The sequence below is a fragment of the Silene latifolia genome, chromosome Y (genome assembly GCF_048544455.1).
Source record: "Silene latifolia isolate original U9 population chromosome Y, ASM4854445v1, whole genome shotgun sequence".
In the NCBI taxonomy this organism is placed as follows: Eukaryota; Viridiplantae; Streptophyta; class Magnoliopsida; order Caryophyllales; family Caryophyllaceae; genus Silene; species Silene latifolia.
The window spans coordinates 458,587,056-458,659,144 of NC_133538.1; the positions used below are offsets into that span (position 1 = coordinate 458,587,056).

General features: G+C 39.5%; 1 protein-coding gene and 1 pseudogene across 1 annotated transcript; both read left to right on the forward strand.

Annotated features, from left to right (window-relative positions):
- The first annotated feature begins 2,061 nt into the window (after positions 1-2,061).
- LOC141632866 (pentatricopeptide repeat-containing protein At5g50280, chloroplastic-like) lies at positions 2,062-41,540 on the forward strand (annotated as a pseudogene).
- An 8,420-nt stretch (positions 41,541-49,960) lies between these two features.
- On the forward strand, positions 49,961-55,788 carry LOC141633432 (MA3 DOMAIN-CONTAINING TRANSLATION REGULATORY FACTOR 1-like). The gene is made up of 4 exons (XM_074445905.1): positions 49,961-50,285; positions 51,325-51,596; positions 53,623-53,717; positions 53,821-55,788. Exons 2-4 carry the CDS (start codon positions 51,350-51,352, stop codon positions 55,624-55,626), a joined length of 2,148 nt encoding a protein of 715 aa, XP_074302006.1. The 5' UTR covers positions 49,961-50,285; positions 51,325-51,349; the 3' UTR covers positions 55,627-55,788.
- The last annotated feature ends 16,301 nt before the right edge of the window (positions 55,789-72,089 follow it).

Sequence of the window (72,089 nt, forward strand, 5' to 3'; positions counted from 1 at the left end):
CTGACCGAAAACAGGTGGGCAAGGTCTGAGAGACCAATTTCATAGTCGAAGCGGCTATTCATAGCATGAATCGCGAGCAAGGGTCGCCAGGTATATGGAGGAACTTGGCATATAACCAAATGAATCAGATTCAGGAACTCCTGGATCAGAGGAGGAAACGGGAACCTCAAGCCCAGACGAAGCGCATATTCATACAGACAAATCCACCCCTCTCGCACGGAATCAGCTTTCTGACCAGGCGCGGGAATATGGAATACTACCTGATCAGAAAACCCAAAGGTCTCCTTGATATAGGCGAGGTCTTCCGAAGTGAAATCAGAATCGCATGAATGCTTAAAAGAGAGGACGCCGCCGGAGGAGAAAAGATCGGGCGGCGTCAAGGGATCCGCGGCAGAGGTCGAGGAGGCGGTATTTTGAGACATAGCAAAGAAAAACAAAGAAGGGAAAGAGGAAGGCGGTGTACCTGAACGACGGCCGGAAAATTAAGGATTAGTGATGAAGAAGTTAGAAGAAAAGGAATAATGATGGAGTTGGGAAACCGAGGGGATAATATATGGGAAAGAGAGAGAGTTTGTGGGAGAATAGGAGAGTAAATGTGGTGGTCGAGAAGATATAAAGTGGGGAGTTACCAAAATCGAAGCAACTTCAAATACTTCGTCAGTTCTCCGCATCGCAAACAAAAATTCCCGCCTAAAAATATTTTTGAGACGGAAATTTGGGGGCAATTGTTAGGGATAAAAAATACCTTTTTAATCATTTATGACGTGGCAGAAAATTAATGGCTGATGGGAAGAAGGAAAGATTGCTGATGTGGCGCAAGGAGAGCCGTGAGATCAAAAAGGAAACAAACACAAGTGGGCCAAGGAGAAAACATACGTGCAAAAAGGGAAAAGGAATTGAGTCAACAACCAACCCCTATTCTTTAGGGAGTTGACCTGGTATTTAGCTACAGAAGCAGAGGCAGCTCGAGGAACCCTAAGCCTGATTCTGACAACTATATAAACGGGAAGAGAGTGACATTCAAGGGCATTCGAAATTATCTCAAGCAACACATCACTCCTCAAAATCCCGTCTACACTTGGCAATAATTCTCTAGCAAAATAATTGTATTTCCTTACTTGAGTATTTAATCTCGATTATAGTGCAAAGTTAGTGGGATTCCGACTCCCCCCCGCGGTTGTTCCCACACCGGGTTTTCCGCGTCACCAAAAATCCTCCGTGTCATTCTTCTATTCGTTTTTATTTCGTTCGTTGTCATTGTCACAAATCGAATAGTACCCGGCCATAGATCAAGTCTCCGAATTAATTCATAGTCGGTAAATATTTACCAAAACAGTGCTCTAGTAATCAAGTCTCCGAATTTCTTGTTGTGAGCTATTCACAATTCCACATTCCTTACCCTATGCTTCTGATATAATTATGCTTATGTACGGCTGTTTTCTTGTAAGTCTACGATACTGAGAGGATTGTTTTACTTTAAAATGTAGAAACCCGTCATTTACTATTATCTGCAGACTTCGCCTGTACCTTAGTTTGTACTTTTATACAAAGCCGACACATGAATAGATAGCTCAAGATTGTAGGTGGCTTCGATGCACAAGAAGTGTGTGCTCTCTGATTCATGTTATGGGTATCTTCCTCTGTGGCACTGGCATCTGATTGAAATGATTATTGAGGTTTCATGAAAGGATAAGTAGGCATAATGAGAGGATGGCAGTAACTAATTAGAGACTATCATCTCATTTTTTCAGTTACACATTGACATGTTGTGCTCGATTCACATCCCATATGTGTAATTTGGTAAGTCTGGTAGACCATAAAACCACCTGCGTAACTGATAGTGTCAGTGAATAATGGTACTTACGAAGGTGGTTCAAAACCCACAAGGCGTCAAAAACAGCCCTTGTGGCGCCCCCGCAATTAGTCTTATGTGCGACGATTTGCACTTTGAAGCATACAATCAAGCCATTATCACTAATATCAAATGAAGAGACAATATTAAATGGCTGGTTGTATGCGACAACCGTCTCATATAAGTTTTTTATAAGAAAATCATGACACATGGAAATAGGAGAACCAAGTGGCAGGTCTCATGAATCAAGCCTTCTGATTCAAATGCTGGTTTATTAAAGGTACAATGACGCTATGAAGTTGTATGAGGCCATGGAGTCGAATAATGTCCTTCCGGATCGCGTAACTGGTTCTGTGATTATAACACTGTTATGATAAAACAGGGTAGAAGTGCTAAAGATGTGTGGGAGTTCTTTGAAAGAATGAATAGAAAAGGAGTCAAATGGAGTTTGGACGTCGTAGGAGCTGTGATCAAATCATTCTGTGACGAGGGACTTCTTAAACAAGCTCTTATCATTCAAGAAGAAATGGAGAAGAAAGGGATCTCCTCAAATACTGTTATATATATAACATAATTATGGATGGCTATTGTAAGACCAATCAGCTTAAAGAAGCTGAAGCCCTCTTTGTTGAGATGAAGAACAAAAAGCTTTCACCTTCTTCTGCCATCTACAACATTCTGATGGATGCATATAGTAAAAGGATGCAGCCTGATATAGCCGAGAAGCTTCTCCGGGAAATGCTGGATTCTGGAATAAAGCCAAATGTTAAATCATACACGAGCCTTATAAGTGCATATGGAAAGCAGAAGAGTATAAGTGACTTGTCTGCTGATGCGTTCCTAAGAATGAGAAAAGCGGGCATTAAACCGACTTCTCATTCATATACCACTCTAATCCACGCTTATTCTATTGGTGGGTGGCATGAAAAAGCATACAAAGCCTTTGAGAACATGCAGAGGGAAGAAATCAAACCTACCATAGAGACATATACGGCTCTTCTCGATGCATTTAGGCAGGCTGGAGATGCTGAGACACTGATGAAGCTTTGGAAAGCCATGATTCGGGAAAAGATTGAAGGAACTAGGGTGACTTTTTGTTGGGTTAAAACATCCAACACAAGTAATCAATTTACTAAGTGTTCAATGTGCATAAAATTGATGATATGCATGTAACTTTAGGAGGTCTTAATGAATGAAACATTCATTTGTTAACTTTACGTGAAAATGAGACAAAACATATTAATTGTGTTTTAATTCATATGTGTATAACGTAAGGTGATTTATGATGGGTAATTGTAACGTCACTTTTACGTAGCTATATAAAGGATGTCAAATCCTTTCGAAAAATCATCTCACAAAATGTAATCAAACAAAGTGACTAAAAAGTCGGGGTTTGAGGGTGAGGTGGAGTACAACGGGTGTTTTTTATACAATAATTTAGGAGGTTACTCTAGGGGTGATATTATTAGCATTGACTAATATTACTGGAGGGCTAGAGGTTGTTATCTTATATTATTGTGGGTTTTGAATTGGTATTAATTCGGGACGGTTACGTTGTCTTGGTACTATATTATTATAGTGGATTTTAGTCGATTTAACTAGTGGGTTTTACTTCCGGTTTGCAAGGTTTTGACCCTAAAATATCGTCTCATCTTAATATTGCTTACATTTATTTACTTTTACAGTTTAATTGTCAATTGGTTGCTTCCGTTGCGTGTGGGAGATTGGCGCTAATTTCCCAACAGTGGTATCAGAGCCACTAGGCTCGGTCTGGTGGCTGGTTTAATTGGCAAGGACGTCAAATATGGGGCCTCAATTTGCAGTACCAAAATTTGATGGTAAAAGTAGTTTCACTCTTTGGCAAAGAAGGATGAAGGATCTCCTGGTATATCTTGGCTTGGCTAGAGCCCTGAAAGAAGATGATGGTAAGCCAAAGAAGATGAGTGATGACAACTGGGAAGAGGTTTGAACCAAGTGTGCAAGTACTATTAGGTGGTGCATCTCGGATTCAGTCATCAATTGTGTTCTTGATGACGACTTTCCATCAGTGATATGGGAAAAGTTAGAGAAGCTCTACATGGCGAAGAGTTTGACCAACAAGTTGCTTTTGAAGCGACGGTTATATCGGTTGAGGATGGACGAAGATGATAAATTAATTGGACATGTGAATTTGTTCAATGGACTGTTAGAAGAGTTGAAGAAGATCGAAGTAAAGCTTGAGGAGGAAGACAAGGCGTTATTACTCCTCAATTCTCTCCCGGACACATATGAGACTTATGTGGATACTATTCTGTGCAGGAAAGACACCATCACGATGGAGCAAGCACAGACAACTTTATTGTCCTTTTATGCGAGGAAGAAGGACAAGGCTGGGATACGGAGCAACGGTACGGGTACAGTTGTAGTTGATCGGGATGGGAGAGGTCAATCGTTGAAGAGGGAGGATGGATCGAAGCATGGCAGGTCTCGGTCCAGGAACGCTTCTAGGAATAATGATGTGAAGTGTTTCAAGTGTGGTGACCTTGGGTGTATCAGGCGGTTCTGTCCTAAAAAATGCGGGAATGAAGAAATCAAGGGCGACACCAACTTGATTGCCGGTGAAGGAAATAGTGGTTGTTTCCTTACCGATGATAGTGATATATTTGCGGTCACGAATGTGAACGACGTATCTTCTAAGGAAGAATGGATATTAGATTCTGGTTGTGTCAACCATATTTGCACCCGGAAAGATAATTTTGATGAGCTCCAAGAAGGCGTGGTTAGGAAGTTGAGTTTGGCTAATAACTCAACAGTTAATGTCATAGGTGTTGGGGTGGTAAAAAATCAAATTGTCAAATGGGGTGGTGCACACTTTGGACAAGGTTGCCTATGTTCCAAAGTTGCGGCAGAATTTAATTTCACTTAGTCAACTAGACTCCGAGGGTTATGGTTGTAAAGCTCATGAGGGAGTAATGAAAGTGACTAAGGGTTCTATGGTCCTCATGAAGGGGGAGCTACGTCGTGGTTTATACTGCCTGGATGCATATGTAGTAAAAACCTCACAGGATGGCTGGAAACGGAAAAGTCGTGCACGTGTTTCGTTCGCGGAAGAGGCGACGAAGGCAGATTGTTTTCAGGGTACAAACGGGCGCAAAGGTAAAATTCCTGCCGGTAGAAAGGTGGAGAGCAAGAGGTTTCTCTCCGGAGTCAAGTAACGTCATTGACTGGGTATAGGCTGTACACGGTGCATTGGCCGTGAAAGTGAGTTAGGGTGAGGACCGAATACTAACTCGGGTGTGCAGCTCTGGTGATTTCATAAGGCCAATGGTTTATTCCTCGGATATGTTCTCTTGTGTTGGAGGGGGAGATTGGTTGGATTAAAACATCCAACACAAGTAATAAATTTACTAAGTGTTCAAAATGTGCATAAAATTGATGATATGCATGTAACTTTAGGAGGTGTTAATGAATGAAACATTCATTTGTTATCTTTACGTGAAAATGAGACAAAACATATGAATTGTGTTTTAATTCATATGTGTATAACGTAAGGTGATTTATGATGGGTAATTGTAACGTCACTTTTACGTAGCTATATAAAGGATGTAAAATCCTTTCGAAAAATCATCTCACAAAATGTAATCAAACAAAGTGACTAAAAAGTCGGGGTTTGAGGGTGAGGTGTGACACGCCTAAAACGTCGCTATTTAAGACGGCCAAATTAACAATTTATATACCACAACACGTACTAATTAATACTAATTCTAAACTAGTAAAGTAGCAAGCAATGGGATCGAACCCAAGAGAAGGGGGGTTTTGCAAAGGTGAATTTAAAAGAGCAACTAGAACAATTGTGACAAATTAAACTACAAAAAAGTATGTAAAAAGGGGGGTTTTTGGTTTGGTTTTCAAAAGTAACAAAGACAAAACAATATTCAAACAAGAGTATGTAGAAAGCAATCAAACAATCAAGTTTTAAGATGGAAATTTATCAAATTTAAGAGAGACTTAATCCGACTCATTAAAGTGAGGCACTTTAGTTGATAAAACCACTCAATCAATCCTTTAGTTATATATTATCACCCTATTGTGAAGGTTAATCTTCTAAATCTCCTTAATAATGGCCAAATACAAGGAAATCACACTTAATCAAATAACCCAACTTATCAATCCTACCAAGTATAAATCACATACATTGGTCAAATTAATAAGAAGATAAGAGCACTAGATATTCAATAGGGGTAATTAGACACAATGAAATCACGATTAATGCCTAATTACAAGTTAATTCTTTATTTTCTAGTTAAGCCAAAAAGAAATCACATTCATTAGCAAAATAACAAGGTGTTGCAAAGATGAGATTACAAGGAAATCACACTTAATAATCCCAACAACAATAAATTAAGGAACTTGATTAGTTAAGCAACAAGGAAATCACACTTAATTACTCAATGTAAACAAGGTTTTCAAAATTCAAACAATAAACACAAAGGATTAACAATGATAATGAAAATTACGGGAAGATTAAGTAGTCTTACAACCAAAGATTGCACCTTTGAGCCGGATTAAGATGAGGAGATTAGTTCTCCATAGTAGATATAAACCCAATCAAAAAGATGAATAATTCCCAAAATTACAACTTGATTAATTAAAATGAGCATAAGATTGTATGAGAGATGTGTGAAAACCTAATGTAATCACCTATTTATAGCCTAAACCTAATTGAGAGTAATGGACCTCGAATAACAAAGCTAATGCAGCCTGGCGAAAACACGGCAGCACGAAACAGCACCGTGCGAGTTTTGGGACTAAGAAAACCGCACCGTGCGGTTTTTGGCCTGGACATCACTTTTTCGAAAAGTCATATCTCCCTCGTTACTTGGACAAATGAGGCGTGTGACCTATCGTTGGAAAGCTAAAAACATAAGCTTTCACCTCCACTTGGCCTTGCATCGATACAAGCTTTAGAACTCAAGATATACCCATTTGAAGTCGATCCTTATGCAAACAACACTTCAAATCTTCAATTGCTCCATCCTTTCACTTCTTCATGTCTTAGCTAGTCTTCCTTCTTGCTTGTAGATGTTTTGTACTGGTAGACTTCAAGACATGCCTTTGCTTCCGATCATTGCTCAAAACTCCATTACTAACCCGACATTAAGAATATGGTAAATGTGAATTAAATCATGTGAAACCACATCCCAATGCCGCTTTATTTTGCATAAAATAAGCTAAATAGATAGTAGATATACGAGCCTATCAAATACCCCACACTTAAGCCTTTGCTCGTCCCGGGCAAACTATTATAGAACCAATCAATCAACAAAAGGCTCACAAAATAAGTATGGGTACGCTCAATCGATCCATACCTCTTCTCTCATAACTCATCCTACTTATGTCTCCCTCATCACATTATCGACATGGTCACTATTCCGTTACAACATCATCACAAAATTAAGCGACCCAAAGCCTCCATAATGAACGCTCTTCACTCACGCGCCCTCCTTATGTCTTCTCTCATCTAAGATGATCCTAATTTCCACCAATTCAATCTCATTTTCATAATCCAACATAACATCCTCCTTATTTCTCCCCCTTATCACTCCATCCATTTGAAACACAAGGTTATCTAGCATCAAACACCTCCAAACTCAATAATTAGACAACCTCAAAATCCTCCAAAAATACTTCAACACAATCCATGACAAATCATACAACAACAACAACAACAAAAATGATATCATCCAAACAACTCAAACACCAAATACACCAAGTGCTAGTCATAAGATAGGCCTCCAAATCCCCCTCCTAGCTCTCTCATTTTGCCTAAACCACCCTTTCGGGTATTCGGTGTAGCTTTCTCCTCACTCTATCTCTCGTGGCTCGCACTCATTTCTTATTTTTGCCCGGAGCGCCCTTTCGGGTTTTCACTTCGACCTCGGCCACTTTCCCATTTTTGCCTAGGATGCCCTTTCGGATTTTCATCCTAGCCGGGTTTTTCTTTTTTTTTTCTCTTTTTTTTTTATGAACAGTGCATGAAAATGAATATATTACAATATATTACAAGGTATCAGCAACTCATGTCCACCCCACACTTTATTTTTCACTTTGTCCTCAAAGCGAAGGGGAACATCTTAATCAATCCTCAATGAAATGACTTGAGGCACCTTCATCCTCTTCAAGTTAGAACAAGTTCAACTCCATCTCACAAGCTCACTAACTTACACCACCAACACCCTCAACTCTCGATGATGAGCTCAAAGATTCACACCTTACATCCTCCTCTTCATCTACTTTACTTGGTATTATCATGGTGTACCAAGCACAAATCATGGGCAAAATGAGAACTCAACATACTTCACCATTTTTCCAACAAAACTCCTCCATATTTGAACTTTTGATTGCTTCTTTTTCATTGTTTGATTTGTGGGAATGAAAGTGGGAATTCTTTTGTAGGTGATTCCACATGATTGAGGTAATGATACGGAAATAAGGTGTTTAGATATTTAGGCAAAGAATAGTGGTGATGTATGTAGTGATTGTGTCAAAAAGTGAGCTTGGGAATAATGGGGCACAAGGGTAGCTTAAATGGGCTTGATAAGGAGCATTGGTGGAATTGTCAAGCATGATACTTTTTACTCTCAAGCAAGGGCTTATCAAACGATTTTAATAAATCACTTGCACCATTTCACAAACACCTTGTGTGCACTACTCAAGTAGTTGAGTTTTACACACAAGTACAAACACTAGTAGGAAAAGAGACTAATAAAAGCATTAAAGAAGGAGTGCGGGCTGCCTCCCGTAAAGCGCTTTTGGCTTCCGTCGTTTGCTCGACGCCTTTTCAAGCTTCTTCTTCTATCAATGGTCAAGAGGAGAGCAACTTAATGCCCTTAGTAACCTATCAAACATGTCAGCCCACAACCAATAAAAGTGACAATAATAGAAGTCAAAACATAACAAGCATGCATAATGAAAATATATGCATATGACAAGTGATTCATTAAGCTTTCATGTTCGAAAAACAAACTAATGTCGCGATAAGACTCCTTAAAAGAAGGGTTAGACTTGGTAAAAACCAAGTAAGAGTGAAGGAACACAAGAGGTTCTTTAGGAACTAGTATGAGTGGTTTTTCTTTGAGAGGCCAAACTTCAACAAGCATCTCGTTCTCTAGCCTCTCAACATTCTCCTCAAAGTTCATACTTACTAAATTTTTACCCAAAGAAAGGTCATAACCAACATCCTTAAGAACCACAACTTTCTCATTTTCTTCCGACTCCTCCATGGGTGGATTTGCTTCCAAATCTTGTAAGGTTCCCTCTAAATCACAAGACAGAACATACCCCAAGTCTTCTCCAACCATCCCATTAGTCATAGAAATATTCAAAGTGTCACCTCCACACAATTCATAGACGGTTTGAATAATAGGTTCAAATATCTCAAGAAAGCATAGAGAAGAAGACTTGTAAAATGGTTCAAATTGAGACAAATTAAGAAAAGCCAATTAATCAAACAAGAGATAAATATAAACTACTTAAACTAATCCTAATATTTACAAAAAATGTTTTACTCTACAAATCACACAAAAACACACAACTACTCTAAAAAACACTAACAAAACCGTTACCTTCCCCGGCAACGGCGCCAAAATTTGACACTCCTAGAACGTCGCTATTTAAAATGGCCAAATTAACAATTTATATACCACAACACGTACTAATTAATAATAATTCTAAACTACTTCCTCCGTTCTAAAATAATTGACGTTTTCAATTTACGAGGTGAGCCTTTGAATTCAATTTATACAAAAATATATTGATCGGTAAATTATAAAAATTACACCATAAAATTCCTTGCGAATAGAGCTTTAATATGAGTATAAATTTCAATATATTTAGTCATATATTTTGAGAGATATTGAAGAGAGAAGTGAGTGTCTCGAAAAGTGAGAATGACAATTAAAAAAAACAAAGGGAGTAGTAAAGTAGCAAGCAATGGGATCGAACCCAAGAGAAGGGGGGTTTTGCAATGGTGAATTTAAAAGAGCAATTAGAACAATTGTGACAAATTAAACTACAAACAAGTATGGAAAAGGGGGGGTTTTTGGTTTAGTTTTCAAAAGTAACAAAGACAAAACAATATTCAAACAAGAGTATGTAGCAAGCAATCAAACAATCAAGTTTTGAGATGGAAATTTATCAAATTTAAGAGAGACTTAATCCGACTCATTAAAGTTAGGCACTTTAGTTGATAAAACCACTCAATCAATCCTTTAGTTGTATTTTATCACCCTATTGTGAAGGTTAATCTTCTAAATCTTCTTAATAATGGCCAAATGACAAGGAAATCACACTTAATCATATAACCCAACTTATCAATCCTACCAAGTGGAAATCACATACATTGGTCAAATTAATAATAAGATAAGAGCACTAGAGATTCAATAGGGGTAATTAGATACAATGAAATCACGATTAATGCCTAATTACAAGTAGATGTTTTGTACCATGGTAGACTTCAAGACATGCATTTGCTTCCGATCATTGCTCAAAACTCCATTACTAACCCGACATTAAGAATATGGTAAATGTGACATAAATCATGTGAAACCACATCCCAATGCCGCTTTATTATGCATAAAATAAGCTAAATAGATAGTAGATATACGAGCCTGTCAAGGTGGAGTACAACGGGTGTTTTTTATACAATAATTTAGGAGGTTACTCTAAAGGTGATATTAGTAGCATTGAGTAATATTACTAGAGGGCTAGAGGTTGTTATCTTATATTATTGTGTGTTTTGAATTGGTATTAATTTGGGACGGTTACGTTGTACTGGTACTATATTATTATAGTGGATTTTAGTCGATTTGGCTAGTGGGTTTTACTTCCGGTTTGGAAGGTTTTGCCTGGGTTTGACCCTAAAATATCATCTCATCTTAATATTGCTTACATTTATTTACTTTTACGGTTTAATTGTCAATTGGTTACTTCCGTTGCGCGTGGGATATTGGCGCTAATTTCCCAACACTTTTACCATTCTTCTTGACGGATTTGCAAAGCAGGTATCATATGTTGTAGAAACTAATATCACGAGACCACTTTACTCAAAAATTCGACTGACTTCACTCATGTATTTATGACAGTTGCCTTTTAGCTATTAGCCATTTTCATGGTATTAATGACCATTTCGTCGCTTGTAAGAATCGTTTTCCTAACATTTATCTGTCTTTCTTATCACAATCTTGTATCATATTTTAATTCAGGGACGCTACGTGATGCGTGTCCTAAATATGATGTTTTACACCTTATTTTACACGCATTTCAGAGCTCAAATATGTAGTTTATGCTACTATTTTCCCTATTTCCGTCTACTTTCGTGTTTTTGTATAATATTGCATAAATGTGAAGAATCCAGCGGGAAAAGAGCCAAATCCGTCCCCGAGTACTTAGCATTGCATTTGACATGGAGTAGTGACTCGAGAGATGAACTTGGTGCGCATTTCAAGGCCTGAAAGACATATTTGCGAGAGTTTTAGAAGCGGATTACCAGCTACAGCAGTCTATAGACTGACCTACATGGTCTATAGACTGTCAGAATGCTTCTCGACATTGCAGCCTTATTCAGATGGCTATATCTCGAGTTCTAGATCTGATAATCAAGTGATTCCAATTGGAGGTGAAACCTTATCCTCTTAGCTTTCCAACACCGCATAGAACGCCTGATTTGACCAAGTAACGAAGAAATGGCAGCTATTTTAAGATCGGTGCGCTTATTTGTAGAATTCGTCGAATGCATTCATCGTCAAAGACACTCTTGGTCGATCGACTGGTCCAGGTGGTCGATCGACCACCCCACGAGCTGACGCGCAAATTAAAAGACGAGGAAGCCCATTTTAATTAGGTTTAGGAATAGGTTACGTTATTTTTCCTATATAACGTAACTTTACCTGCTGCTTGACGGATCTATCATTCATTAGCTTAGTTTTATTCATTCATATTAGGGATTCAGATTTATCATACCTAGTTTACGGTTTTCTTAAGTACTTCAATAAAATTCTTCTTTGCATCCGGGTTTGTTCTTCCTGCTTTCCTTATTTCTGGTAATTCTTGCTCTGAATTTGTTCTTTCTTTATAGATTAGAATTGATTAGTTAGAATCCCTAAGCCCTAATTCATTCTTTTATGCGGTTTTACTGTTTATTTAATTTAATTATGAATTCGGTTATTTGCATCTTCAGTTTCGTTATCATTATTAATTCCAGTATGAGCAGCTAAATCTTCCGCGCTAAGATGTAGGGGATCTATGGCGTAGATGGCATTAGAATAGGTGACCCCGAATTAGGGCATGGTCGATCGATTGGCTTAACTAGTCGATCGACTGAGCCGGTTTGTCAATCGACTGGGGTAGCTGGTCGATCGACCGACTTCGTGTTTGATTAGCATTTGTTTGTTTCGTTAAGTGTAATTTTTTAACAATGAGACCGAGAGGAGACTTGTTAGATGCTTAGTTTTGACCAACCCATAGATTGAGAGATAGGGAAGGGCATTAATTAATGAATTAAGACGACTAAATTGCTGAGATCGAGAGATAATGTAATTTAGGCTTTAGGAATCACTAATCGGGGCGAGAGCTAGCATTAGTGAGACTTAGGGACTGGTAGCATAGGCCGAAAGGAGCTATTAGATAACTTGGACCGAGAGGACTTGTTTTACCCATCCTACACGATTGTATTTCGGACTTACCTAGGATTATGTGCCATCGCAGCTATAGTTAACCGACCGTCTTAGCATTTCTTTTATCATTGTTTACATCTTTTGCTTCTATTATTTGTTTATTTAGTTTATGTTATTAGATTTAGTTATAATTCACATCAAACCCCCCCCCCCCCCTCATTGTTACCGTTAGACTAAAATTAAAAGCAACTATAATCTCCCTACCTCCCTGCGGATCGACCCTTACTACCGCTTGCTAGTTGTAGTTCGGAATTTATAAATATTATTTTTGGTACTCACTTCGACAGGTATCAAATTTTGGCGCCGTTCTTGGGAGGCACGCTAGTTTTAGTTGTTTTTTATTTTAGTCTGTGTTTCGCCTCAAGGGAAGACTGAGTACCTTGAGGCAGTTCTTACCATCTTCTCTAGTGTTGTTTTGTTACGTCCTACAGGTCCTATCTAGAGTACTTCAGAAGAGTCCACCCATGTTCCATTCTCAGAAGCAGCAGGTGGAGTTTTGTGCGAGATGCGGCGGAATGGGACACATAGTTGATACATGCAGGAGCCCTAGGGAGAAGATGTTTGCTTTTCATGAATTTAAGCTCGACAATGCGTATAATTACGCTCCTACTTCACCGCATCAACCACATGTGCCTCCTTATGTAGCCCCACCACCATCCACTCCACAAAAGAAGAGTCGAATAATGAAGTTGCGAGTTGACAAGTCTAGTGCAGCTGCTTATGGTGGAGGTACAGAAAAGTAATGCGACGAATAAGGTCTCAATCACGGAGCTAAAATCTCAAATTGCTACATTAGATAAGAATGCAGCTGAGATACTGAGTCAATTTCACTCTCTAAATCAGTGTATTGAGACCGTACATGCAATGACGCTGAGGAGCGGGGTTACTCTTGATGGACCCGAGAAAGCTGCTGAAAAAGGGAAGAAGAAAAAGAGCGAGAAAAAGACGAATAGCAGTAATCACGGTCGATCGACCGCATCACCCAGTCGATCGACCACCCTTAATTCTTCAGCGACACTTTCTTATCCTTCTGACCATTCTGGAAAAAAAAAGAGTGGTCGATCGACCGACCTAACTAGTCGATCGACTGAGGAAGCAGCTGATGTCGAACCAATCCGTCCTCCAATGCCAAATAACTTGAGGGACCACTTATTTCGGGGTACGACGACTCCGAAACTATTGAGGAAAGACCCAAATGCTGATGGGTCAGTCCCGGTTTCAAAGTATGACCCGATGACGATTAATGGTTCATTTCTGAGACGGTCTGAAGAAGGTTCGAGCTACAACAAGGACAAAGTAGTGGATTTTCAGCCTAAGTCCACTGATGCCGGTATGAGAGACCTAGAAGAGAGGGCAAAGCTACTTATCCAGAGAGACTAGTGCCAACCAAAGATGAGGTAACATTCGATAAATTCAAAGATTTAGTGCGTAGTCTTAATGTGCAAATACCTTTCTTAGAGCTAGTTAATCAAATACCTGCATATATGAAGTTTATGAGACAGTTACTAGCTAAGAAAAGGTCTTTGAATGCTGTTGAGTCTGTGCATTTAACTGAAGAGTCTAGTTCATACTTAACTCACACCGCTAATCGTAAACGTCGACCCGGTAGTTTCTCTGTCCCTCGTAGTATTGGTACCTTCTCAATTGAGAAGGCATTATGTGATTTAGGGGCTAGTGTCGGTGTTATGCCTTTGAGTCGGCTAAGAAATTGGGTTTAACTAGATTTGCCATTACTGACATGATCAGACAAATGGTGACCGACTGCTGATTCGGCCAGTAGGGGTCTTAGAGAATGTGCCTGTTCAAATTGAAAAGTTCTTTTTTCTTGTTGACTTTGTTGTTTTGGATATTCCTGAAGATGTCAACACCCCAATTATTTTGGGAAGACTGTTTCTGCACACTGCTAGTGCAATAATTGATGTAGGGGAAAGAACTTTAAGATTTAAGGTAGGAAAACACTCCATATTGTTTGCCTAGTCTCATAAAAAGAGAGATCCTATGTGCCCCGTTACTTGCAATGTGATTTCTGAAAAGAAATCTTATGTTGAGATTCCTACTTCCTTACCTGTACCTATTCCTGTTATGACACCTCCGCCCTAGATTGGGAGCAATATGGAGGACGATTCTCTTGTTTTAGATGTTACAGGAACCGGTTTGGGGAAGAAAGAACCGCTGATCGCTCTAGCTGTGAAGGAGCCCATTATTCAGAGAGGCGGTTTGGGATGTCTGAGCTATGCAACTGACGAGGAGCCAGATGAGGAGCCCAAGAAGAAGGAGCCAGTCAAAATTTCGGAGTCAGATCTTGTGTGTGAGGAGCTAGAAGATGATGGTCATGCTTGGGAATATGCTAGAGATGATCCATTGAGTATCCCAGTCGGAGTAGAGTGGAGTCCAGCTTCTGAGATGAGCACTGCGGAAGCTACTTCATGTAGACAGAAGCCTTGGTCAGAGATTTTCCGCAGTTTCCGTTGATCTATGCGTTTCTTAGACCTTTTTAAAGACTATTTTATTGCTTTTAGACTATTTATCGTTTTTCGTGTGCGCGAGACTTCGCATTTTAATTGGTTTGCTTAGGATTTCATAGACTATAGACTGTTACTTTGGGTTTTCCGCTATTTTGGGCGCGCTATTATGTGTATTTGCAGGTTCATAGACCATATTAGCTCAATTTATTGAGCTAATTCGAAGAAATCAGAAACTTACAAAGAGTTTTCGGTCGATCGACCGCCCGAGTGGTCGATCGACCGACACTGCGATTCTGAGCTTACATTCGTGTCATCCTCGATCGATCGATCGGATGCTATGGTCGATCGACCACTTTATAGTTATTATACCTCGTTCTTTTAATTCTTTGCACATAATTACCGTTTCAATTTTGTTTTCTCGGATAATGCGCGGTATGTTTTGTTTCTTTTCAGGTACCTATGGTAGCACTGCTGGCTATTGAAACCTCTTAGCTCACACTGGTTTGGGGAGGTTTCCTTTTGCGCGCTTAAAGTCTTGTGAGTTTCCGAGTTTAATTTCATGTCTTATTTAGTTATTTATCGCAAAAATCCCATTTCCCTTTTGTTTCTTTTACATGATTTTGCACAATGGGGACATTGTGTGATTTGGTTTGGGGAAGGGTTTTGCGTCGCATTCATATATTTTATTGCATTTCTGTTTCACGTTTATTGCATTTCTGCTTGCATTATTTTATTTTCCTATATATATATACAAAAATCCATAAAAATTGAAAATTTTCAAAAATTCAAAATTTTCACGTTTATTTTAGCATGTAGGTCGAGTCGGATCGGTAGTATTTCAATGATGACATTACATTTTCATCTGTTTATGCCTAAGCCATGCTAAATTGACATGTTATTAGTAGAATCATATATGCATAGTCTACGAGTTTTCGTTAAATTTCTTGCTGAACCCTGAGACTTGAATTAGATTTTTGGCAAACTACATCATTTTCTGAGGTTTAGAGCTTATAACTGGTGTCATTCTTGACCAGTTTATCTAGGATTGTGAGTAGTACTCCTTATGAGACATGTTACATTAATTTGCATAAATATGAACTTGATCTACTTAATACCTATATGCATTTGGTTTGTGGTTTGTTGACACATGTGGTAGAGGTCCTTTTTTCTCATTTTTGCCCATAAACCCCTCATAGCCAAATTTAGCCTTTTGTCCCTTAACTACATCCTATATTTAGCCTGTCTTTGTCAAGCTAGTAGTCTTAGTTTTTGGGAATATGTTTATTGCGGTTTGGTTATTTTACTCCTTATTGAGATGTTGGCGAAATGGTGAAAAAGGGAAGGAAGAAAAAGAAAAAAAAACAGAATACGAAAAGGAAAAAAGAGATTCGAAAAAAATTCACTCTATCGACCGGCTACATTGGTCGATCGACTGTGGACTGCAGTAGTGAAAGAGAACTTCGAAAATCACATGCTACAATTGTTATGAGTTGGTGATTTATACTCCCATGTTGTATTTATATCATTTGGGGAGTTACATCTATTGGAGATTGTGAGTTTGGTGCTTGATAATTAGCACTGATTTTATTGAAAATCTTGAGCAAGAAGTTGGATGTTGTCATATGGTTTTGTTTAGGTACTAGCTTGATCACCTATACCTCCACATTCCCATAATTGTTTTGCCTTTTCTTACCCATTAACTCACATATCCATATTTACCTCGGCATGTGTCATGGTCATCTGTTTGGTTGGAATGCATATGTACGGTTGTAGACATTATTTTCATATTAGATTGCAGGCATGTTCTTATAAGTCGTAGTTAGGTGAGAGTCATTACAATATTACTTCTTTCTATCTTTACATATACTCACCCGTATTCATTGAGTGATATGAGCGACCCGTGAGAGTCCAAAATGATAAGTCTATATAGTTGACGGTTCAGCAGTTTTTGACGACTACATAACTCGTTTGCATGATTCATATTGGTAATTGATTGTTATTTGTTGCATTAAACTGGTTTAGGCTTTTCAGTTTGCATTTCGCTCTGAGGATGAAATCGTTCCAATTAGGTTTTAGGATCGAGTCTAGTTCTTGCTTGGGGAAAAGTAAGGGTTTGGTTTGGGGAATTTTGATGCGTGTCCTAAATATGATGTTTTACACCCTATTTTACACGCATTTCAGAGCTCAAATATGTAGTTTATGCTACTATTTTCCTTATTTCCGTCTACTTTCGTGTTTTTGTATAATATTGCAGAAATGTGAAGAATCCAGCGGGAAAAGAGCCAAATCCGTCCCCGAGTACTTAGCATTGCATTTGACATGGAATAGTGACTCGAGTGATGAACTTGGTGCGCATTTCAAGGCCTAAAAGACATATTTGCGAGAGTTTTAGAAGCGGATTACCAGCTACAGCAGTCTATAGACTGACCTATATGGTCTATAGACTGTCAGAATGCTTCCCAACATTGCAGCCTTATTCAGATGGCTATATCTCGAGTTTTACATCGGATAATCGAGTGATTCCAATAGGTGAAAGCTTATCCTCCTAGCTTTCCAACGCTGCATAGAACGCCTGATTTGAACAAGTAACGAAGAAATGGCAGCTGTTTTAAGATCGGTGCGCGCTACAGAATTCGTCAGAATGCATTACTGTACAGCACTCTTGGTCGATCGACTGGTCCAGGTGGTCGATCGACCACCCCACGAGCTGACGCGCAAATTAAAAGACGAGGAAGCCCATTATAATTAGGTTTAGGAATAGGTTACGTTATTTTTCCTATATAACGTAACTTTACCTGCTGCTTGACGGATCTATCATTCATTAGCTTAGTTTTATTCATTCATATTAGGGATTCAGATTTATCATACCTAGTTTACGGTTTTCTTAAGTACTTCAATAAAGTTCTTCTTTGCATCCGGGTTTGTTCTTCCTGCTTTCCTTATTTCTGGTAATTCTTGCTCTGAATTTGTTCTTTCTTTATAGATTAGAATTGATTAGTTAGAATCCCTAAGCCCTAATTCCTTCTTTTATGCGGTTTTTTTCTTGTTTATTTAATTTAATTATGAATTACATTATTTGCATCTTCGATTTCGTTATCATTATTAATTCCAGTATGAGTAGCTAACTCTTCCGCTAAGATGTAGGGGATCTATGGCGTAGATGGCATTAGAATAGGTGACCCGAATTAGGGCATGGTCGATCGACGGCTTAACTAGTCGATCGATCGAGCCATTTGTCAATCGATCGGGTAGTCGGTCGATCGACCGACTTCGTGTCTGATTAGCATTCGTTTGTTTCGTTAAGTGCAATTTTTTAACAATGAGACCGAGAAGAGACTTGTTAGATGCTTAGTTTTGACCAACCCATAGATCGAGAGATAGGGAATGGCATTAATTAATGAATTAAGACGACTAAAATGCTGAGATCGAGAGATAATGTAATTTAGGCTTTAGGAATCACTAATCGGGGCGAGAGCTAGCATTAGTGAGACTTAGGGACTGGTAGCATAGGCCGAAAGGAGCTACTAGTTAACTTGGACCGAGAGGACTTGTTTTACCCATCCTACACGACTGTATTTCGGACTTACCTAGGATTATGTGTCATCGCAGCTATAGTGAACCGACCGTCTTAGCATTTCTTTTATCATTGTTTACATCTTTTGCTTCTATTATTTGTTTATTTAGTTTATGTGATTAGACTTAGTTATAATTCACATCAAACCCCCCCTCATTGTTACCGTTAGACTAAAATTAAAAGCAACTATAATCTCCCTACCTCCCTGCGGATCGACCCTTACTACCGCTTGCTAGTTGTAGTTCGGAATTTATAAATATTATTTTTGGTACTCACTTCGACAGGTATCACTACGCTGAAGCATGATATGTGATTTTTGAATTTAGGAAACTTGGTTACGAGCCAACTGTTATGACCTATAATATGCTGATAAACGCGTATGGTAGAGGAGGGCAAGAACTGAAGATCCCACAGCTGGTGAATGAGATGGTTGCTCTCAATCTGAAACCCGATTCCAATACATATAGCACAATTATATATGTTGTTAGTATGTGACTCGTATGTCGCATATGAATTATATCGGAGTTTGATTACGGTGTGATAAAATAGACTAGCGAATAAAAGAAGTAACGAAGAGGCCACTACACGGGCGAGCAGCTTGTGTGTATCTGCAGGTCGTGGATAATGCTGGTGCTTTGTTGTTGCTACGTGATTTTGGCCTTGGTATTGGAAATTACTGGCGTCCCACACTTTTTCCAAGTTTAATTGGTTTTGGTCATTATACGTGGGATTTTTGAATTCCATCCTTTCGTTTATTAAGTTTTGTTTATTTATTTCCTAATTAGATTAATCTTTATTAGGGTAGTTTAATATATAAACACTACCCTAATTTAGTTATTCTTGACGGAGAGATTTGTGAGGCAAACATTGAGAGTTTTAAGAGGCAGATCTAGAAAAACTCAGTGCTCATCTTTTGTAATCTGTAATTCTCCCGACATAGTGAATTATTCTCCCTCGCCCTGGTGGATGTAACTATCACATCGATAATGAACCACGTAAATCTTGTGTGTCTTTTATTTTTGCATCTACTCCGTATCGCTTCCGCACAACATATGCCTTTTTACGTGTTCGTGATTTCAAAAGGGCTTTTGACACGGCTATCGCAACCCTATCAAAGATAAAACCTAACGGTCTCAACTAAAATGTAGTAGAGGCAGTCGAGTATCGAATCCACAGGGAGGTAATGTAATTATAGCTGTCTAATTCTAATCTTATGGTAACAATTGGGGGTTTGTTTGAAATTGGTTCTAAACTACGAAGTTTGAAAGGAAGAGAAGTAAAATAAAGAGCAGTAAAGGCAATAAAATACGATTAAACTATCAAGAAGAGAGGGACATGTCGGGAATTCGGTTCACTACGGTAGTCCTGTGACTCACCAAATGATTCGATTTAACTAGATGTGAGACGGATGTTAAAAGGTCCTTTCGGTCCACTTTCTATCCTAAAATACCACTAACTTAACTTTCGTCCTCATTAGGGTAGTCCACTGTTTATAGCAGGCCTATTTAGTCCAATCTTTTGATCCAGGATTAATTTTAGCCAGATTAAAGAGTGACATAGAAGCGTGCACTCAACTAGGTCGGAAATTACAGTTAAATTGCTATAGTGACAGGGTCTCATAATTAATTCGTCTAATTCATTCACTACATCGTCACATTTCTACCGCAGATCCCCTAATCCCAACATGAAAGGGGTTTAGCTACTCATATTCTTAATTAAACTAACAAAGAATTAAATTCCCAAAGAAAAACATAATGAATAAACAATAAATTGCAATAAGGAAAATTAGGGCAAAAGGAATAGTAGCACAAACAAGAAATTAAAGCAACCAAATGATTATTATTAATAAAAAGGAGAAAGGAATTACAATCCAAGCGAATCCGGCGTAAAGAACATGAAATCCGAGTGAAGCAATCCCGAAATAAAAGTAACAGTAGAGAAAAGCAAAGCAACGTACTTAAGTTTACAGTAGAGAGTTTGATAGTATGAAAGATAATCCTAATTAACCTAGTAATGCGTGCTTAAATAGCAAACAAAAATAAGTTTAGCGAAAAAAAAACAACTCACGGGCTGTTTAAAGCCCATAACTAACGAAACCACTCGATCGAGTGGATTAAAACCACTCGATCGACCAACTCTTCAGCAACAACTACTCGATCGGCTGGAAAACTGCTCGATCGAGCAACAGCTCTTTGTGCAGGCTAGGGGTCGAGTGAAAAATCACTCGATCGATCATCAGAGGGAGCAAAAACCACTCGATCGAGTAGTAAACTGCTCGATCGAGTAACTGTATCTCCAATTCAGCTCATGTCTGCATCTAAGTGCCTCGTAATGCGTGCCACGACGCTTCCAAATGCAGTATCTCACTCTGATACAATCCCGCCTCCTCTAAATGCATTCAAAAAGGACGAAAAAGAGTACGGATCTACTACTTTCGCGATCATTCCTACAAAAAGGACAAAATGCACCAAAGTAGCCAATTCGGGGCAAAATACCATAAAAACAGTATAAATATGCATAGAAATACGTGCTGAAATAGGCTAAAAAGACTATACATTAGGCACGTATCAAATCTCCCCAAACCGAACCTTTACTCGCCCTCGAGTAAACTCAAAACTAAACTAATGGAACGGAAATTGTGACACCCTTAAATAACGCGATAATTAAACACGTAAAATCTACAGAAAAACTGGTAGGATATGTTTGTAATTGGTTCAACTAGACAAAACCTGTAATTTTTAAAACTTTTCCTAAACCATTCACAAACATCTCCAAATTTAAGAGTGCCAAAACCTGCAAAAGCTAATAAACTAATTTACATAACCACGCTAAAGACACGGGGATATAATGATACAAACCAAAATAGAAAAGGGAGACATATGTCCCTTCAAAATATATACAAAACCAAAGGTTAAAAGGTTTACTATAAGAATAGCCAAACTAGGTCCAAGGTTCCTTATGCTCACTAGCTCGTCTGTGACCCCACCTAAATCTTCAACCTGTCAATCGCATTTTATACAAACACGAAAGCCACAATTCAGTGGGGAGTAACTTCGAGTCCTCCCAGCCACGAAACGTCATATTTAATATAACATGTAATAAAACATGTAAACAACATGATAAACAATTTAATTATCAAGTAGTCCAACCTATGACCCTCTAACTGACCAAAATAAACTATCATGTGAAACATATAACAAATAGTAATCCAAACTTTATCAATTGTAACCGGCTTACATCTCACCTATTACAATTCATAAAATCACCATACAAGAAAGGGCAATATATCAAAGACAGGCATAAGTTCTTAGTACCGTCAATAGTCCCTCTGTAACTCGAGTCTATACCACGAGGTAGGGAAGGTAATCGAACCGGTATCTTGGCTCAGCGGTTAATATTAATAAAACATGGCCAAGACACAACACAACCCTAGCCTAAAATCTGCGGAGACCTAGACATGCGGATACACACCACCGCACCCAAGACCCACAATTTTTCTAAAACAAAGTGAGTACCCTAAGGAGTCCACCAAAGGGTTGGCTAGTACTTAAGCTGACCACTTACTATCAAAATAAGTAACGAGGTCATGCCCCAACTTGGATATAAACCCACTAGTCAGGAACACAAAGGCTATTAAGCAGTGAACATATACTCGTCAGAGACTATAAAGACCTATCTATGACAAACACAACAACCTGCAAGAAAGTATTTAATACCAATACCATTTCTAGCAATATTAACAATATTAAAGGCTTCAGGGAATCTAGGGCCATTTCTACAATATAAGACACTATTAAATTCAACCAACTATACATGTGAACTAAAAACTTGATAAATGGCCTAAAACAAGAAAAAGGCCGATTATCCAATTCATATAAAATTTCATCCAACCGAATTTTTACCCGCAACCCCCTGCGACAGTGCACGGGTTAAATTGCGGTGACCAATCACTCAATTAATCGACATCGAATCATCAAAGGGACTAAGGCTCGATTTTCGACAATCATCAAAACATTACAATTATCGCTATAAAATTCATTTTGAGCCTAATCATTACAATTTCATTTTATAATCTACCCTAACACGTGCAACTACCAATATAAACATAATTTTTACCATTAACATAATTTTTACTACTAATATGATTCAATTCAAAAGTGTATTCATATGTAACTTATACTAACTATAACATTAATGAACCCGAATTGACAAATATTGCATGAAAAACCGCGAAACAAGCAACGGGCTGACCGGGCGCCCGTGGACCAGCCGTGGGCTGCCATGGGCTCGCCCGCCACCCCTACTCCTCCATTTTTCCGTTTTTGTTCATTTTAACATCGTCTAACATTAATTAATCGTTCCCAATACTAACATGTTAACTTAAACTATCAAAAGACATGTATTAGACATGCATGCAACCCATTTTAACATGTGAAAATTAACTACTCAAACAAAAATCACAAAAACATACAAAAATCAAAGAATGTGATGATTATTCGTCGAGTAGCTCGAAATATGTTACCTTAAGCTAGAAAATGAGCAATTAGCACCTTAAAAACCAAACCCTAACAAGAAACTAGCCGCTATCTTCGACAATATACGAGTCCCCAAACTCGTCCTCCAATTCTTCACCTAAATAAACAATAAAAACACAATAAATAAGTATAAATACCGAAATTTGCCAAAATTCGTCTTAAAACAACTTCAAGAAAACTGAAATTAAAACATACTAGGTTGTAGATCTCGACGAGAGGATTCCGGAAATATAAATTATGTGAAAATCCGACAAGAAATGAGGAAGTTATGGAGATTTTAGCTTGAATTTTTGTTGAAAATGGTGTTTAGAATGTTAGAACATTGAAGAAGATGATGGAAGAAAAGAAAAATCAGAAAAATGGGAAAGGGGGAAGAGGGTGCCGCGGGTTAGGGGAGAAAGAGAGGAAAGTTGCGGGTTTAGTCGGGATTTTACGAGTCGGTTTTGGCTCGTTTCGATAATAATTAAAACCGTTGGTCAAATGCAAATTCCGACAAGAACAAAGTTCTTAAACACGAGATTATAAGAAAATTGAATACTCATACGACCCATTTCCAAAATCGTTTGCCCAATTTTCAATAGAGTTGTCATTTTTCCCCGAAATGCCCTTATTTCGAAATAAAAAGTTTTTACACGGTTTAAACTATTTTTAATCATTTCGAAACTATCAAAATAAATACTTTTCTTCAAAATATAATAAAATTATATTTCTTTGAATTATTTTTACTTCAAATACTTAAATATCAAATTTTATTTCATTAATAAATTACTTCCGAAATATATTAACGGTCCGAAATTACGGGGCGTTACAATCACCCCTCCTTTTAAAAAGTTTCGTCCTCGAAACTTAGAAGGAGAAATTATAATATACATCTTAATAATATAATCATAAGAAAATATAGGTATCTTTTCAATGAAACGGTGATACTCTCGTTGATCAGACAAGAACATCCACATTCATATCAAGATATAAAAATATTTCTACACCAATAAATGAGAAAACCCATTATTGGGACGTCACCAACAACGAGATTTAACATTCACTAATGTTAAAACCATTAAAAATCATAAAAGAATTTTCAAAATTTTAGCTTAAAGTTCTATAATAAGAATAATATCTTTACTAATTATGATTAAACACGGCTTAGTAACTCGGAAAAAGAGTAAGAAAAGGAATACCTTACGAGAATAATTCAGGATATTTAGCTAACATAGAAGCTTCAGTCTCCCAAGTCTCTTCTTCGACATTTCCACAACGCCAAAGAACTCGGACTAAAGGTACAACTTTGCTCCTAAGTTGCTTATTGGCTTTTTCAAGAATCCGAATTGGCCTTTCTTCAACCGCCAAGTTAGGCTCCAATTCAAGAATCTCTTCTTGGATGATATGGCTAGGGTCACTAATGTACTTTCTCAACCGAGAAACATGGAAGACATTGTGAACCTTGCTCGGTTTGGGGCAATTCTAAACGGTAAGCGGGGACCAATCTTTTCAATCACCCGAAAAGGTCCAATATATTTAGGGCTCGGCTTCCCTTTAACGCCAAACCGTTTCACCCCTTTCATAGGTGACACTTTAAGGAATACTTGATCATCAACCTCAAAGGAAAGTGGTCGACGACGGACATCAGCATATGATTTTTGACGGTCCTGAGCGGCCTTCATCCGCTCCCGAATGATCTTAACTTGTTCAATGGACTCGGTCACCAAATCAGGTCCTAACATTGGAACATTTTGGGTTTGATCCCAACAGACTGGAGTACGGCATTTTCTACCATACAGAGCTTCATATGGTGCCATTTCAATGGAGGCTTGATAGCTGTTGTGGTAAGAGAATTCAACCAGAGGTAAACATTTCTCCCAAGAAGTTTGGAAATCTAAAGCACAGGCACGAAGAAGATCCTCTAAAGTTTGAATTGTTCTCTCAGTTTGACCATCAGTGGCGGCGTGAAAAGCAGTGCTCATCAGTAGTTTACTACCCAAGGCTCTCTGTAATGCAGTCCAGAAACGAGAACAAAATCGAGGATCTCGATCCGAAACTATATCTTTAGGAACCCCATGATAGCGCACTACTTCATTCACATAGGCACCAAATAGAACTTCTAAACTCCAGGTCTCTTTGATAGGAATAAACCGAGCACATTTAGTCAATCGGTCCACAACCACCCAAATAGCATTCTTCCCAGTGGAAGTCCTGGGTAAAGCCATCACAAAATCCATGGAAATAGACTCCCATTTCCAAAGAGGAACATCCAAGGGTTGAAGCAAACCCCGGGCTTTTGATGCTCTATCTTTACTTTCGACAGTGAGGCATTTACTTGACATACTCCATAACTTCAATCTTCATCCTAGGCCACCAGAATTGCAATCTCAAATCTTTGTACATTTTGGTACCTCCTGGATGAATGGAGTAAGGAGAAAGGTGTGCTTCATCAAGAACTCTTTTTCTCAAATCACCGCACTGGAACATAGATTTTACCATGATAACGAAGATACCCATCATCATCAATCTTACAATCCTTAGCTTGCCCAAGTTGAATTTTAGCTCGAATGGATTTGAAAGTAGGATCATCAGGAAGGCAAGCACGGATCTCACGGTAGAAGTCAGGTTCAGCTGACATGGCATCAAGATGATGAGAGCCCCTTTTTACAAGGCTTACTCCTAATTTTTGAAGTTCTAAAGCAAGTTCAGGAGGTAATTCTGAAAAGAATTCAAAGAATGACAGATTTTCTCGCTAAGAGCATCACCACCACATTAGCTTTTCCTTCGTGATAAATTAGATCGGCATCATAGTCATTCACCAATTCTAACCATCTTCTTTGTCTCATGTTCAGCTCTTTTTGGGTAAAGAGATATTTCAGGCTCTTGTGGTCGGTGTAGATGTTGCAATGAACTCCAATGAGGTAGTGTCTCCAAATCTTTAAAGCATGCACCACCGCAGCTAATTCAAGATCATGAGTCGGGTAGTTAACTTCATGAACTCTAAGTCACGAGAGGCATACGCAATGACTTTCCCTTTTTGCATCAAGACACAACCTATACCATACTTAGAAGCATCACAAGAAACATCAAAGTCCACTCCTTCTTTCGGTAAGGTCAACACCGGAGCGGTAGTCAACCTCTTTTTCAATTCCCGGAAGGCATTTTCACACTCTTCGGACCACACAAATTTAGACTCTTTCTTCAAAGAATCGAGTCATCGGCCTAGCAATTTTTGAAAAATCCTTCACAAATCGCCAATAGTAACCCGCCAAGCCAAGGAAACTACGGATTTCAGAAACATTGGTTGGACTTTTCCAATCAACAACGGCTTCAATTTTGGCAGGATCTACCATAACGCCCTCTTTTGAAATGACGTGCCCAAGGAAGGTCACTTTAGGTAACCAGAATTCACATTTGGAGAATTTAGCATACCATTTTTCACGGCGCAGAATCTCCAAAATAGCACGAAGGTGTTGGACATGTTCTTCTTCAGATTTAGAATAGATCAAGATGTCATCAATGAACACTACAACGCATTTGTCGAGGTGTTCTCTGAAAGTACGGTTCATCCGATCCATGAATACTTCTTTGGAGCATTGGTCAATCTGAATGGCATCACCGTAAACTCGAAATGACCATATCTCGTCAAGGCGCTTTCTAGGAATGTCAGCTTCTCGGACTGGAATTTGATGATAGCCCGAACGAAGATCAATTTTAGAAAAAGTAGAAGCACCTCGGAGTTGGTCAAAAAGATCATCAATCCTAGGAAGAGGATATTTATTCTTAATAGTAACCCGGTTGAGTTCACGATAATCTATGCATAATCGCATAGATCCATCCTTCTTTCTTACAAAGAGAACAGGAGCACCCCAAGGTGAAGAGCTAGGTCGAATAAAACCTTTGACAATCAAATCATCCAGTTGAGTCTTCAACTCTTTCATTTCAGACGGTGCCAGCCTATAAGGAGCTTTAGCAATAGGGCCGGTACCAGGAATAAGATCAATAGCAAATTCAACTTCCCTTTCAGGAGGAATTCCCGGTAGCTCATCAGGAAAAACATCGAGAAATTCACATACTATAGGAACATTCTCTTTAGGAGGTAGAGAGGAAGAATCAGAAGGAGTCACCATACATAGGAAGGCTTGATGACCCTTTTTCATCGCATTGACAAACTTCATAGAAGAAATTAATTTAGTACCGGTTTGTCTTTTAACCATTTGATAAGACACACGGTGACCTGAAGGGCTTGTAAGAATTATTTTCCGATCTCGACATTCAAATCGAGCATGATAAGTATGTAACCAATCCATGCCCAAAATGACATCAAATTCTTCAAGCGGAAATTGGAAAAGATTTGTTGGAAATATAGATCCCGCAATAGAAATAGGGACTTCAGGATAGATTTTAGAACAGGAAAAGACATCACCAGAGGGTAAGGATATAGATGTGCTTTCTTCTTGTGATGATTCAAGTGATAACTTATCGGAGAGTTTCATTGAAATAAAAGATAAAGAGGCACCCGTATCAAATAGTACCAAACAAGGAACATCAAAAATAGAAAATGTACCAGTAATGATATCAGGATGTGCCTCAGCTTCCGCTCGACTCATGACAAAAATCCGACCCTTCGGCCTCACAGGCCTCACTGGGGCGGCAGGAGTAGTAGGAGCCGTCACCTTCCTTTCCGGGCAAACATTGGCCTTGTGGCCCGGTTTGTTGCATGAAAAGCATATGATAGGATCAACAAAGCATTTCCCAGGATGTGCTGGTTTCTTGCAGTTATAACACACTCGGTCTTTAGTACCTTTATTGTCATTAAAAGCTGAAGATTGACCACCCCGGTTAGCTTGCACAGTAGAAACAAATCTCCTCTTGTTCGAGTCTGAGGGAGAAGAGGTGAACCTAGGTGAAGGAGTAAAGGGCCTAGAAGATGGATATAAAGGCCTCTTGCCAAGATTAGAACTGGTTGCATGAGCTTCATTTTCAATGTCTTTTAGGGAGTTCTCAGCCCATAAAGCATCATTATAAATTGAAACAAAGCTAGTGGAGTCTCGGCGGACCATACTTTTGATTTTAGGAGAGAGCTTTTCAAGATAAAAGAAGGCTTTTTCGTTGTCATCCTTCACCAATCTAGTTGCATAATGAGCCAACTCATTGAATTTATCGGTGAAGGCCTGAACAGGAAGGCTTCCTTGTTTTAATTCCATGAATCCTTTCAACTTCTGCTGCTTAAGTTCTTGCGGATAAAATCGGGCCTCCACTAATTCCTTGAAACGTACCCAGTCAAATCCCGGTTCAGCTGAAACGGTAGGCCCAGTCATGGACCACCACCGATCTACTTCTCGAACTAGGAAATGAGAGGCTAGCTTCACTTTATGTTCCTCCTTAACATCATACAACGTAAAGCTTTTCTCCAACTCCCGAAACCACCCTGTAAGAGCAGCTGGATCAATCTCTCCACCATAAGTGGGAGTGTTGATTCGGGTTAATTGGTTAGCCACCCAAGTATAGGTGCCTGGAGTACCCTCAGCAGGCGGGGGAAGAGGAGCTTGTTGATTCTGCTGATTTTGTTGATTTTGGAGAATTTGAGTAAGAACTAATAAAAGAGCATCATCAATTCTTCTTGGCGGAGCCATCTTACAAAAGAGAAAATTAATTAGTACCTATCAATTAGCAATCACAAACAGACTACCACATAAAATCCTAAATCTACCCATCCTACCCATCTCTCAAGTTCATTATTTAAAGGTCAAGTGATTTTTAAGTGGGGTGCACAAACGTGCGTCGGGAGCAACAAGCTCTGATACCAACTGTGACACCCTTAAATAACGCGATAATTAAACACGTAAAATCTACAGAAAAACTGGTAGGATATGTTTGTAATTGGTTCAACTAGACAAAACCTGTAATTTTTAAAACTTTTCCTAAACCATTCACAAACATCTCCAAATTTAAGAGTGCCAAAACCTGCAAAAGCTAATAAACTAATTTACATAACCACGCTAAAGACATGGGGATATAATGATACAAACCAAAATAGAAAAGGGAGACATATGTCCCTTCAAAATATATACAAAACCAAAGGTTAAAAGGTTTACTATAAGAATAGCCAAACTAGGTCCAAGGTTCCTTATGCTCACTAGCTCGCCCCGTGACCCCACCTAAATCTTCAACTCACAATCGCATTTTATACAAACACGAAAGCCACAATTCAGTGGGGAGTAACTTCGAGTCCTCCCAGCCACGAAACGTCATATTTAATATAACATGTAATAAAACATGTAAACAACATGATAAACAATTTAATTATCAAGTAGTCCAACCTATGACCCCCTAACTGACCAAAATAAACTATCATGTGAAACATATAACAAATAGTAATCCAAACTTTATCAATTGTAACCGGCTTACATCTCACCTATTACAATTCATAAAATCACCATACAAGAAAGGGCAATATATCAAAGACAGGCATAAGTTCTTAGTACCGTCAATAGTCCCTCTGTAACTCGAGTCTATACCACGAGGTAGGGAAGGTAATCGAACCGGTATCTTGGCTCAGCGGTTAATATTAATAAAACATGGCCAAGACACAACACAACCCTAGCCTAAAATCACAAGCAGACCTAGACATGCGGATACACACCACCGCACCCAAGACCCACAATTTTTCTAAAACAAAGTGAGTACCCTAAGGAGTCCACCAAAGGGTTGGCTAGTACTTAAGTTGACCACTTACTATCAAAATAAGTAACGAGGTCATGCCCCAACTTGGATATAAACCCACTAGTCAGGAACACAAAGGCTATTAAGCAGTGAACATATACTCGTCAGAGACTATAAAGACCTATCTATGACAAACACAACAACCTGCGAGAAAGTATTTAATACCAATACCATTTCTAGCAATATTAACAATATTAAAGGCTTCAGGGAATCTAGGGCCATTTCTACAATATAAGACACTATTAAATTCAACCAACTATACATGTGAACTAAAAACTTGATAAATGGCCTAAAACAAGAAAAAGGCCGATTATCCAATTCATATAAAATTTCATCCAACCGAATTTTTACCCGAACCCCACCTGCGGCAGTGCACGGTTAAATTGGGTGACCAATCACTCAATTAATCGACATCGAATCGATCAAAGGGACTAAGGCTCGATTTTGGACAATCATCAAAACATTACAATTATCGCTATAAAATTCATTTTGAGCCTAATCATTACAATTTCATTTTATAATCTACCCTAACACATGCAACTACCAATATAAACATAATTTTTACCATTAACATAATTTTTACTACTAATATGATTCAATTCAAAAGTGTATTCATATGTAACTTATACTAACTATAACATTAATGAACCCGAATTGACAAATATTGCATGAAAAACCGCGAAACAAGCAACAGTGACCCGGCCAGTGGGCCTGCCATGGGCTGCTTGCCGCCACCCCTACTCCTCCATTTTTCCGTTTTTGTTCATTTTAACATCGTCTGAACATTAATTAATCGTTCCCAATACTAACATGTTAACTTAAACTATCAAAAGACATGTATTAGACATGCATGCAACCCATTTTAACATGTGAAAATTAACTACTCAAACAAAAATCACAAAAACATACAAAAATCAAAGAATGTGACGATTATTCGTCGAGTAGCTCGAAATATGTTACCTTAAGCTAGAAAATGAGCAATTAGCACCTTAAAAACAAAACCCTAACAAGCAACTAGCCGCTATCTTCGACAATATACGAGTCCCCAAACTCGTCCTCCAATTCTTCACCTAAATAAACAATAAAAACACAATAAATAAGTATAAATACCGAAATTTGCCAAAATTCGTCTTAAAACAACTTCAAGAAAACTGAAATTAAAACATACTAGGTTGTAGATCTCGACGAGAGGATTCCGGAAATATAAATTATGTGAAAATCCGACAAGAAATGAGGAAGTTATGGTGATTTTAGCTTGAATTTTTGTTGAAAATGGTGTTTAGAATGTTAGAACATTGAAGAAGATGATGGAAGAAAAGAAAAATCAGAAAAATGGGAAAGGGGGAAGAGGGTGCCGCGGGTTAGGGGAGAAAGAGAGGAAAGGTGCGGGTTTAGTCGGGATTTTACGAGTCGGTTTTGGCTCGTTTCGATAATAATTAAAACCGTTGGTCAAATGCAAATTCCGACAAGAACAAAGTTCTTAAACACGAGATTACAAGAAAATTGAATACTCATACGACCCATTTCCAAAATCGTTTGACCAATTTTCAATAGAGTTGTCATTTTTCCCCGAAATGCCCTTATTTCGAAATAAAAAGTTTTTACACGGTTTAAACTATTTTTAAACATTTCGAAACTATCAAAATAAATACTTTTCTTCAAAATATAATAAAATTATATTTCTTTGAATTATTTTTACTTCAAATACTTAAATATCAAATTTTATTTGATTAATAAATTACTTCCGAAATATATTAACGGTCCGAAATTACGGGGCGTTACAGAAATGATAACTCAGAGCTAGCTTAACTTGTCGACTTGAACCAATTTAATGCAACAAAAATTAACAGTTAAAGCTAAACAGTCAATACGCAAACGAATTATAAGCTGTTCAGAAATATAGCTGACCTATCGACCTTGCAAGACCAACAAAACTGGACTCTCACGTGGTCACTCTTCTCTCATGAAGCAAAGGGCAAATGTTATATGTAAAAGAGAGAAGAAAAGACAGTCACTCACCTAACTGCGACCTACATAGCATGCATGCAACAAAAATGAAAGACAATTCAAGCACTAATGCACAAATTCCAACCGATAATGTCCGTCACAGCCGAGGGTTTGCAAATAATATGGGAATAGTGAGGTTCAGGTGAGAAAAGGCAAAACAAGTTATGGAAATGTGGAGGTAAAAGCATCAAGCTAGTTCCTAACAGGACCATAATGAAACCATCCGGATCTCAACTGACTGAAAGACTAAGTACAAGTGCCCTTCGTTTGGCACAAAACTCACTAGACTCAAAACACAATCTCCTCAAAAAATATGGAATAGAACGGAGGAGTTAGACGGTTACAAACCTTCCTTTTTTTAAACACCGTCTGAATTAACTAACTGAAACAAACAACCCTTTTCGATTGTACATCTTCGAACATCTTCTCAACTCTTTTTCATTTTCACAATCTCTTTTTTTTTTCTTTCTTTTTCTTTTTTTTTGTTCACTGTACACGTGAATTCCTCATTTTTTTTCATTTTTTTTTTCATGTTTTTCTCCTTTTTTTTTCAATACTCTTTTTTTTCTTTCTTTCTTCCTCTATACTTACACCAACTCCAAAACAAGAAACACGGACCAAAATGAAAAGGAAAAATATACCGCAGAAGAACATACTAACTAGCTTGACTAGGCAGGCTCAGTTTGGGATGTAGCTAATGGGTCAAAAGGCAATTTTGGCTTATGTGGAGCTAAATGGGTGTAAAGTAATAAGAAAGGGAAATTTGCAAGACCCTCCCTGCATGTGACACCAACCACAAACCCGAATATGTGCATTTGACAAGAAATTGAATGTCATAAATGTGCAAATGAGATGAACATGCTATGCAAGGAGTACTACTCAAAATTCCTAATGAACTGGTCATGAATGTCACCAGTTGTGGCTCTAAAAACTCAGAATTTTTAAGTAGTTTGTCAATTTATAGGCAAGTCTAAACAGTCAGCTTATATTTGAACAGAAATTCGTAGATTATGCGTATGACAAAGCTAAAAACTATCAATAAAGTGCAAGGCTCAAGTAAATTGACAAGTTATAGTGCATTGTCATCATGGGAATCTACCATTCCGACTCAACCTATATGCAGAAATAAACGTGAAATTTTTTGAATTTTTGAAATTTTCTAAATTTTTTTGGATTTTTGATGGAAAATAAAGAACAATGCAAGCTGAAAAGTAAACGTGAATGCAAAACAAATGCAGATGCAGACTCAAAAGGATGCAATACCCTCCCCAAACCAAAACGGACAACGCCCTCGTTGTCCTCCAGCATACACCAGCAGAAATATGGGGGCTCGGGAATATACAACCTATAAATAAAATAAAAGCAATAAATAAAGGAGACAAAATAAAAGAGTAAGAAAACATACAAAACATGAACTTCCCCAAACCAGCCAGAAAACTGGGGAAGTGAGTAGACCAGTAGCTACTCGTCGTCGTCGTCGCCATCTCCATCTCCTTCCCCCGGTACAACGGGTCTCTCTCCTCCTCTCTCCTCTCCCGCTCCTCAGCGCGAGCTCTCTCCACCGCCACCTCTGGGTCCTCGCTCTCCTCCTCGTCCTCTGACACCGGGTACCCCTCGGTGGTCTTGGAAGAAGGAAGGGTGTGGCCAACCCTCGGGGATCGGTGCTCGTGTCTCCGCAAGTGGTACTCGTACGGAGGGTGTAGAGTCAAAGCTAAGTCCTCTCCATACGAGCCGACGCTCTGCAAGCTTAATCAACAGGACCGTAAACTGCGCCCCCTTGGTCCCGGACCGCAGCGCTACAAAGGGAGGAGGTGGTCTAAAAGTAGCCGGAAAGACCGCTCGATCGAGTCCGGGTCCGTCGGTGGGAGGTGGGGCGGGAGTAGGAGTGGTAGTAACAAGGGGGAGTAGGGGTCGGATCGGGAGTAACCGTGGAAGGTGGGTACTCCCTGCAGTGTAGACCCCTCTCCGGTCTCAACTCGCCGCTTCTTGGCGGTGGTGCATCGAGGGTGGTCGAGGCTGGAGTGGAAGGTAAAGTAGAGGCAAGGCAGGCAGACGGTGGCCCTTTACCACCGTAGGTAAGGGCTCAAGACGGGGAGACTGTCGCAGGGTAAGTCGGCAGACAAGGAGCCGTCAATCTTCCAAGTCTTGTGGTGCGGGGTCGCCCACGATGCCGAGAGAGCATGGCATCCGGACTCGGTAACCTCTCTCCGTGAGGTCGTAGGTCACGTGACCAGGCGGGGAAAAGACGATGGGCAAGAATGGTGGCTATGCCACCGCAGTAATGGTTCCCGTCTCCTTCTTCCCCCAGTCGTGGAGGTGCTTGGGCGGTGAGGTAGGCAATGTTGAAGGTAAAAGGACCCTCACAATCGACATTCGTGTAACCGCCCGGATGGAGAGCTCGCGGTTCGTGATGTTGTTCGACTCCTTTCGGCCGAAAATAGAGCTCCCCATGAGTCGAGAAAACAACGGACGGGGGGGTGGTGGACTGGTGGAGCTTTCGCTCCTGGAACGGGTCAGGCCAAGCACCGCCAAACCTGTTTGTAAACCTTCCTCGAGTCTGATTTCACGCCCGAGGAGGTGAGGTCAAGTAAACTACCAAACTGCGGAGGCATCCGAAAGGTCCTAAGTTAAATAACCGAAGGAGACCGAACGACCGTCGGGGTCGGTCTCATGTGCGTCTGGGGAGAAGGTAAAAGAGCCGAGAAACTCGAGGCTCGGCTCTAAGAAGGTGTGGCCCTCATGGTAATGAGGCCAGGGCATCCCCGTGACCCGTAGCAAGGTACGGATCGACTCGTAAATACCGAGTTTCTCTAATGCCGATTTGTCTAAAAATCGGGAAGGCATATGTTCACACTTCAAAGAGGTTATAAAATTTATCGCGGTGTAAAGCATTGACGAATAATACATACGGGTAGTCCGGGTGAGAGTCGAGGGAAGTGTCCCCTCGAACTCGATCTCGAAAGTAGAAGCGGAAGCAATGTGGGAAGTGATCAAATGGAGTAGGGGCAACAGGAGTCGGCGTGGCTCTAGACCGTCTCGACCCCGACCTCCATCTCTCGGAACGCAAGGCGGCGGACCGCTCTCGGACCGTGTGTAAGGGACTAAAGCGGCTACGAAGCGGTGCAGCCCGCAGTGAGTCGATCCACGGTGCGAAGTGGAGGCTGGTGTACACGTGGTGGCTGCTGAAGTGGAAGTGGCAGCCTGAACTGGGCTTCCAGCTGAGCTAGCTGGAGCGAAAACCGTCCCTGCAGCTGAAACAAGAAAAACTGGAGCTGCAGTGGTGACTAGGGCAGAGGTAGTGGCAACAGCAGGGGCCACTGACTCGCTCAAAGGTGGACTGGAGGTGGTACTGGCAGAAGGTAAGGTACTCGACTCCATCCTGAAAACATAGGGGAGGGGGTATGAGAGAAAAACAATGGTAAACAGAGGCGAAAACAACAGAAAAACAGCATGTGAAACCATATACACTCCCCTATCAGTCGAAAATTTTGACCTACAGCAACAATTTCCAACAATTCCTCAGAAATTTCGAAATAGCAGTACGTGAATGGTGATAATGTGACAATGTAATGACTGCTAATGGAGACTAAAAACAGCATGAGAAACTGCATATGAAAGCATGTAAGACTCCTAGCAGTCGAAAATTCCGACTCACAAGACAGATTCCCAACAATTTACACATGTAATGGCGATAGGGGACGGAAAAAGCGATTAACGAAAGCAGTAAGCAAGAACTGAAGTTAAGCAAAGCATGGCAGCATAAAGACCGTCTGACAGTCGAAAAATTCGACTTAGAAGCCCTAATCGCGGAATTCTTGCGCAAATTTCGAATTAAACAAGCAACAACGGCGAGGAATTGGGATATGATCATCAGGCAAGCTAATTAAGGCATACAAACACAATTAAGTCGAGAAATTCGACTTAACATGGATTTTCGAAACCCTAATTTAATTTCACCTCATAAAATTCAAAGTAATTGAAATTAAAATGCAAGAGGTTATGGAAATCACTTACTTTATGATGATGAACCTACAAATGCAAATAATCCTCAAATAAACAAGCAACAATGGCGGATTTCAGTCGAAAAACCCGCAAACCCTAAATCCTTTTTAAAACCGCGAAAATGGACACAAATAGAGGGGAAATCAAGGGGCTTTTGAAGATTAATATGCAAGCAATGAAATGTAGGTGACGGATTTGGTGATTTGGGCAAGAAAATGGGGATTTGGGGGAGTTTAAATCGCAATTAGGGGAAGGGGTTAGATGGAAATTAGGGTGAAATGAAATGAAGTATGAAATAAAGAGTTTAAGATAGAAAACTCCCGTATCCATTGCTCATTTCACTCGATCGAGTGGTTTTAAATCACTCGATCGAGCCCTTTTATGGTCCAGCTGCTTGGTCGAGTAAAAAGTTACTCGATCGACCAATCCTTCTTTTTGCTTTACTCGATCGAGTAAATAAATTACTCGATCGACCATATTTTCACTCGATCGAGTGCAGAAAGTACTCGATCGAGGACTTCCCTCTTGTAGGCTCTTGAATTTTCGTCTTTTCTTTCTTGAATTGCGTGAAACTTCCCCAAACCTGCATAAAAACACATCCAAGAGTTTCCCAAAATACCAAATACGCAAAAGCACAGTCTATAGTCTTACGTCTATGCTAAAAATTGTCTAAAACTATTTGTCCTAATTAAAACGCAATAGAAGAAATTCGAAAGAAATTCAAATAAATTATCTATTACAATGTGTTACACGGGGCATTTCCCCGTTTAATTCTCATCAAATTTTAGTAGCCCCTTCGTGGGCTTCGATCGAGGACGTCACCTCGCAACACCGACCGACCTCTTTAATTTCCATGAGCTTGAATTACCATTTGCAACAAAGGGGAGGAATGTAGTTCCAATCCACGTAGGTTCGAACTTTACTCGTCCTTGCTCCTCTGTCATCTTCTTTGGCATCCTTACTTCCGATTTGATTGATAACGATTGCACAACGTCCTTTGACAACTCCTTTATTGCTTTCATCCATGCCTGCAGGCAGGGGAAAACAGACGAACTTTCCTCCTTTTTGCTCTCGATCGAGGCGGAGGGTTAACAATAGCAAAGACATTTCTCCAAATTTTCATCCGGAGTGTCAATAATAGGGTCAATAGAAGAGAGGGCATTGCAAGGCTGAGCTTGCATGGGAGCCCTCCGAACTTAGACGATGAAAAATCGGCTCCTCATCCCCTACCCGAAAGGTCAAAGTCTTCCCTCCGACGTCTATCATCACCGCACGGGCAGAGAGACAAAAATGGTCTCCCTAAAATAATAGGGGTGTGTGCATCTTCGGGGATGTCTAAGACAACAAAATCAACGGGAATAAAGAACTTCCCGATCTGAACAGGTACGTCTTCTACTACACCTAATGGACGTGATAAACTATGGTCGGCCATCTGAACAGTCATGTTGGTGCAACTCAGCTTTGTCAAACCAAGTCTCTTAGCCAGAGACAAAGGTAAGACACTTACGCTAGCGCCTAAATCGCATAGCGCGTTATCAATCAAATGCATACCGATATGACACAGAATTGAAAAACTAACCGGTCCGATTGCTTAGGGGTAACTTATTTTGAAATAGGGTTGACCCCACCTCAGTCAAAGCTACGGTCTCACTGTCATTAATAGTCCTCTTACGTGCTAAAATTTCCTTCATAAACTTTAAATAAGAGGGTACCTTAGTCAGCAATTCAGTGAACGGCACGATGACTTCCAAGCTCTTTAAAAGTTCGACAAATTTGCCAAACTGTTGATTAACTTTGGTATTCTGCAGCCGCCTCGGGAAGGGAACCATAATAGGTATCTCGAGTCCCTTGTTTTTCTCTTCCAAAGTGTCTTCCGGAGCAAGTTCGGTATCCTTTGGACGCTTCTTACCTCTCGAACGAGGTCTTTCCGGTGATTTCTCGCTTAAACGAGCACTAGCAGGCTCTCGAATAAGCTTCCCGTTATCAATACTACTCGATCGACCAATTTCTTGATCAATCGAAAGCGCTTTCTTCTTCAACACCAGTCGATCGAGTAAACTTTCCACTCGATCGACCAACCTCATTATCTGCTTCACTCGATCGAGTAGAAATTCTACTCGATCGACCAGTTTGTTCCTCCTGTTCACTCGATCGATGGAAAAATCACTCGATCGACCACTATCATCCTCAATTCTGCTCGATCGAACATCAGTCTTCAGTCGATCGAGTAACTGCTTTGTCGTGAGCCCTTTTTTCTCGACGATACATCGTTCACCATCGCAATAGCTTCCCTAGGGTCTGATTTTTGCACTTCCGGTCCCTCATAAGAAAGACCGCTTCTCAATTCTATCAGGTTTACCGTCTCATGTGGGTTCTTCTCATTTTAAGTCGGTAAATGACCCTGCTTTCTGGAGGATTGATTTGCAGCAAGTTGGGCAACTTGAGTCTCAAGTGCCTTAAATGACGCGTCCTTCTGTTGATTTTGTTGATCATTTAGCTGCAATTGCTTTGAAATGGACTGCAACATAGACTTTAGCTCACCCATTTCACTCACCCCACTAGAAGATGACGCACCTTGGTTAGGAGGGTTGAAAGAAGGAGGTTTCTGATAGCCCTGTTGATTCTTGTGTGGAGGAATATACTACTGGCTTTGCCGATTCGGAGGAGCAGTGGGATTGAGTACATTCTGACTAGTCCACCTCAAATTGGGATGGACATTCGGCTCGTAATGTAATCACAGTTGTTCTTACCCGTAGTGTTGGAAGGCAACACATGACTCATAGGAATTGGGACGGTTATTGTCCAAACATGCCCTCTCTCCACATCTCTTACAATTTGAAGTGACCGAAGAACGCATTTACATGGTAAATTCCTTCCTTCGAGGCTCCTCCCGCTTCATATTTATCAAATCGGGCCGTGAGAGCCTCTAGTGCAAAGAATGAAGAAGATTCAGCAGCTCTTCTTTGATTTCCTCTCGAGTTCCCATATTCAGCTTTATGGGTGGCCAAATCATCTATGATCTTCCACCCCTTAGTCTCTCCTAGATTCTCAGCGAACCGGCCATTAGCTGCAGCATCCAAAATAGCCCTCTGATCGTCATACAGCCCGTTATAGAACTGATTGCATAAGCTCCACTTTTCGAACCCATGGTGCGGAATGGTTCGCACCAACTTCTTGAAGCGGACCCATGCCTCGTGAAAGTTATCGTCGGGCCCTTGCTTAAAGCTCGTTATCTGAGCTCTAATGGCAATAGTCTTTGATGCAGAAAATTACTTCTTGTAGAATGCTAAAGCCAGTGAATTCCAGTCAGTGATACCGTGAGCAGCCCGGTCCAAATCCCTATACCACTCCCTTGCAGCATCGCGGAGTGAGAAAATAAACATGGTTTCTTTAATCTGATCCGCTGTCACGCCAGTGGGAGGGGGTATGGAGCACCAGTAATCAATAAACGTCTCCATGTGCTGAGCTGCATCTTCAGTTGCAGCTCCCCCGAATTGATTTCTCTCAATCAAGTTGATATAAGCAGGCTTCGGCTCGAATTTTCTTGCCTCCCCCGGTAGTACAAATCCCTTATAGAGATCTGCAGCTGTCGGTTCAGAATGACTGGCAATGGTTGCTTCTTCGGCCATTTCTAGAAAATCCGGAGAGGTGACTGTCTCAGTCGATGAATTAGAGACTGGAGATGAAGGCGGATTTTCCTCGAAAAGCTCGTTCTCGTGAAAGCTTGACAGAGGACTTAGCTCTTCCTCTGTCGGTAATACCCTTTGTGATCGCCTCAACTCGTGCAGAGATTTCTCAAGCTCAGGATTGTAAGGCAATAATTCACCGCCCTGTGACCTGCGCATAAGAGGAAACTACAACCAGGATATAAGAATAGTCTAAGGAATGGGTGTTCCTTAAACTGTAAAAGGACTAAAAATAAAACAACTAATAAATTGAACAATTGCCTCCCCAGCAACGGCGCCAAAATTTGACACGGCTATCGCAACCCTATCAAAGATAAAACCTAACGGTCTCAACTAAAATGTAGTAGAGGCAGTCGAGTATCGAATCCACAGGGAGGTAATGTAATTATAGCTGTCTAATTCTAATCCTATGGTAACAATTGGGGGTTTGTTTGAAATTGGTTCTAAACCACGAAGTTTGAAAGGAAGAGAAGTAAAATAAAGAGCAGTAAAGGCAATAAAATACGATTAAACTATCAAGAAGAGAGGGACATGTCGGGAATTCGGTTCACTACGGTAGTCCTGACTCACCAAAATGATTCAGACGAACTAGATGTGAGACGGATGTTAAAAGGTCCTTTCGGTCCACTTTCTATCCTAAAATACCACTAACTTAACTTTCGTCCTCATTAGGGTAGTCCACTGTTTATAGCAGGCCTATTTAGTCCAATCTTTCGATCCAGGATTAATTTTAGCCAGATTAAAGAGTGACATAGAAGCGTGCACTCAACTAGGTCGGAAATTACAGTTAAATTGCTATAGTGACAGGGTCTCATAATTAATTCGTCTAATTCATTCACTAAATCATCACATTTCTACCGCAGATCCCCTAATCCCAACATGAAAGGGGTTTAGCTACTCATATTCTTAATTAAACTAACAGCAATTAAATTCCCAGCAGAAAACATAATGAATAAACAATAAATTGCAATAAGGAAAATTAGGGAAAAAGGAATAGTAGCACAAACAAGAAATTAAAGCAACCAAATGATTATTATTAATAAAAAGGAGAAAGGAATTACAATCCAAGCGAATCCGGCGTAAAGAACATGAAATCCGAGTGAAGCAATCCCAAATAAAAGTTACAAAGAGAGAAAAGCAAAGCAACGTACTTAAGTTTACAGTAGAGAGTTTGATAGTATGAAAGATAATCCTAATTAACCTAGTAATGCGTGCTTAAATAGCAAACAAAAATAAGTTTAGCGAGAAAAAACAACTCACGGGCTGTTTAAAGCCCATAACTAATGAAACCACTCGATCGAGTGGATTAAAACCACTCGATCGACCAACTCTTCAAAGAACAACTACTCGATCGGGTGGAAAACGCTCGATCGAGCAACGCTCTTTGTGCGGGCTAGGGTCGAGTGAAAATCACTCGATCGATCATCGAGAGGAGCAAAAACCACTCGATCGAGTAGTAAACTGCTCGATCGAGTAACTGTATCTCCAATTCAGCTCATGTCTGTGTCTAAGTGCCTCGTAATGCGTGCCACGACGCTTCCAAATGCAGTATCTCACTCTGATACAATCCCGCCTCCTCTAAATGCATGCAAAAAGGACGAAAAAGAGTACGGATCTACTACTTTCGCGATCATTCCTACAAAAAGGACAAATGCACCAAAGTAGCCAATTCGGGGTAAAATACCATAAAAACAGTATAAATATGCATAGAAATACGTGCTGAAATAGGCTAAAAAGACTATACATTAGGCACGTATCAGCTTTCTACTACCATAAGCAAATGGTGAAGAATAAACAAGTACCAGACCCGGAATCCTACCGGAAATTGAGAGGGATATTGGATGCCAAAGCTGCCATTAAGAACAAGAGGGACAAGAATGCCATACTTGGTATTGTTAAGAGTGAGTTTGGTTTGCCTAAAAAGAAAGGTAAGAAAGACGAGTTCTGGAAGAACAAGAAGAAGTGGGGAGTATATAACAACTCAGCTCCGGCACGACAATGAAGTTGCTCTTGGCATGAAACCTGTCGATGTAGGGTATCCCTGAGATTTACAAAGTCTCCATGCTTGAAATTATTATGGCTCCATAAGTTTAGTATGGTAGGAACCTCCTTGTTGCTTGTCGTATAACTATGTAAAAACTTTGTAATTATCAAGAGTGTAAAATTTGATGTCTACATGAAATGTCTAAAGCCTATTGAAGCTTGTAAATTGAGTGAAAGACTAGAACACTATCAATCATAGCGAGAGAGCAGTGAGTTTAGAGAGGAAGAAGTTTCTTCTCGGTTTCTCTTTTTAATATAGCTCGACTCGACTTGTCTATTTGTTGATGGATATACAAGTATATTTAACTCGAAATGCCTAGATGTCGATACTCGTACTTGACAACACTGAGGAATTTTTGCCATTTTAAGATAAAATATTTAATACACCGTACTAATAATATGAAATATATTATTTTCTATTTTGGCCATAGCTGTATATTCAGACTCAGCGGAAGAAAGGGACACCGTGTGCTGTTTCTTTGTCTTCCAAGAGACGGGACTAGTACCCAAAAACATACAATAAGCAGTCAAAGATCGTAGGGTCAAAGGACAACTCGCATAATCAGCATCACAATAGACAGACAAATTGAGAGAAGCATCAGAACGAAACAACAGGCCTTGGCCAGGACTGCGTTTCAAATATCGTACAACCCGTAATGCGGCATTCCAGTGGGTCTCTCGTGGCTCATGCATAAAACAAGATAGAATATGAACACTGTAGGATAGATTTGGCCTGGTATTAGTTAAATAAATAAGACGACCAACCAGTCTACGGTATGATTCTGGCGCCTTAAGCACAACATCATCAACTAAGGCGAGCTTGTGTTGCTGTTCGACTGGCACAGGAACCGGTTTACTGCCAAGTAAACCCGTCTCAGTCAAGATGTCTATGGCGTATTTCCTTTGACAAAGGAATATCCTAGTCGAATTTCTCGCAGCCTCAAGACCCAAGAAATACTTTAATGCTCCGAGATCTTTCATATGGAAACATGAGCTTAAATAGTCCTTTACACGACGTATAGCTGCGGCATCATTGCCTCCAATCACGAGGTCATCTACGTAGACCAAAATATATATCTCGACTCCAGAAGCGAAATAAGTAAATAAGGAGTAATCGTACATATACAGCACAAAACCGTAAGAAACTAGGGAGGCCGAGAGTTTCTCAAACCAACAACGAGAAGCTTGTCGGAGACCGTATAAAGACTTTTTAAGACGACAAACTTTACCTGGCACATCAACAGAATATCCAAGAGGCAATTTCATGTATACTTCTTCTTCTAAATCGCCATGAAGAAAGGCATTATGCACATCCATTTGATGTAATTCCCATCCTCGAGCTGCAACAATGGTTAGAAAAACACGAACAGTGACCATCTTAGCAGTGGGTGCAAAAGTTTCAAAGAAATCAAACCCCTTCTTCTTGAAGATTTCCAAGAATAACAAGACGAGCTTTAAATCGTTCAACCGAGCCATCTGCTTTCAATTTTATCTTATAGATCCATTTATTACCAATGGCTTTCTTACGTACGGGCAAATCAACAATGTCCCATGTACCATTGCGATTTAAAGCGTCCAATTCAAGATTCATTGTATCACACCATCGACTATCTTTCACGGCTTCACGAAAAGAATTGGGTTCTACACAAGCATCAACAACAGCTACAAAAGAACGATGACGAACGGAAAATTTATCACTAGAAACATAATGCGATAAACAGTAAGGCATACCTGATAAAGATGATAGAACGAGATCACTTGGAGAGGGGCTATATTTTCCGTCTTCACTCAAGACCCGAGCATTCACGGTTACATACTCATCCTCACTATACTTGGACCACGACACATGTGGTCGCTTCCCTCGACCATAACCGTCCTGCTCATGTGTAGGTAAACTGGGTTTGGCATCCCCTGAATTGGTATCAGACTGCTCTCCGTTCACGGGTTCTGTATCAGACGTACCAGGCTGAGCTCCTCCCTCAGCTGAAACACGGGTCTGGTCCGTGTTTGCAGCAGAATCAGCACCAACATCATTCAAAATTAACTCATCATCATCCTCAAAAACAAAGCTGGCATCGTTCGTGCTAGGAGTATTCTGTGTGTTGGGCGAATTTGTGTGTTCTAGTAAATAGGGAAAAACATTTTCATTAAAGACGACATCCCTTGACACAAAAATTCTTTGGTATCCAAATCGTATACTTCCCATCCCTTCTTACCGTAAGGAAAACCCACTAGCATACACCTTCTACTACTAGCCCCAAACTTGTCACCGTCTTTACGCTGATGTCTCACATAACACAAACAACGAAATATACGCAAATTATCGTAACTAGGCACCTTACCAAACAATAATTCATACGGAGTGCGTCCCTTTAGCAAAACAGATGGGGTCCTATTAATTAAATACGTGGCACTTAAAATACATTCTCCCCAAAAATCAATAGGAAAATTAGCTTGAAATCGTAAAGGTCTCGCAATGATAAGAATGTGATGATGCTTTCGCTCAACTCTCCCATTTTGCTGAGAAGTACCCACACATGTCGTCTGATAAATAATCCCATGACTAGCAAAATAATCTTTTAAACAAGTAAATTCAGTCCCATTATCAGAACGAACCACTTTCACATCCATATTAAATTGCCTTTTGCCCATAACGATAAAATTACGCAATAATTGAGAAACCTCATCTTTCGACTTAATTAAATAAACCCACACAGCCCGGGAAAAATCATTAACAATAGTCAAGAAATAATGACTCCCGCAAGACGAAGGGGTACGATAATCACCCTACAAATCAACGTGAATTAATTCAAAAATAGCTTTTGCTTTATTATCACTTGTATTAAATCGTTCCCTTGTTTGTTTTGCACGCAAACAAATATCACAAGTCTCATCAAAATTCTTATTATTGCTAACAAAAGGTAAAAGATTCACTACTCTCTTCGAAGGGTGTCCTAACCGCTAATGCCAGAGACGTGCTTCACCTTCGTCCTTTCTTGTTGCCATAACCCGCGCACTACTGACCCCTCGAAGTAAATATAGCCTCCCTCTTTGATCACCCGTTCCAATCGTCTTCATCGAGACGCGGTCCTCTATAACGCACATATTGTTAGTGAAATTCACCGTACAATCAAGTTCTAAATAAAGTTGATACACGGACACCAAGTTACAATGGAAATTAGGGACAAATAGAACGTTTATTAATTTTAATTTAACATTCACAGTAGCACATCCTTTCTTCGTAGCTTTTGCAAACTTGCCATTCGGAAGTGTAATCATACAAGTTTCAATGTCTTGTATGTTTCCCAATATATCGTAACACCCTGTCATATGATGCATGGCACCAGAATCGAGTAACCAAAAAAAACCATTTTCCGTCTTACCATTCATACGTGTATTAGAACTTGAGGCTTTGGAATGATTCACGTATGCTTCCCATTTTTCTTTGGGTATGCTGATGTACTCTTCTTGGCTCTCGGAATTACCATCATTAACTCGGGCATTATTCGCTCCTCTACCACCACTTCCTTCATAACCACCATGTCCACCACCGCGTATCCTGTCCCTCCATCCTTTCGGGTATCCAATAATATCAAAACATCGGGCTCGAGTATGCCCGTATTTGTTGCACTTGTCACAGTGAGTTCGTGGTGCATCGACCTCCCTCTCCTTTGCTTCCTCTGTTCTCGGCAGAACAACACCTGTTGGCTGGAATCCGGCAGCGAAACCAACAGGGTCTGCTCTCGTCTCTCCATCACGAGTCCCTGCAACTTTCGGCTTCAACTTACCACGGACTCCCTCCTCTTGTATCAAGGTAGAGTAAGCCCTATTAAGAGATGGTAAGGGTTCCTGCAACAAAAGGTTAGAAGAAACAGTAGAGTAATCAGAACCAAGCCCCAATAAGAAGTCGTGTAATTTGCTTTGATCACGCTTCTTCTCGAGTTACTTGTTAATCCCACACTTACAACCATTACAATCGCAAGTCGGGTCTCTATCATATTTATCAAGCTCATCCCAATATCGTTTGAGCCGTCCAAAGTACTCGACAATAGTCTCATTGTCGCCTTGCTTTCATCCTGCAATGGCAGCCTTCACACGATGTAATTTTGGACCGTTACCGATGCTAAAACGTTGTTCTATATCGTCCCAAAGTGCCTTAGCTTCCTCAACATATGTAATCGACGAACAAAGGCTTGGTTCAATCGTGTTGAAAATCCAATTCACTATCATCGCATTCACCATATACCAATCTTCAAGGTCTTCAGAATCATCGGCTGGTTTCTTAATCGAACCATCGATGAAACCCGTCTTCTTCTTCGAACGGAGCGCTCCCTTCATCTTCACGGCCCATTCATCATAATTATCTCCTTTCAACTCGACCACAATCAATTTATCTCCGGATTTATCGGAGGTTGAAAGGAAATACGGACTGAGCTTTGTGCCTTTCGTCATACCATCAAATTCAAAATCAGAATTTGCGTTTGTACCGTCAGATTCTATATCGGAATCTGCATTTGTGTCGTGCTCACTACCAGCGCTCAAGATTTCAATATCTCCATCTTTGTCGCTCATACGATGCTAGAAAACCTAGCTCTGATACCATGTAAAGAAGCAGACAAATTAGGGGAAAGATTTTTGTGTTTTTATTGATCTGTTTGATACAATATGCAAGACATGTATATATAGGTTTACAACATATAAGAAACCCTATAATCTACCGACATAATATAAACAATATAAACGAAATATGGAAACATGACCATAAAAAAAATACGAGGAATAAAAACGGATCAAAACGTATCTCGTAACAATCATAGCGAGAGAGCAGTGAGTTTAGAGAGGAAGAAGTTTCTTCTCGGTTTCTCTTTTTAATATAGCTCGACTCGACTTGTCTATTTGTTGATGGATATACAAGTATCTTTAACTCGAAATGCCTAGACGTCGATACTCGTACTTGACAACACTGAGGAATTTTTGCCATTTTAAGAAAAAATATTTACTACACCGTACTAATAATATGAAATATATGGCCCGTATCATTTTATTTATGATTTTTTTCTTCCACCAAGAATGACCCATCGTCCCATCCTAAAAAAATAATCACCATTAGATATAGACTAATGATAGTATACTCGTAATAAACTTTGGATAAAGTTACACACCATTTTGTGATAATTAAGTTTGGATAAAGTCATAATAAAACTAAAACTAAATCCAAAACCAAATCCAAATCCAAATCCTTTCCAATTTCCCTACCTACCCTCACCACATCCTCCACAGTCCACACTAGAGCTGGTCAACAAGCACGGCCCAGCCCGATCCACCATATCGAGCTCAAAACTCACCAGGCTGACTAGCTAGCTCGTGTGCTAGTCCAACAAAGCCCACTTCCAACCCTGGTCAAAGTCTCCCAGTCCAATCCGTCCAAGCCCACTAAAAAAGGCTTAATTGGGCCGGGCTCTTGCCATACATAAGGGAATTCAATCCGACCCAGCCCAGCCCTCACCATCCTGATGGTCGAACTCGGGCTACTCTATCGCATTCCGCACTAGCTGGGGCCAATGAACACCTCTACGGCTCTACTCCATACTACCCAAACAAGTAAACATCCGTTAATTCACCCCCATCCGATAACGACATCTCATTTTTCAATGTTATCACCCTATCATTTGATTCCGCTCCATACCCTTATCTACCCTCACCACATCCTCCACACTAACCACAACACCAAGGTCACAGCCTAATGATGACGTGTCCATCTTCTCACAGGAAGCACACCACACTACACTACTTGACTAGATCTAAAAAATAAACGCCACGTGGCGGTCACATCATTCAACACCCCTATCCATTATACCATACACCCAGGTATATAGTACTTCCTACTCCCAATATTAAAATAAATAAATAAATAAATAACAAAAGCCCCACTACTTAACGGTTATCACTTTCCATAAACTCTTTCTATCTCCTATTTCAAACTACGTCTTTCGTTTCTAAAAAAAATCATGCATAAAATTTAATTTTTCATCCATCATAGTGGTTTTGTAATCTTGATTCGTGTTTTGATTAATTAAATTCTAAATTATCAGGTATGTGTTAAAATTACTTCGTGTTTTGATTAATTAAATTCTAACATATCGGGTTTGTGTTGAAATTACATTAAACCCTAAAAGTTGTATAGTACCGTGAATTAAATTAAATTTTTATGTTTTACCTTTCATTATTCATGATTAGATTTGTGGTTTCGAGTGTAATATTCATCATATGGCACTATCATATTCACTCAAAATTTAGTGTGTAACACCCCACGTTAATTGAAGAGGTCAAGTGATAAGCTTAAATAACTAGTGCTTAAAGGGATTGAAAGTACTACTCCTATCATCTACTCATATCATCTGTGGGTCATGTACACAACCAGGCGAGCTACCGTGAGTGACCGCTCCCGACCTATGGTTTGGGCCGGGTGTTACATAGTGAATATGATGATTTAGTTTCATGAACATGTCTTATCAAGTGTGATATTCATCATAAGTCATTATTATATTCATTTTGATTTTAGTGAATATGATAATATAATTTGATGAATATGTAGTATTTAGTATGATATTCACCCTATGATACTATTATATTCACGTTGAGTTAAATGAATATGATAGTGTAATTTGATGAACATGTGTTATGTAATGTGATATTCATTATATGACACTATTATATTCACTTTGAGTTTAGTAAAGATAGCGGTCTAATTTCATGATTATAAACTGTAAATTTGATAAATTTCGAATACAAATAAATTAAAGAGAATTACGAATTTAATAAATAATAGGATTTTAAATTTTATAAATTGAGTAATTTAGAAAAGAAAAATATACTGTGAGAAATGTAATGGGTAGTTTATTTTTTTAATTTTTTTTAACCATAACTACTATGGGTGGCAAATTATATCCTACTCTCAGGAGTAGGGAGTAAGATACACTCATGGTAGTTATGGGTAAAAAAAAAAGAAAAAAGAGAAAAAAGAAAAAAAAAAAACTACCCACTACTTCTCTATTAGTATCTTTTTTTTTTTCTTTTCTAAATTACTCAATTTATCAAATTTAAAATCCTATTGAATTTATTAAATTCGTAGTTTTCTTTCATTTATTTGTATTCGAGTTTTATCAAATTTACAGTTCATAGTCATCAAATTGGACCGATATTCGCTAAACTCAAAGTGAATATAACAGTGTCATAAAATGAATATCACATTACATAACACACTTTCATTAAATTACACTATCATATTCATTTAACTCAACGTGAATATAATTGTATCATAAGGTGAATATCACACTAAATACTACATATTCATCAAATTATATTACTCCCTCCATTATACTATATATGACGTTTTAAGAAAAATCACACTTATTAAGAAATTTTTTTGCTCATCATTATGGTATTAATTAAGGATTATTTATTGGCTTTGAAAATAGGAAATTTACTCCTCTCAAGCAAACTAACCACTCATGTGAAAGTTTTCAACTCAATAGCAAACTTATTGAAAACAAACAATGTACATTATGCATTAAATACATTAATTAAAGAGTGTTCATAGTCTTTAAAAATTCTAAAACGTCATTTAAAAAAAAAATTCTATCAAATGCTTAAACGTCTTCTATTGAATAATGGAGGGAGTATCATATTCACTAAAATCAAAATGAATATAATAGTGACTTATGATGAATATCACACTTGATAAGACATATTCATCAAATTAAATTATCATATTCACTAAATTCTGAGTGAATATGATAGTGTCATATGATGAATATCACACTCGAAACCACAAATTTAATCATAAATAATGAGAGATAAAACATAAAAACTCAATTTAATTTACGGTATTATACAACTTTTAGGGTTTATGTAATTTCAACGCAAACCCGATAAATTAGAATTTAATTAATTAAAACACGAAGTAATTTTAACACATACCTGATAAGTTAGAATTTAATTAATCAAAACTCGAATCAAGATTACAAAACCACTGTGTTGGATGGAAAATTAAATTTTATGGACGATTTAATTTTTTGATAGAAACGGAAGACGTAGTTTGAAACAGGAGAAAGAAAGAGTTTATGGGAAGTGATAACTGTTGAGTAGTGGGAGACCTTTGTTATTTAATTTTTTTATTTTTTTTTAATATTGGGAGTAGGAAGTACCATAGACCTGGGTTATGGTATAAGAATTGACTATGGGTAGGATATAATAGTAATATAAAACAATAAAATAATAAAACACCTCTCCTCTATCTAATCTAAAAGACCTAATGATGACGTGTCCATCTAAAAGTCACAGCCTCCATATAAATACCCCTCATTTTTTTCTTCATTTCTTTTCCCCCTTTTCTTCTCCATCCTCATCTTCAACCGTCTTTTCTTAACTAAAAAAACAAAAGGAAAAAATCGTAAATCGGAAATTAATCAGTTTCCCCCCAATTTTCTAGGGTTTCCGATTTTGCAAATTTCAATCATTTCATTTAGAGATTGTATACATTTGCGGTTTGTTTTTTGTATTATTTTTCTGTCTTGGCTCGAGATCCGGGCCAAGTACAGAATTTATTTCGGGTATTTGATTGTCTGAGCTAGGGTTAGGTTTACGGTTAGGGTTTTGATCTTGAATAGATTGAAGTTCGGAAGTTTTCGTCGCCGAAGTTGAGGTAAAGATCGGTTTGATTATTTGATTTGCGCAACATTTTTAGTGATTAATTTGATTTTTGATGCGATTGAGTTGATGTTATAGATGCAATATGATTCATCGGCAGGTATAGAAATAGTATATTACTTGATGAATTTTTTTATGTAGCATTTTTGTTATTAGTTCGAGATTGTGTCATTTCTTTCAACACAAATTATCGTGTAAAACCGCTGTAGGCCGTGTAACGGCTTAGTAATGCTTGTGCACGTCATGACTTGTTTATCATTGGATGAGAATTGAAATGTACTCGAAGAATATGACCGTGTTAGAGTGTGTGAGACGGTTCTTTTATTGGTTAAACACTCATTTATTACGAGTACTATTAAGAAACGACTATTTTTATACTCCCTCTATTCATATCCAAACACACCATTCATCATTTTGACACTATTAACAAGCCAAGAGAATCTTCGATATTACTTGCAATATATAAAGAAAAAATATAGTCATGTAAGATCTTGTTTGATTTGCCTTTTGTAAATACAATAAGAATATCAATTTTTTTTTATGATGTAAAATTAAAGATTTACGTTAAAATTTGCGCATTGGCAAACGTGTAAAAGAGAAATGGCGTGTTTGGATTTGAATGGAGAGAGTAAATAAAAGAGTCATACCGAAGAGGTCTTAGCGAAGTCGTGAAGAGTGAAGACGGAGGTTTTGTGATAATAGGTCAGAGGTTCAGAACCCCCTCCGCCCATATTTGTAGTGACTTTGCTCCCCATTTGACACTAAAAAAATTACATAAAAGAGTCACCAAGATACTCAATAATTATTCAAGCGGTTTTGTGTGTACAACGCTATTATATGAGAGTTCAATGGTTTATTATGTGGATTTTCTTGATTGTAGACTTCAATGGTTAATATTGATGTATGCACGGTTGATTTATTTTTCTGGTGAATTTGTGTATTAATGATAAAGATTGAAGTGGAATGGAGATGTTAGAGAGGTTAGTTGATTAGGGCTTTTTGGTATGTGTTAATGTTGATGTCCGGTGTTTTAGGGTTTAAGTCGGTTGATTTGGAGAGATGGCGTCAAACGAGGGATTCTTGACAGAAGAGCAGAGGGAGGTGTTGAAGATGGCAAGTCTAACTGTAGAGAACTCGGCCCCGATTCCTTCAAAGAGTTTGTCATCATCACCGAAAGGAACGTCTATTTTAGCTGGTAACAACAATCATGGTAAATGTGGTGGTGGTGGTGGTGGTGGAGGAAAGGCACCATCTGTGAAGCATACACGTCGAACACATTCGGGGAAGTCCATCAAAGTTAAGAAGGGTGAGTATCATTTCTCATTACTTTGTGTATTATGATCTATAGGTTTGGCTGGCCTGGATTGAAGTGCACTATGTATAATTGTAGGCTCTTTTGTTGTTTATTAAAATGTCTCGGATTTTGTATGTTTTTATGTGCTTCTTCCTTGGTTGAGTTTTCTAACTATATATCATCAGCCACTTAAAATTGTGGATACGTAACAATGTTGGCATGTTTTTTTGGCGAATAATTCAATTATGTGGTATACTCATAATCTCATATTATGCTATTCGTACATGATTTGGTAGTGACTGTATGATTTCGGTTTTATCACTACTCGGCAAAAATTCTCTCAAGCTCTTGATAGAAATAATTTCTTTAAAATGGTGAGTCGTAAAGGCCTATCAAAATCAGTGACATGATTTTAAAATATGAGCAACTGGCAAGATATTGGTTAGCAAAACAGAATAGGCACATCTAGTTGACCCAATGCATTTTGTCTGGCTGTTCCCCGAAAAGTCTGCATTAGCATTGGTCTGGCTGTGGTACATTGATAGTTTGATACCTCAAGTTATTGGTTTTATTAGTTATTTACAGAATAACATTTTCTAGAGTCTGAAATAGGAGATACACAATTGTCAGCTTATGGTCAGGTCATGCTTGTGCGGAAATTTCTCTTCTGCAGATGTTTACTGCATTTAAAATAAGGGGACGATATTGGTGATCTAGGTGTTCATAGCTGAAGTTAGCTTGCTTTAGTTGATCCGCTCTCAACAGCTAGAGGTTACATATTCCATGTTATTCCGTTGAAAAGAAAATGAAACAAGGAGCAGGCTTTGGTAGTTTTAGTTGCTGCAGTAAATTTTGAGTCAGTTTGAACCAAGATTACTGAATCTTTGATTCCATTAGCTCACCAAAATAGCTGATATTTGATTTAATTCTTAGACGTAGTTTTCATTGTTGGTTCTCCGAAAACAGCCTTGGCCTCTGTTTGCGTTGGTTACACTACTCATGGAGCCCTGGAGGCACAGCGTAATGTGGTTATTTGATGTTTATATATGGGGCTGTTAAGCGATTTACTTATCTATCTGTTAACCAAATATCGTTTACTGATCCTCGTGGTCATGATTTATGAGAAGAATTTGTGCGATTATTTATACTGGGTTTTTTTTCTCTTGTTGATAGATTTTACTTGTGTTGATAACTAATATGACGAGTTGTACATGACTGTCGCAGTTTGTGTATTAAGAATGTGCTTTTTACCTGCAAGGATCATCTTTACCTATGATGCAATTTCCCCCTAGTAGGGATGCCCCATAGGCCATTGATTATTGCGTTTTGATATTTTAGGAGATGTAGGATTGTGGCATAGCTTTGACTGATTAGAAAAACTGTTGCATAGAAGTAATGAACGTGAATCTAGATAGCGTTATTTTCATCATGTACTGATATCCTGTGCTGAAGTAATGCTAGCGAATTCCAAATCAATCTGGACCAAGGCTACATCGTTGCTGCTCTTTGTTGTCTGTGGCATGTATACTTGTTGGATCCCATTGTTTCACTTGTCATGAAGACCTCCTCAGTCATGGGGTATCTCATTTTTGTACTATTTTCCTTGATTTGCCAATACTCGTAATACTGTGATTGTTTGATTTCAGTTATGACAGTGCGGTAACAAAATGTGATTCCAAGGGGGGAAAATTAATACATAGATGATACACGTAGAATTTTGGATATCTTTCAATGTGATTCTCTGGATTGTGCGTGAAGTAATATGAGCCTCATACTTGTTTTACATGTTATCTTGAAATTTTGTTGTGGAGTCGAAGCTAAAATCTTGTTAAACCCAGTAGTTTTCTATGCCTATTCTGTAAAAGTTATGTTCTTATCTTTCTGAAGATGCAATTTTATTTTCCTATTTCTTGTTCAGTTTTTGCTCCCTATAACTGATTGGTCCTCTAATTGTCTTTAACATGTTTTATCTTTTTAAGATTAAGATTGATTATTCTCTTAATTTTGTTTCTAAAATGTTCCCTCCCTAATTTGACAGAGGGCGCTGGTGGCAAGGGGACGTGGGGAAGGCTAATTGACATCGATTGTGAAGCCCACCTTGATCGTAACGATCCTAACTATGATAGTGACGAGGTGGATATTCTGCTCTTTTCTTGCTTTCTAATGTTTAGTTGGCATGTGTAATAACGTCTGGTTAAGTTTCATCTGCTAATACATTTTTTTATGCTTTTGGCAGGAGCCATACAAACTTGTTGCAGCAGATGTCACCAATCCTTTGGATGATTATAAAAAGGCTTTGGTTTCAATCATTGAGGAGTACTTCAGCACTGGTGTTGTGGAAGTGGCAGTATCTGATATTAGAGAACTAGGATCAAGTGAATATCATCCGTACTTCATAAAGAGGGTTGTGTCATTGGCTATGGATAGGCATGACAAGGAGAAGGAGATGGCCTCTGTTCTGCTTTCAGCCCTTTATGCGGATGTTATCAGCCCAGCTCAAATTAGTCAGGGTTTTATTGTACTGCTTGAGTCAGCAGATGACCTTTCTGTTGATATTCCGGACGCTGTCAATGTACTTGCCTTATTTGTTGCTCGTGCTGTTGTCGATGACATACTTCCTCCAGCATTCGTTAGAAGAGTTCAGAAAATTCTCCCAGAGTCTTCAAAGGGGCTACAGGCCATCCAAGTTGCTGACAAGAGCTATCTCTCGGCTCCACACCATGCAGAACTTGTAGAGCGGAAGTGGGGTGGTAGTACTCATCTAACTGTTGAAGAAGTGAAGAAGAAGATTACTGATTTACTTGGAGAATATGCTGAGAATGGAGATACTATGGAAGCTTGTAGGTGCATTAGAGAGCTCGGGGTCTCGTTTTTCCATCACGAAGTTGTGAAGAGAGCATTAGTTCTTTCCATGGAGAAGCCATCTGCTGAACCACTCATTAGAAAGCTTTTGGAGGAAGCATCTGACGAAGGGCTGATAAGCAGCAGTCAGATGATCAAGGGGTTCTATCGGATGGAGGAAATTCTCGATGACCTTTGTCTTGATATTCCGGCAGCTAGATCATTGTTTCAGTCCTTGATACCTAAAGCAATTTTTGAAGGATGGCTTGACCCTTCTTTCCCGAAGTCAGCCACCGAAGATGGTGCTGTGCCAAGGCAAGACAATGAGAAGGTGAAACGATACAAGGAAGAGGTTGTGACCATGATTCATGAATACTTCCTTTCTGATGATATTCCGGAGCTCATTCAAAGTCTCATGGATCTCGGGGCTCCTGAATTAAACCCAATCTTCTTAAAGAGACTTATAACTCTTGCCATGGATCGTAAAAACCGGGAGAAAGAGATGGCATCCGTCCTTCTCTCTGCACTTCATATTGAGATATTCTCCACTGAAGACATTGTGAATGGTTTTGTCTTACTCTTGGAATCCGCTGAAGACACAGCTCTGGATATCTTGGGTGCCTCTAATGAGCTGGCTCTCTACCTTGCCAGGGCCGTAATTGACGATGTTCTGGCACCATTGAACTTGGATGAGATAGCTTGCAAGCTACCGGCAAACTGCAGTGGGAGTGAAACTGTACATATGGCCAGGTCTCTTGTTTTCTCCCGTCATGCTGGTGAGAGAATCCTGAGGTGTTGGGGAGGTGGGAGCGGATGGGCAGTAGAGGACGCGAAAGACAAGATATGGAAGCTTCTAGAAGAGTACGAGAGTGGAGGGGTGGTTGGAGAAGCGTGTCGGTGCATTAGAGATCTTGGGTTGCCCTTTTTTAACCACGAGGTTGTGAAGAAAGCACTGGTCATGGCTATGGAGAAGAAAAATGACCGGATGCTCGATTTGCTACAAGAGTGCTTTGTTGTGGGGATCATCACGACTAACCAGATGACTAAAGGGTTTGCTCGCGTCAAGGATGGTATTGACGACCTGGCGCTTGACATTCCCAATGCCAAGGAAAAGTTCGAATCATATGTGGAGCGTGCCAAGAAGCAGGGTTGGATTCTTCCGTCCTTAGAATCATCGGCCTCGTTTGTCGCAGCTTACTGAAGGCGAGTCGTCTTGTGGTGTTTTTTTTTCGTCTCCCATAAGTCACTGTTTACTTAAATACTCTTGCTAGTCGAGTTGCATCCCTTTCTGTCGTTGTGGTTGTACCGTCTTCTTGTATGATTTTAACTTGCAATATCATTTTCATTAGTGTTGAAAGAGATATATATGGAGTACACAAAAACTTCGGAGAGACGGTCTCTCAATAGCGTTATTGAGAGACCTCTCACAATTTTCCCTCGATTTTTCTCTATTTGTTTGGTTGATCAGATTCAGATTTGATTGATGTGTTTTTGCTTCCTCGTATTTTTTGTGCTCATTGTTCATATCACCATATGTCCAATGAGCCGAGGGAATGCGAATTACTTCGTATGATTTAGCCTAATTGCGGAAGGTAAGGGGTTATTTAACTGTTGATAAGGTATGCTGATGTGTTCTCAGCTTGAATTACGTAATGCGTTGGTTCATTTAATACCTGCTGTGGCTTTTTGGGTTGGTGGTATATGATCAGCTCATACGTTTCCGTTGACTCATCCGGGATCCGTGTAATGTTTAATCAATCAATCATTAATATATCAATACAATATTTATCTATATTATTAAAGGAAATTTTTTTTCGAACGATTACAGAGAGTCGAGTTTTTTTGAATTACCTAATTATTTTTTTAAAGGATTTTAATTGAATGGATAAATAAAACTTAAGCTACATAGATAGAAAATCATGAGTTTCAGCCAACTTCTAAATTTTATTTACGTAGCAAAAGAGTTCTTATTTAATTGTAAGTCTATTACCTCAATTATCGTGTCGTGGTCGGGTAGTTGTGGTGTGTCGGGGGCGTGCGTAGTGGTGGTGGGGTGCGTGGTGGCGGTGGCAGCAAAAGGTCGGTTATGGTGCGTCGGGGGTAGGTGCATGGTGGTCGGTTGGGTGTAAGGTAGGCGAGTGAGGAAGAGAGGAGGGAAATATTTTTTGAGTTTTTATTTATTTATTTGTTTTTTAGAGAGGAGCGAATTGATATTTGTGTCATAAGAGAGAAGTGAGTGGAAAAAGAAAGCTTTTTATAGTGAAATTAGAGTTTGATTAGTGATGGTAGAGAGGGAAAGGGATTAATGAGCATCAATCCCCTCATTTTAGCCTTAATCCCCTACTTTTTTTCCTTCAATCTCAGCCTTCCATCTCATCTTTTCAATGGCCCTAAAGAGGACTTATGAACTCAAGGAATTTTGATGGACTCATTAGATCTCATATATATATATATATATATATATATATATATATATATATATATATATATATATATATATATATATATATATATATATATATATATATATAGGTCGAGATCCTAGGTGAAACCACCCATATAATGAGAACCATGAGAACCACTAATAATACTACAATCCAATAATACACACGCTGTGTATTATCTCAAACAAACCAAATTTTCTCGCGCGTCCCTCCCAAACCCACCTAATCTCAGTCATTTTTAAATTTTGCTCTCTCTCATCATTCTTTCTCTCTCTCTCTTCAACTCGTCTGTCTAATATTAAAACCTTCCGCCATCGCCTCTTCGTTAATCAAACCTTAACTTTCTCTACAATCGAACTATAAATTCTTCGACAATCAACCTTTCGACGCTGCTTCAATCAATGACACCTTTAAATTCGAGGTAAAATTTCGATCTTTATGATTATTTGTTGTGAAATTAGTTGATTCAGTCGATTAAATTAGATTGTTCGTGAAATTAGGGATTGATTAACCGATTAGAATTCTGAATTGAACAATTATGCTTCTGAATTTAGGATTTTGTCAATTAAATTGGGGAAACTGAGAAATTAGGGTTAGGGGATTTGAGAAATTTGTTGAAACCATGAAATTAGGGTTTGATTCGTCTCTTAAGTTTCTGGATTGATAAATCATGCTTCTGAATTTAGGGTTTCATGAATTAAATTGGGGAAACTGGGAAATTAGGGTTGGAGACCGTTTATGTGCATCAAAATCTTGTTTATGTGCATCCAAATTCCTGTTTATGTGCATCAAATTCTTGTTTAGGTGCATCAAAATGTGATTTTGTGAATCAAATTGGCCTAATTGAGAAATTAGGGTTTCATGAATTAAATTGGGGAACGAGAAATTAGGGTTGGAGACCGTTTATGTGCATCGAAATCTTGTTTATGTGCATCCAAATTCCTGTTTATGTGCATCAAATTTCTGTTTAGGTGCATCAAAATGTGATTTTGTGAATCAAATTGGCTTAATTGAGAAATTAGGGTTGGAGAAATTGTGAAATTGCCTACATTTGTTAAAATCAGGGACTCAATTTCATGAATTATACTGTTGTATTGTTGCTTATTTAATTTTTGACATTTCTTGTTGCAGCAATAATGACAAAGACAACTCCTCAATACTATCACTAACTTCTTCAAATGTCATTACAAACGAAGGAGCGAATGTTGAAGCTAATGCATGTCAGCCTATATTAGAAATATCTGCAATAGCAGTTGAACATGATGTTCCTGAAGTTGTGACTTTCGAATTCGTTGAAGGTACAATTCTATTCATCCTGGTAGTTGCTTGATGTTTTCGGCTTTTAAGGTACATTTCATATGCTTTTGTATCCCTCGCCTTTCTTACTTTAATTGTACCACATATGCAGATATCATAGTAGAGGAGGCGGAGGACGAGGAGGCGCGAGAAGGTTCTTCAAGCAACACGAATCGGGTTTTTGAGTGTCTCAACCATCTTAAGCCTGTTATTGGTATGCTATTCGATAAGCTTGAACTAGGTGTTGAGTTTTATGAAGCATATGCAAAAGAATGTGGGTTTGTGACTAGATTAAGCTCACAAAAGTCTAAAAATGGTGTCGTTACGCATAAAAAAGTTGTGTGTAATAAGGCTGGAGTATGTGAAGCGAAAGGAAAAAATCACAGGAGGCAAAGGACTAGGATAGAATGTCCTTCTTGTATTAAATTTAAGCGAATTTTGGAGGAAGGTCCTGATATGGGTAAATACCAAATATATGATTTTCATGAAGGTCATAATCATATGCCACAAACACCATCAACAATGGTACATTTGACACAAACGAGAGAGTTGAATGTAGTTCACAAAAAAATGATAATTGACAACTCCAAAAATAACATAGGTCCAGTTAAGTCGTATAGGTTGTTCAAGGAGTATGTTAGAGGTTATAGAAATGTGGGTGCGTCATTGGAAGACTTTAAGAACTTTTCTAGAGATATCAAAAATTATTTATCAGAGGGAGATGCTCAAATGCTTATTGAGCATTTTATGAAGATAAAACACATGTGTCCATCTTTTTATTTTGATTTTGAGGTAGACGAGATAGGTCGATTGTCACATGTGTTTTGGGCTGACCCTATTAGTATTAAAAACTATTTGCTATTCGGGGACATGACCTCTTTTGATACGACCTTTAGAAAAAACAAGTATAGGATGATATTTGGTCCTTTTACAGGCGTGGATAATCATAAGAGATGCGTGACCTTTGGGACTTATTATAAATGAGAGTAAGGAGTCATTTGCTTGGCTATTTACGAAATTCGTAGAGGCTATGGGGGGTCGTCATCCAGTTTGTATGATAACTGATGAAGATGAGGGGATAGAAGAAGGAATGAAATTAGCCTGGAAAGACAAGGTGCAACACAGATATTGCATGTGGCACATACTAAAAAAGTTGCCTAAGAAAGTAGGGCCTGTAATATGTAAAGATACTGAGTTCCTGAAGAAGATAAACCGATGTGTTTGGAGCGAAGATGTGGAGCCGCCTGAATTTGAGGAAAGGTGGACAACAGTAGTTGAATCTCATGGGTTGTCGGATAACGAGTGGCTTAAGGAGAAGTAAAACATTAGAAATATGTGGGTTCCAGCTTACTTTCGTGATCTGTTTTTAGGAGGCTTGATGAGAACGACCTCCAGGTCAGAGTCAGAAAACCACTTTTTCAGCAACTTCACTAATCCTAATTTAACCCTAGTTGAGTTTTGGATGAGATTTGAGAGTGCAATGGATGCTCAAAGATGGACTCATTCAAAACTTGTTGCACAATAAAAAAACTCCTTCCCCCAGTTGTCGACTCCATTAGCCCTAGAAAAGCATGCATCAGAAATCTACACTCCAACAATTTTCGGCGAGTTTCAAAAGGAAGTCGAAGCAGCTTGCTATTCATGTGGTGTTGGGGATAAAGAAAAAGATAAAACCTATCCAATTCTACACACAGATATCATAGATCAAGTTCGAAATAAAACGTATAAGGTTGGTTTTATGAAGGATGATGTTTCAGTGGTATGCACATGCAAGAAGTTTGAAAGACATGGAATGCTCTGTCGACATGCTCTGTGTGTCTTTAAAGATCGGGGAATTCAGAAAGTTCCAAGTGACTACCTGCTTAGTCGGTGGAGCAAACTAACAACCTGCCAGCCAATCGTCGGCCCTAATGGCCAGTTGCTTGCTGATTGTACATCAATGGATGTACAGAAAAACAAAGTTGGCGAGTTATGGTCAGAGTTGTTTACTTGTGTGGCACTTGTTGAACAGAGTCCTGGGCATTGTGATGAGTTGCTTGGGATTTTGCGTGAGTTCAAGGAAAGGGTAAAAATTACCCCTGATGAAAGTGAAAATACTGGTATTGCAAAGGTAAAGGACAAGAATGCTGAAATTGGGATGCTTTTAGGAACAAACATTCCTAGTGAGATTAAGGTTTTGCCTCCAAGGCAGTGCAAAAACAAAGGCTCGGGAAAAAGGCTGATCTCACAAAGAGAACGAGCTGGGGAAGTGACCGAGAAAGCGCTAAGAAAATGTAGGGCATGTGGGGAGATGGCGAACCACGACAGTAGGAATTGTGACCGAAGGACAACCGACAATGAGTAGAGTAATTTTTTATTTTACCTTATTGAAAAATTCGGGAATTTTATTTTATTTGATAGATATTGGACATTTGCCTTATTGAATAATTCGGGAATTTTTATTTTATTTGATAGATGTTGGACTTTTTTTCTTAAAACGAATGAATGTAACACTTATAGAATGTAAAGCCTGAGTGTTCCTGTATTACTAATATTCACCTAAGTCCAAATAGGCCGCAGGATAGGTGGTATTGGGGTGGGGAGCGTGATGGGATTTATACGGTGAAATCTGCTTATCGTATGTTGGCGGGGGAATGGCTCGATATGGCGGAACAGTCGGATTCGACTAATTTGAAATGGCTCTGGAATAAGGTTTGGAAAATACCGGTCTGGCCACGCCTAAAACTATTCTTCTGGCAGCTGTGTAATGAGGCTCTGGCAACCAAAGCTAACATCGCTGCTCGAGTGAAAGGTGAGTCCTCTTCTTGTCCTTTATGTAATTTATCTGACGAGTCTAGTATCCACTTGTTTAGGGATTGTAGGGTGGCGCGGTGGGTGTGGGAGCAGCTGGAGTTAGGACGTGAGGAGGAGGAAAGAATGGGTGGTGTACGGCTCTGGGTGGAGGAGAGGTGGAGGGAGATCAGTAAAGCGGAGTATGGGAAATTTGCTTTGGAGTGTTGGGCGATTTGGGAGCACCGGAATAAGGTAGTATTTGATGGGATAGAGGTGGAACCGGAGAGGGTTGTCAGACGGGTTTGTGATGTGTTGAACGAGGGTGAGGGGGAAGGGGTAGTAGGTTGTTCTCGAAAAGGAGGAGGGGGGCCTGGTCGTTGTGGGAGTGTGGAGGTAGTGGAGGCGTGGAAAGAAGCTCCAAGGGCCTATGTCAAAATAAATGTGGATGTGGGTGCGAAGGAAGGAGAAGGGACAAGTACGGGAATGGTATGCCGTGGGGAAGGAGGGGAGGTGCTGTGGGGGATCGCTATTGCTAGAACGGAGTATTGGGAGCCGAGTATTGCTGAAGCGGTGGCAATGTGGGAGGGTCTACATGAGGCGAAAGCGAAAGGCTTGTGGAAGGTGGTAATGGAAAGCGACTGTATGCAGCTGGTTGATTCTCTTAAGGAAAAGCGGAGCGGAAGAAGTGCTTTTTCACAAGTTGTTGAGGATATTTTAAGCCTCTGTAATGATTTTGAGTCGGTTTTATGGTCTTACACTAGTCGAGTCAATAACTGTGTAGCGCATTGCTTAGCTCATATCGTACCTAGAATTACTGGTCGAGTATAATGGTCGGACTCTTTACCGACAAGTGCTCAGAACGCTGTACTTTTTGATTTATCTATGCTATAGTAACACCTTATGGTGTTTTCATCAAAGAAAAAAAAAAAAAATACTAGCTAAAGATATGTATCTAGTAACTTAAGGAAATGTATCTAGCTAGCTAAAGATATGTATCTAGTAACTTAAAGAAGCGTATCTAGCTAACTAAAGATATGTATCTAGCTAACTAAAGATGTGTATCTAGTAACTTAAAGAAATGTATCTAGTATTTTAAAGGAGTGTAAAAGGAATGTATCTAGCTACTTAAACAAGTGTATCTACCTAGCTAAAGGTATGTATAGAAGTGTTTCTTCTTTATCTATACACTCACGAATCGTACGAGTCACTACGAACTACAGTATAATACTTTTTAAATACACACTATAATACTTCTGGATACACATTGTATTATTACCGGATACACATGTATTAGTAGTAATACTGATACCCGTCGTTGTGAGTACCAAAAATAAGATTTATAATTTCCTATTAAGACTAACCTAGACTAGTGGTAACAGGGTCGAACCACAAGGAGGCAGACGTAATTTCTAGCTGTCTAATTCTAGTCTAAGGTAACGAGTGTATGGGTTGAGTTGAATTGGTCTATAGCTAAGAATAGATAAAGACAATAAACTAAAAAGACGGATTAAACAGATAAAGAAGGGGTACTAGGATGGTCGGTTCATTACAAATTCAAGGCAAAGATACTAAGTCGGTCTGAATCAAACACAAGTGAGGCGGGAAAACAAGAGATCCTCTCGGTCCACTCTTAACAAATAGCATCTTTCGATCTCGCTATAAGTCCCTAATATCACTAATACTGACTCTCGTCCTGAAAAGTGACTAACGGTCTAAATATACCTATCTTTCGATCTCAGCACAGTTTAGTCATTTTAATTGGTGGTCTAACAACTGTCCCTATCTTTCGATCTAGTGGGTCAGTTATAAATTAAGCATCTAACTGGTCGCATGCATTCGATTCGTTAAATACAACATTAAAATCAATTAAAACGAAAGGTAACCTCACGTGGTCAGTCGATCGACCAGGTATGGCGGTCGATCGACTGACACGCGAGTTCAGTCCAAAACAATACTACGCCGCCTACGCTATAATTCGCCTACATCCTAGCACAATTGATTTAGCTACTCATGCTAAAGGTGATAACAACAATAAAACTAGGGCATAAAAGTACTGAATTCATAATTAAAGCGGTAAGACAAACAATTAACATGCAATGATAAAATGGTTTCGGGAATCTAACTAGCAATTCTATACTAATAACGAGATAGAAGTGAATTGAAATAGGGCAGAAGAATACCGAGAATAGCAGAAGAATGATTAAGAACAAGAGCGAAAATTCCAATGCTAAACAATATTCCAAACCCTAATTATTTCTAAGAACCGTATGTAAAACTTAATGTAAAAACTTGATGTTTTCAAACTGATGTTTCTAGGTTACGTTATATAGCAACTAACGTAACTTTATTTCCTAAACCTAGCATAACTTTAGGCTTCAAGATTCACGGTCTTTTAATTCTCGTCTGGAATAGCAGTTTGGTCGATCGACTGAGAACGGCAGTCGATCGACTGAATAGCAATGAACAATGGCTTCTGGAACCCGATGGTTGGTCGATCGACTGATGGTAGTGGTCGATCGACCGCTTGAGCTGCTACTTGACTTCTATAATCTGGTGGATTTGTCTTTTGGGCCTTGAATTGCGCACCAAGCTCGTTCCTTAAGCGAATACTTCACGTCAAATGTAATGCAAGATACTCGGGGATGGATTTAGCTCGATTTCCGCTGGATTCTTCACATTTCTGCAATAATGTACAAAAATACGGAAGTAGACGGAAATAGGGAGAAATGTAGCATAAACTACATAAATGAGCTCTGAAATGCGTGTAAAATGGGATGTAAAACATCATATAAAAGACACGCATCAAACTTCCCCAAACCAAACCCTTGCTTGTCCCCAAGCAAGAACTAGACTCGATCTAATGACCTAATGGAACGAGTTCAATCTCAGAGCGAATTACAACATGTAAAGCCTAAACCAATTTAATGCACTAACCAACAATCAATTAGCAAATGAATCATGCAAACGAGTTATGGAGTCGTTAAAAACATGCTGAACCGTCAACTGTAGAGACTTATTAAGTTGGACTCTCACGGGTCGCTCAAATCACTCATAAGCACAGGTGAATATATAGGAGGATAGAAAGAATTGGTTTTGTAAAGACTCTCATCTAACTACGACCTATAAGAACATGCATGCAGTCTAATATGAAAGCAATCTCTACAACCGTACATACGCATTCCAACCAACAAGAGACCATGACACATGCCGAGGTATAAATGTGGATATGTGAGGTATGGGTAAGAAGAGGTAAAACATTTATGGAAAAGTGGAGGTACAGGTGATCAAGCTAGTACCGAAACGGAACCATATGGCAACATCCAACTTCTTGCTCAAAAACAAATGAAACGGTGCTATAGCAAGCACAAATCTCACAATCTCCAGGTATAAAAGTAATCAACTAACTCCCCATAAAATATGAATAATACATGGGAGAAAAAATCGCCAAAAGATAAGGATTTTGAATTATGCGAATTGATTCTTTCTCTTTTTCTCGAACCTCAGTCGATCGACCTGAATTGGCAGTCGATCGACCGCATGAACAGTACAGAACTCTTTTTTTTCTTTTCGAATCATTTTTTCATCTTTTTTTTTTCTTTTCTATTTCTTTCTTTCCTCATTTCCATCTTTCCAACAATATCTCAAACATGAGCATATGCTACCAAAAACTAACAATCCCAAGAACACAGACTACTAGCTTGACAAGGGCAGGCTTAATGTAGGATGTAGTAATGGGACAAAAAGGCTGTTTTTGGCAGTATGGGGTTCATGGGCAAAACGAATAAGGGGAAACCTCTACCACATGTGTCAACTAACCACAGACCGAATGCGTACAGGTATTAAGCAGTTAAGTTCATAATTATGCACATTTATGTGACATGCCTCATAAGGAGTACTACTCACATTCCTAAATAAACTGGTCATAGATGTCACTAGTTATAGGCTCTAAATCTCAGAAATATGATGTAGCTTGCCAATTTTCAAAGTCAAGTCTCAAGTCCAGCAAATAATTAACGAAAACTCGTAGATATGCACTTATACGATTCTACTAATAACATGTTAATCAAGCAAGGCTCAGGCAAAACAGGTGCAAAATGCAATATCATCCTTGAAATACTACCGTTCCGACTCGACCTATATGCTAAAATAAACGTGCATTTTATGGAAAATTTTGAAATTTTGCAATTTTTTTGTATATAAGAATGAAATAAACAATGCAAAACAAAATGTAAACGTGAATGCAAGCAAATGATATGCGACGCAAAACCCTTCCCCAAACCAAATCGCACAATGTCCCCATTGTGCAAAATCATGTAATAAAGAAAAGAGAAATGGGAATTTGCGGGAAAATAAATAAAAAGGACATGAAGTGGAAATCGGGAACTTACAAGATTTTAAACGCAGCAAAGGAAACCTCCCCAAACCAGCGTGAGCTAGGAGGTTTCAGTAGCCAGCAGTGCTACAAATAAGTACCTGAAAGACAAATAAAACCCACGCATAAAATCGAGAAGACAATTTTGAAGCGGTAAATATGTGCACAAATGAGAAAATTAGAAGAAATAAATAATTGGACGGAAAATAAAGTGGAGTAGAAAACTCCCTTAAGTCCGCATATCGACCAAACACAGCAAGGGAGAGGTCGTGAATAGGTACAATAGCGTCCTTGGTCGATCGACTAAGAACGGCAGTCGATCGACCAATGTGTCAGGAACAGTAGCTCCTGGAAAGTGCAACTCAGTCGATCGACCAATGTAGCCAGTCGATCGACTGAAAATACTGCTGTACTCCTTATTTCTTCGTATTTGCTCAATTACTTGAGCTAATGAGGTCTAAAAACCTGCAAGTGCACAATAATACGCGCCCAAAATTGCGCAAAACCCAGAATAAAGTCTCATACGCATAAAATCCAAAGCAAGCAAAATAAAATTCGAAGTTTCGCGCACACAAAAACAATAAAAAGTGTCTAACAAAAGCAAATAAAAAGTTTGGAAAACATGTGATCAACTAGTAGTTGATCAAGAATGGCCACGGAATGGCCCACTTCGTCGGCTTCTGGCTACTAGAGGTAGCCTCAACGGTGCTTATCTTAGCAGCTGCACCCTTCTTAGCTTCCACGTCCGTATGGCTCAACGGATCAACACTTTCATCATCTCCCCAGTCAATGACCTCTTCTTGGTCATCAAAGTCCAAGTCGGACTTCCGTGCCTTGACCGGTTCGTCATCAACTTCCTCATCAATGCCATAGCTAAGGCAACCAAGACCTCCTCTTTGAATGATCGGCCTCTTTACAGTTGGAGCAACTTGCTGTTCTTCCTTCCCCAAACCAGCTCTGCCCGCAATATCGAAAATAGACAAATCTTCCTCCAATTTGCTCCCAATCTGGGGCGGAGGGTTTACAACAGGAATAGAGATAGGTAAATCAGGAAGCACAAAGTACGATTTCTTGTCAGAAACCGTATTACAAGTCACAGGCCACATGGGGTCCTTTTTCTTAGATGGCCGGGCAAAAACGATAGAATGCTTGCCCACTTTAAAAGTCAGGGTTCCTAGACCGACATCTATGACTGCACCAGCAGTGTGCAGAAATGGCCTACCCAAAATAATGGGAATATGGGCATCCTCAGGCATGTCAAGTACCACGAAGTCGACGGGGAAGAAAAACTTCCCTATTTGGACAGGGATGTCCTCCAAGACTCCTATTGGCTGGATCGCAGATCGGTCAGCCATCTGTACTGTCATATCTGTCACTGCGAACCTAGTCAATTTGAGCTTCCTAGCTAGACTCAAAGGCATGACGCTTATACTAGCTCCTAAGTCACATAATGTCTTCTCAATAGAGAAGGTACCTATATTGCAAGGAACCGAAAAGCTACTCGGGTCCTCTAGCTTGTGAGGTGCAGTGTGAGACAAGTAAGAGCATGACTCTTTAGTTAATGCGACAGTATGAACATGTTCAAGTGACTTTTTCTTAGACAAGAGTTGTTTCATGAATTTAGTGTAGGCTGGCACTTGATTAACTAACTCAAGGAAGGGTACTTGTATATTCAAGCTACGAATAACTTTTTCAAACTTACTGAAAGATACCTGTTCCTTTGTCGGCACTAGTCTCTCCGGATATGGAGCTGTAATAAGTACCTTAGCCCTCTCCTCTAAGTTGCGCATGTCGGCATCCGTGGACTTAGGCTGGAAGTCCACTGCTTTCTCCTTGTTGAAGCTTGAACCCTCCTCAAACCGCCTCAAATGTGAGCCATTGACCGACATTTGGTCAAACTTTGGAACCGGGGCGGACCCATCAGCACTCGGGTCTGGCCCTAACACTTTCGGAGTTGTCGTGCCCCGAAACAAATGGTCCCTCAAGTTATCGGGCATCGGAGGACGAAAAATCTCGCTATCAGCAGTGATCTTGGTCGATCGACTACTATCCTTAGTCGATCGACCGAGGTGTACAGTTCCAGAAGCTGCTGTAACCCGCGTATCAGTCGATCGACCTGGTATATCAGTCGATCGACTGATATACCTGGTAGACGCCTTTTTCTTTGAATTATTCGTTACATCTTTCTTTTGACTCGGATCCGCCTCATTCTTTTCAACAGCGTCCTCGACCATGGCAGTCCCCTCCAGGGTGGACCCACTCCTCAACGTGATGGCGTTTAGGGTCTCCTTTTGGTCGGTTTGAGTCGGTAAGTGTCCCGGAGCTCGAGTGGTACTCTTACTAGCTGTTTTGGCAGGGTTTTTACTGATCTAGATTGTCCTGCCAGGGATTTATATGTAGGGTGATCTAACTCAAACAACTCGCCTGATTGGTATAGTTAAGTGCAAAATGAACTAATAAATAATGACACAAAGATTTTTATACGTGGAAAAACCCTGGGAATAAGGGAAAAAACCACTGACACCAAGCCAGGAGTGATTGTTACTATGGTTTTGGATAGCCTGACAGAGTATTGTTATATCAGGTGTGACAGGTGAATAGATTGCTTAAGAATATAAAAATATAAGTAAAAGTAAGGGTATATCTGATGATCCTTCTGATCTTCTCTTCTTTTCTATTTATAGCTGATCTCTCCTTCCTTCTTACGCCGTTTAGGGTTTCCTGGTAAATAGGGAATGTGCCCTATTTACCCGGAGGTGGTTGCCTTTTGATTAGCCGTTGCTTTGACTGCTTCCTATATCATAGCTTTCTGGAATTGGTCTTCCTTTTTTGTAGGGAACATATATCAACTGCCTGTTTGTCGCCTGCAGTGGCCTGGTGCTTTTCCTTTTCAGGCTGCTGGTTATCTTTCGCCTGTCTTTCATCAACTCCTGCTTGGTGCCTATCCGTGTTTGAATAAATTTCTGGTTTCATATGTCTTTTGCTTGGAACTTGTCTTTGGATGTCGCCTGGCCTTCGTCAGGTCAGGTAGAATAATTTTGGGCCCAACAATTGCCCCTTATTTGCTTATTCCATTATTGGGTCTGGCCAGGAATAAGGAGATAAAAATTTGGGCCAGGCAAGTGATTTGTGTAGGGACTTCTTATCGGATTAGAATTAGTGTTTGATTTGGCTTCTAGTAACGGCTATTTGCCATTAATAGGGTAGGTTCACAAAACCCTAGGAGAGTCATGATTAGTCTCTACCACTTGCTTTTCTAGCCGTTTAGGATTTGCGGTTATAAATATCCTTCCTTTGCCGTGATTGCTTCCACATTCCAATCCCCAAATTTCTTCTTTCCCTTTCTAAAAAATTCTCTCTTTGAAAAATTCATCTTCCAGAAAAAATAAGATATGGCTGGTGGCGGGAGAAGGACAAAGACTTCAAAAGCTCTGCCGAGGTCAAGAAGTTCTGTTGAAGTTGAAATGGTTTCTACTGAGGTTGAGAGGGTCCCTGATATCATCCCTGAGGATGATGTGGTGGAGATTGTTGCTCCTCCAGAGGTTCTGTCCATGTCTTATAAGGGGGTTGAATATTCTCCTAATAAGGCTTTGGCGGCTTCTTTTCAAGAAGCCAATCAACTGAAACCTGCTTTTGAGCATTATATAAAGGGCAGGGGCCTTATTCCTCATGGGGCTGAGGTTTGGATTCCTGAGAACGGTCCTGTCAGGGCTAATTGGAGTAGCCCGGGTTGGTTCTGTATTTTTGAGTGGGCGTTCAGGGGTGGCGGTCAGCTTCCCCTTTCTCCTTTCATGACTGAGGTGATTAGGGCTATCAGGGTTCCTCCGTTTCAACTCATGCCAATGGTCTGGAAAATTGTCCATTCTGTTGAGCATTTATGTTCTAAGCATAAATTGGTTATTACCCTGGATGATTTCAAGAATGTCTATCACCTGAAGAGTCATTCTACTGGGAGGTTCAATTTTCGAGTCAGGTCAAAGATGGCTCACCTGATTACCAACTTTGATTCAGGGGATGATAAAGGATGGGCTCAAACCTATATGTTTATCAAGGCTGATTCAATTGCCCCTGACCTGGACTATCTCAATTACCCAAATTTGTTGAAGGAGGTAACTTTCTTTCCAGCATTATTTTTGGTTTGGTAATAATATGTTTTGGAGAGTTTACTTACTTTGGCCGTGCTTTCTTTTAGTAAATGATTGGGTGAATGATCCCGATCTTTGAGGGTCGGTGACCGGATAGCAGCGTTTATGGCGTTGCCTGAAGAGGAGAGGGCTTGGCCAGCCTGTATGGGACAGGCTTCTATGCCTCGTTTTAAGAAGGCTAAGTTGAGTACGTATAAGCCTGTGAAGAGCACTAAGGTTCCAGGGGCATCTTCGTCAGGGAGTAAGTTCTTTTGCTTATTTTTGTCATTCTGTTTCTGTATTGGATTCATGCTTATATTGCTTGATTTAGAAACTCGTCGTGCGGCTACCGGGGCTTCTGCGAATTGCTAGTTTTGGTTTGTCTTTGGTGAAGGCGGGGGCCTCTCAAATTACAGGGAGAAGTCAAAGAGCAAAGGTGAGGCAACGGGAAGTGATAGTCTTTGTTCAAGTTCGGAACCTGCGGGAGAGGTTCGATTGGCGTCGCTGAAAAGATTGTGGATGATAGTGACCGTCCTGAGAAAAGGAAGAGAGTGGATGAGTCTTTAGGAGGAGTTCATGAAGTCAGGGGGGTCAGGGCTCGTATGGATGAGGTCCAGTTTGCCAAGGATCAAATTCAGGCTCAGGCTTTTGTGGTTGATGATCCCTATTTCAAGTACCAGGCAGAGGATGCTTCTGCCCGTGCTTTGACTGCTATGTATCGTTCCAGGGACTATGCTGCCAACCTGAGTACCATGCTTCAGGAGGTATATATTCTCTGTCTTTGTTTATTATGGGTTTTTGTGTGTGTTTTCTTTTTTGTGGCTTAGATAGGCATTTTTCTTTTGTTTAGAATGTTAATGATGTGCTGAGGAGCGCCTGTAAACTTGAATCAGTCCATGGTCTAAAAAATACCTTGGATTGGGAGGTACAAATCTTGAAAAAAGATGCTGACAAGTTTAAAGCTGAGTTGGAGGTGTCTAAGGCTGAGAATCATTCTTTGAAGGAGGATAATGAGGCAGGGAAGGCTCGGTTGCTGGTGGAGTCTTCTAAGTGAAATCTGCTCAGGGATGCTCAAAGCTCTTCGAGGCTAAGTTTGATATTGCTCGGGAAGAATTGAAGGTCGAAAAGCAGGCTATGCGGGAGCATTAAAGGTAAATGAAGAATTGGTGTAGAGAGGGATGAGGTCCGGCTAGGTACAAAGATCTTTCTTTGTATTTCTTTGGCAAGGGCCGTGTGGATGCTATGAAGGAGCCTGCTGAAGTCCGGCCTTTTTGGAATCCTGATCAGGTGTTGGCTGATCTCAATACCACTTATCCTGAGCTTTGTAAGTTGCATGCTGACGAGGAAGTGGACTCTCCTCCATCCAAAGGGAAAAATAGTGATCTTTGAAGGGGAGGAGATGAAGAGGAGGAGGTGGCGATGAGGGGATTGGCTCTGCATCGTGTCCAAGGCGGGCTAGTTTGGTTTTTTCTGTTGTGGAATTTTGTGTTGTTTTGGCCTATTCAGGGGGGGATGTTCCCTGAACAAACAATTTAGAACTTGTTTTGGTTTTTGTTGGCTTTTCCTGGATAAACGGTTTGTTCTTTCTGCCTGAGAAGGGTATATTCCTGGGTAGGTTTTAATATATATATCCTTTCTTCTCTTGATTTTCTTGCTGTGTTTGATTGGAATTTGTACCTGTACATTCATGTGATATTTTTCTGTTAGAGTGATGCCTGTCAGGAGGGCTTATGGCCCTCGTTCCTGTGTTTATGGGGAATGGTGGCTCTATTTGCCTGTCAGGAGGGCTTTTAAGAATGAGGGTGGTTGCCGGTCAGGAGGGCTTATGGCCCTCAGCCTGTCAGGAGGGCTTCTTTGACAAGTACTCTGGTCTATTCCACCTTTGTACTTGTCTTTTTGTGTACTGAGCTCAGTTTTAATTTTCAGGTCAGGCAGGCAGGTGCCAAATTAGAGCATTTTTAGAAATGCTATTTAGGTTGGGTGGAGTGGCCCTCACTCCTGAACATTTGTTTAAGCCTAAAGTGTAACATATAATAAGTGAAAAGAAGGCATAAAACAAGTTTTCAGGATTTGAAATAAAGTTTTAGATGAAGCTAAGAATAACAGGCAAGCAATTTAGCACATAGCAAGAAGTTCTATTGACATGTATATAGGGTGGGTAGTTTTACCTGCTTCTCAGATATGAAATAGTTTTAAGTGGGAAATGTTCCAAGATCTGGGGATCATTTCTCCTTCCAAAGTTTGTAGCCTGTAAGCTCCTTGTCCTACTATTGAATCAATTAAGTACGGGCCTTCCCATGTAGGGGCTAGTTTGCCTGCGTTCTTTTCTCTGGTGTTGGGGAAAACTTTCCTTAGGACCAGGTCTCTTTCTTTGAATACTCTGATGTTGACATTTTTGTTGTAACTTCTGGCTACTGCCTGTTGGTAGGCGGCTATCCTGACTTTGGCTGCATCTCTCAGTTCTTCTGTTAAGAGTAGGTTATCCTGCAATAGGGGCCTTGATACGTGCATTTTATATAGTCTTTTTGGCCTATTTATGCACGTATTTCTATGCTAATATCGTAGTTTATTGCTACGAAATGCCCCGAATATGCTACTTTGGTTTGTTTTGTCTTATTTGCAAGAATGAACCCGAAAGTAGTGAAATCAAGTCATT

Excerpts from the sequence above, each read along its gene's own strand:
- LOC141633432 (XM_074445905.1), top strand. The coding sequence starts at position 51,350 with ATGGCGTCAAACGAGGGATTCTTGACAGAAGAGCAGAGGGAGGTGTTG. Across the intron at positions 51,597-53,622 it reads GTCCATCAAAGTTAAGAAGG|AGGGCGCTGGTGGCAAGGGG; the intron begins GTGAGTATCATT and ends CTAATTTGACAG. Across the intron at positions 53,718-53,820 it reads CTAACTATGATAGTGACGAG|GAGCCATACAAACTTGTTGC; the intron begins GTGGATATTCTG and ends TGCTTTTGGCAG.